The 72,089-nt window shown below is 34.9% G+C and overlaps 1 long non-coding RNA gene across 2 annotated transcripts; it reads left to right on the top strand.

The window, feature by feature from the left end:
- The first annotated feature begins 54,811 nt into the window (after positions 1–54,811).
- LOC111029322 lies at positions 54,812–58,136 on the top strand. 2 transcript variants are annotated; one of them, XR_002604004.1, is made up of 3 exons: positions 54,812–54,983; positions 56,316–56,397; positions 57,802–58,136. It is a non-coding gene; the product is annotated as an uncharacterized LOC111029322 (long non-coding RNA). The 2 variants fall into 2 exon arrangements; XR_002604003.1 differs by having other exon boundaries at positions 54,812–55,121.
- The last annotated feature ends 13,953 nt before the right edge of the window (positions 58,137–72,089 follow it).

Here is a 72,089-nt window from a genome sequence, read left to right as displayed (position 1 = left end):
AATTGATCCGACGACTTTTTAGTAGCGTTATTCTATTGCGACAATTTATACACTATAGCAGCAGTACTCATGTACACGCATATTATTTGTTACACACACGTTTATATTGGTATGCAGGTATACCGGGTACGGCGGCTTGTTCGGCTTGTAGGTTTTTCTACACATTGTTTCAGGCCAAAATGTGCAGTATAATTGAACCTTCGGATACATCCCGTATGATATTATGCTGCACAATCGACGTCGATAATAATATTATCTGTGCAAGTGCGTGTGCGATGTGCATGCAATGTACTAGTATAATATTATGTATATTATAGCGATAATACCTTCATAGGTATCCTTTATGCCTTATCCCCCCACTGCACTGTATAATACAATAAAACATATTATCATAGTTATTGTAAATGCCAAAAACACTGTCATATATTATGGGATAATCACACGTTCACAAGCACAATATTATTCATAATAAATATAACCGATTTCAAATTTCGCATATTCGTGTTTGGTGGGTACCGGATATTGTATTCATATATATATATATATAGATATAATATGCAGATATTTGTATGAAAACAGATTGGAAATAATACCATCATAAATGAAACGGGAATTTAATAGCATTTGTATAATTATTTTGTGAAACATCGAGGAAGGTATTTTTAAATATAATTGCTGCGGCACCACAAAAACTTATAAATGTTGCAGTGTAATTTTCGAACTCTCAATATTTGTACTATTTATAATTTTCTTTAGAAAAACACCGATTGTCTCGTGGGTGATCAATCCGCAGTAATCAATCGTGTGCGTGTGTGTGTTTATTTTTTATCGTACCATATGATTTTCTTTCTAATTTCATCTGCTTTATGTTATCTCTTTTTTTCCACCAAGAAACTTCAGACGGGATTGAAAAAATATATTATTGTTTGATGTTGGCAATCAGTGATTATTGCGATAACTTTATATATAGTTTCCACCGTCAATCGACGTTCTATTGGTTTACGTCGACGACAAATAATTCCATCTACTTTATCGGTTGTGCTTACGATGGTTATGGCAATAATAGAAAACTCTCGACTAGTTTCCGGCGGCGGTCGCCGTTCTCAATTCTGAACTTTATGAACGTTTCAATTATAGCTGGGACCAATTTTCTCAGTGGAATTGCTGATGGCAATTATTGTGACAAAATGCAGGGCAAGAACTTTACGTTATTTATTGTATTAGTGTTATAGTTGATATTATGTGTGGTTGAATGCATCGCTAGTGTATAAAGGTACGATTTAAACTAGTGGTCTCATCGAACTATATATTTTCCATCTCGTATACGACATGTTTTCAATGTAACTAAAATGGTTGAAATTTAGTTATTCGTGGACCTGTAAAAACATTTTATCAACTAATGGTTGAAATAAAGTACTTTAAGCTTCATCGTAAAACCAATGTACATAAATCACTCTAATCAGAATCTAAAACTCACATGGCGAGATCTAAATTAAATATATAAAAGCACACCTATCTATTATCAATATTATAATATATAATAATAAGTAAATGCTAAATATTAAATATATTAATATATAAATTTTATGGTGCAATCAATATATATATACATTTTACTTTATTAGTATTTATAGCTATTGTTTGTTTTTTATAACGTCATATAACGCATGGGTAGTTGCTGCAGAAATCGTTAGTCGTAAATATAGTTTTAATAGTTCGTAACATATATTACAACATGTAAAATGCATTTTAATTGTGAGTAATTGCAGAACCTTAAAATTTAAACTGACCATATAGGCGATTTAAAGTTTCAGTTATGTTGTTTTATAATATTTATATTATGATTGTACAGTAGTAATTTTGGACTTGAGTCATTATTTAATTTGACATAATTAGTATATTTGGTCTTGTGTCGTTAAAATAATAATTTATACATACTTTAAAAAAAACGTAAAAATACCTATCACACCATACCGCCGATACAATTACTTTAGTTTGCATTAGGATTCCAGAACTTGATACATTTTTAATCCAACCTCTTATTATACCATATTTTACGGTATCAAGTATGCATAAAACTAATGAAAAAAAAGAAAACAACTATATTTTACTTGAGCTCATTATATTATAACTTATAAACATTATAATAGTATATTGGAAATTGTAACTAATTGGAGTAAAACTTATGATTGTGTTTTCAAATAATTAGGTACATCTAATACTTTCTAAAAAATAGTTTCAAAAATGTTATTAGTTTTTGAAATGATGAATTTTGTTACTTTAAAAGAATTAAGATATTCATTAGGTATATATTATTATTATTATCATAAACATAAAACTTCACGGATATGACTAGGGGTACTGAAACGATAGAGCGTTTCGAAATATTAATATGTATGTGTTTACATATTTAGTCCTCAAAGAGAAAAAAATGGTATCTTAACCCTTAAGATATTTAAAATCTAAATGTCTTTGTGTCTATGTCTATCACGTGTTTGGATTTAAAATTGTTTGAGATTATAATAAACATTTTAGTAGGCACCCAACTATATACCTAATATGTATCTTCTACTGGGATCTGCAGGGAGGTGAATATACAATATATACACGTTTTGCTATTTCCGACTTCAGAGGAAACGACGTCGTGTGAAATAATGCCGATTATAATATTCGTTATTGTTTGCCGTTTGGACAATTTTTCAGTTTCACAATAACATTTTGAAGACCCCTGATATGGGATATTAAAATCACCGGCGGCGGATTATGAATTATTATTATTTTTTATTCGTTAGTACTTTCTATCGCAATCGTTTTGTTTTATTATTTACGGTGGTTCGTTCACAACACTGTTTCGTAATAATAACAATAATAATGATATAATGCAATATCGAATCATCGAACAATGGATTCCGACGAAATGCCGTCCGGGGAACATCAGCTGAAACTTTGATTTCGCAGAATAGCACATTTTGTTTGTATTTATGTTGAAAACTGTTCTCCAGAGTTAAGCGACTTTTATTTTTAATAAACTTTCGCTTACATTTTAAGTACAGTTCAGGGAAAACACCTGTTGATTTACAGACCACCGAGGCAGTTATTCGGGTCCTTGATGGCGTTTATGGTTCAATAAACTAAATAATGTTTTTCTTTTCGACCGAATCACCTACCGGATTTTCATTATTTTCTCTTACGATATCCAACTTAACGTTGCGGGAAATGAAAAATCCAATGCCCATCCGCAGTAAAAATATAGCAGCACACCATAAAACGGGATATCATTGAGCGAAATATTGGTGGTGTTGAGAGTTTTCTTTTTCCGTCGTTGCACTGGATTTCTGTAAAAGGATTTTATCGCTTTTATTTACTTGCATATTATTATATTTTTATTTTTACTACACTTTTCACACTTTACAGTCGTATATATTTATAATGTAACTCTTATAAAATTGACCTATGCTGTGAGTGATGTAAATTTTTATTTTTGTATTTGACTATATTCGAACAACTCGCGTACAATATTTTAACGATTTCAGTCTTTTTGGGCCATTAAATGTACAGAACCATTCAAATGTTGTGCGTTACAAATCGATTACCGAAGGTATAATAATATAAACTTATTTTCGTATATAATCCCCGCACCGAATTCGTAAAACGTAAACTCTGCATTCTGCACATGTATAATATTATGTGTTTATCATATTATTTAACAATATTATGTAAAAAAAATCAATATCATGGTCGCAGCTTTACTATGAAATCGTTTAACCGTTTATAGTTTTCTGATGTTCTCAGTATTTAAAAGTTAACGTCACTGTTGATAATATTTAAGAATCGCTGCATGCAGAATAATCGAATACCTCAATAACATTGATGGCGATCTGATGGTTTGAACTTGTTTGAATTGAATCATTACACTACATCGCAGCTATTTCAACAAATTGGCACGAACATTTGAATGAAACAAAATATCTAACGCGGAAAAGCTTTTTCATTTTTCTTGTCCTTCATCTCGACTCGTCTACCGAATCGTGATAAGTGATAATATTGTGGGATAATAGAGCTATTTCTCATTACGCAATTTATTATCTCTTTGGGCTGTTCAAAAACGTCACAGAGACGTGTGAATATGATATGATAACGTTGTAGTTTACGACTCAGCTGGACACGTCGAAAAGTGAAACGACTGAGACGTCAATGACGTCGATGACGCGCAGGCGCAGCAATCTTCGTTTCATATCCGCACCGTTACCTATAATTCTATATAAAATGTAGGTGTATAGGTAATTTAAAGCGATTCTCTATATATGTTTATAGACTCGGAACACTGCAGGTGATGTACAAATAATTCTACGGACGAGATCGTATCCGCTTGTCAACCGCAGAGACCAAGCGAGTGCATCGGATACTATATACGTGTAATGTGTGTGGTTAATCGAAACCTTTACCGTGGTCGTCCGTTTTATACCTACCTATATATGCCCGTCGATCGGTCATTGGGGTGTGAACGCGGCTCGCCGAGAAGACTTCCTATACGACAGCGTATAATACCGCGAGCGCATACGCAATGCAGCAGTGTCCATATTACTTATTATACTTGGGCACATACAATATTATAATATTATACAAAGCGTCTCCCGAGACTTGTTTGCGAGGTGCACAAAAGAAATGGCCGTTTTCGAAAATATGGCATTACGCCGCACCGCTCATAATGCATCGATAATGCACATACTATATATACGTAGAGCTGCGCACATCTCACACTGTTGTATCCGTCAGGACTATAATATTATGTATTATTATTATACTTTGTGCATTAGTCTACACTAGAGGGGTGTCTTTAAACCTATAAATAGTATAATTCGCTATTGTACTGTATAATAATCGTGTACAGTGTGCACAGTGACGTGGTCAGGATTTTGTAACAGTGCTAGAGCCGTTGGAACAAAGAAAAAAATTGTATACAACGCATTTATAATTAGATATATATTATTGTTATATTTTAGATTGTTTTCAAGCAGTAGTTCCTTATAATATTATAACTGCAGGATAGTTGCGAGTTGGCGTGCTGCAGGGCGGCCAATGGTGCATCGCTAAGTATACGCAGAGACGTAGCATTATATATAATATGTAACACCGCCTTGGTGGCTAGTCTGACTGACACAAAGTCGTGCGTCGGTGATCGGAATCGTCGAGACGGTCCGACGAAACAATAACACTCCGCCCAACTCTCTGACCCGAGGCAGTGTCCTCTCTCTCTCAGTCTCTCTTAACTCATTATATTTCTTCATCCGTGTACATATATCTGTACACATATATATATATATATTATCTGAATGCATCATGGAAGTATACCTTCCGGCCTCCGGGTAAACGCTATAGGCTCGTCGACCAAGTACTGCTCTGCAGTATCGCGTCAGCGGCTCCTCATCGTCGCGCATTTCTGTGACTCGCGTTTTTGCAGGTTACGACGACGACGACGACGACGACGACGAGGCTGCTCAGATTTTATCGTCCCTATTGTTATTTCCCCGCTCGTCGGGTATAATAGTATAGCGTATAGTTTATAATATATAATATTATATTTGTGAGCGCACAAAAGGACTATCCTCCTATAATTCGTATTGTATTGTATACGTATAATAGCGTGCACGAGGTACGCCGTTGCACGCGACGCCCTACACCTATTATAATAGTAAAAATAGTAACAATACTATCGTCTGTCTGTTTGGCGTAGATCTGCAAACTCTCGAGTTCTCCTCCGCGCCTTCGCTTTTCGAAACTTTATATATGATATAATACAATAATAGTACCTACGTCCTCGTACAGTAAAGCCACTATACAGTAGCGTACTGTGTTACTGCGACAACAATAATAATTAAATTCCGCAACAGTATTTTTATTTGCCGATATTCGTAACATAATATGCGTTGTGTAAATTTAAATCCACATTCAACATTCGCACATAACGTCATTATAATACAACACAATATAATATTATTGTATTATCGTTACGTGTCGAACTGTATACGTTTTTTATTTCGACAAAGGTGGTCCCGCAGAGCGTGCGAAATACGGTTTGCGACGTACATCGCTGTTGGACCGGAGCATGCAGCCGGTTGAAAAGTTAAAAAAAAATTAAAACGAAAAAAGCTCGAAAGACCGACGCCCGCTGCGTCGCAGTGCCCAATGACGACGACGACTTCCGGTCGGGTGCTGTGTGAGGAGGGTGTTTGACGAGGGGCAAAGGAGGGGGAAGGTGTTAGAGTCAGCGGCGAGCGTGCGGGTTTCAGGTGCGGCGATAGGGTCCGCCTGCAGGAAACCGCGGAAGAAGCCAAAACGGCGCCGACCAATATTGATGAAGCCGGGCGCGCGTTGTTGCGTGACACCGGCGGAATCCGATCAATTTTATTGGCCAGCTTTGATTGATGAACGGACTCGTATAAACAGATCTCGAGTTTACCCCCGCCGAATCCTCCGCCACCGCGTGCGTCCCTTCCAAACCCTCCCCTCCGTCCGTCGAAGTTTTACTATCGACCGGTCGAGGGTGTGTTTTTTTTTTTCCTTTTCTGGTTTTTTTCATTTTTATTTTTATTTTTTATCTTTCGTCTGCAACGGGCAATTGATTTATTGTGCGCGATGGACGGTGTTCCTATATATACGCACATATATACATTTATACATATATATATAGAGGTACCTCTATGTTCTGCAGCACACTGCGCTGAGCTCCCGTTTTGTTATATACGCGATGACAAATACATTCGATAAATTACCATTTTCCCCGTTTTATAATCTATACACGTTATATTATTATATACGTTTGCGAATTATGTGTGCCTTTAATCCCTCGCCCGCTGCCAACCCATCTATTATGCCGGTAGCACTTATAGCCGGCTGCCGCCGCCGCCGCCTACCGATATATTATTATTACATTCGAGATGAATTATTTAAAAATAAAATCACATATAACAATACATTATTATTACTATATCATAAGACAAGCGGACGGGATTCGTTTTAACTCGATAAACGCTTATAAATTGAAATTTAGACATGTGCAAATGTGCAATATTATATAATGCTCTCGCTTTTGTAAGAGTTGGTCGTTTGATTAAATATATTTGTCGGATAGAATTTAGTATTATATGTTATTTGTTGCTGCAGCTCCATAATAAATATAGGCACCTATAGGTGCTTTAAAAATATTACAATATTATTATGTAATGAATAATATTGAGCCTAATGTAAGTCTCTACGCTCTCTGATTTGCGTTGGATCGGTGATTACATTATTATGATAACGATATAATAAAGAGTGAAAATTGCTTTTTGCGTTTTGCTCGTCTATGAGTCGTAATAAGCCGCACTGGCATACACAGCAATTACATTTTTTTTCAAATCTCATTCGAGAGTAACGACAGAACTCTCGATTATTTACAGTTTTACACCATCCTTCGACCGTTTTAAGTTTTAGGTACGCATAATTTATTTGTATAATATTATGTATGTAACAATAAGTATTGTATTATAGTAAAAGGCGAAGGTTCGTATATTATTCTAAAACAATTCGGCTTGCCGATGGAAAAATTGGCTTCTTTAATACGGTTGTCTGCACCCTTTATTCGGGAAATAACTAAAATGGCATCCCTTACATAATGCACTGTACACGTTTATGAAATAAAAAATTACCGAGGATATTACCGAAAAACCCCTCGTGTGTTGAAAAGTTCGCTGCTAGCGGAGTTCACGCCGCCGCCAGAAGGACTGCGTGCATCCGCGGGGAGTACTTTGACCGTTATCGTAAATCACGACTTTTTAAAAAAGGCCTAACCCTTATCGTTTTTATGCGTTCGTCCTCCCTCCTCGCATCGGGGCGGAAAAACGTTAAAAAAACATTAGCGTAAATTAATAATAAAAATTCGCGTGCGCGACACGGGTATAATATATAGAACTCTCCCGAGTGGATATTTTCATAAAATATTCACCGTAATTTTTTGTCGAATTAGTTTAATTAATTAGGATATTCTGAACGCTGGGAATTTTAAAAATTAATAAGTTTTTTTTTAATCCTCTTAATGGCCGTAATAAATTGTGCAATTCTTCTTTTGCTTATGAAAAAAAAAACTAATTATATGACGTATTCGACAAACATTTTTACGCCTGGTTGTAGCAAAGGTTGCAAATCGTTTGCAAATTTTGTTGGAAACAATATCGATATATTATTTTAACGAAACATAACGTTAAAATCTATATTACAAGTTCAAATACAATATTACGAATTGTATTACACATATATTACTATAAAACTCACTTTTATTAGACATTTTAAGTATTCCAGTCTAGTTTCTTGATTTGAATATTAACCAACCAACTAACCTAATGTGCTAATCCTACTCCAATAAGCCTAACTAACACAGCATACCACATTTATTAGGAGAAGTATTACAACTGACCTCCAATCAAAATATATCAACATGATTAACCACTTAAAGGAAATTTAATTATATTATAACCTAATATAAGCATAACTTAGCTGTACTACTGTGAACTATATTATGTAAATATAATGTAAACTAATGGTCTAGTAGTCGATGCAATTAAGATCAATATAAATTAACATAACCCTTGAAACTTTTAATAGTATTCTCTATACTACATACTTCTACTACTATGTATTAATAGTTCACAATTGAATTATTTCTAAAATAATTGCATTATTAAGTTTTTTTTGTTCCAACTTTCACTATACTTATATGAACCCAACAACAAAAAACAACTATTAAATTTAATTATTCATTTGAAACTATATTATTACAACAACATATTACGTTGAAAACGTGGAAAAATAAATTATTCGTTTTTAAATTACTATTAGAAGTTATAACTATTAGTGCATTCATGTTTAATGTTTATCATACCTAACACAATTATTTTTTTCGTTTTTAGAATTTTAAACTATATATTTAACATTATTCTGAGAATTTTAAAAGCTGTTTGGTAATTATGTCCAAGAATAATTATCTCTCAGTAGTATAATTTATTCAGTAGGTATTTAAAAATTAAATATCATAACGAGAGAGTTGGATGTTAAAATGGAAAAAAGGTAATTTAATCAGACATTTTGGAGCTCGTTCAAGTAAGAATATTCTTAAAATAAACATTTTAATATTAATAGTTTTATTTTGATGCGTTTATCCACGGTATTGCTGTACAGTGTATTTTTTTTGTTTTACTTTAATAAACGTCTGAACAAAAATATTTACTGGATAATCAGTTTTTTTTAAATATTTTCGAAAACATTTTTGTTCTTTTTTTTATATTTCGTCTACATCACGCGTATGAATAAAATAAAAAAATTCCACACACGTGTGTTGCTCGCACATTTCTCTATCTATCCATCTATCTCCTACGTGTATATTAAATGAAAAAAAAAAATACAAATATATAATATAGGTACGTAGAAAATAACAATATGATTGTTTCTCCTCGTCCATAATATGTATAGAGCTCGTTATCACGTCCAAGAAATTCCGTGTGCCAGCTGTCAGACGTAACTTCTTCAATTATGTCTCTTGTTAGGATATCTTTTTATTCAGTCTTTTTATATTACATTATTGTCCCGCTTGCTGAAATGTACCTACGATGCGCGTTTCCACGTGGACGTAACTATAACTGCTGTCGACTATATGTTCGTCGGCACATAATATTACTATTTATTTATTTCAATGATTTACTTTCACAGAACTTCTCGGAAATCCAACGCTATTGTTTTTGAATTCGCAAAAAATAATAAGGCATAGTAAAGTATTACGTATCTCGATTAAGAAAAATCGTTTTCGAAGTACAATATTTAATATCAAAACTATTAATCAATTACCTCCCATTTTGACCGTATACGCAGCCCGACGTCGTCACGTCGGACACCGCACTATAATTATAAATTATGTACCTACTAATACTATTGTAGAACTAAGCTATTATTTCGAGATGTTGTTAAAATAATATCGTATTGTAATATAATATAATTAATAATAATTATACAACCATTAAAATCAATAACGATGCCTAATCATAATAAAAGTAGAACGAAATCTTATTTTACACTTGGAGGGCCGTCGCAGCAGCTGCGGCAGTGGGCATTATCGTAATAACTAATTGTATTATAGTAGGTACGACATTAAGATGTTATAATGACACACATTAAATTATTATGTTCCGGACTCCGATTAGATTCCCTCTTGCGCGTTAAAATCGAGCAAAATCTGTTTTAAGTTTTGAAATGTCCCTCTACTAATCGGTTGCCCGTTTGGTAGGTACATAGTATATTTACAGTTTTCTATATTTCAAAATGTATACCGCACTCGCAGATTATCGTTCATGCATATAATATTGTTTTCGACCGAGATCATTAACTATCTATAATAGTGTAATAGTAATATATTGTCTATACATTTTTTAAGGAATCAAATGCGTGATTATTAGTCAATTTGTATTGCGGGGGAGACTACGTTTGATCATAGGAACACGCGTATGTGTTTTGCAAGGATTTTTCACTAGTAGCCCGGGTGGTCACCCATCCGGGAACTAATGACACCGCCCGGCGCTGGAACTTAGAACACGTTTTGTGACTGAATCCGAACACTGAGCCCCACCGGGCCATCGTACAATACAACATAACAATACCGACTGAGCTATGCGTATTATAGTAAATTTTAACGTTGAACCTATAATATTGACATTATAAGCCATGGGAATGACAATAATAATTACGCAACACGAAACTCTCGATTACAAATGATATTTTGTAACTCGAACTATATAAAAAAAAAAAGTACACGCCTAGCGTTATTTTGGGCAGCAAAAAAAAAAGTACCGTTCACGAATGATCGATCTGCAGTTCACAAACAAAACGAAAACGAATGCTACGGGCTTGCATAAAATTATACTATTATACTTACACAGCAGAGTAAAAGTTGTACAATACAACGTTTGTGATTCAGCTTTTGACATAATAATTTAGCTGTAACAATATAATAACGGCTTACAACGTCGAGCGTTTATAACATAATATAATGGTCGCTCGTTATATTGCTTGTAGTATTATTAATATTATTTTGTTTGCACATTTCGGACATATTATATGATGTATATAGGTTAGGCTTATAGACAATCGTCATTACTGCACAATAATAATAATAATAATAATAATAATAATAATAATATAATTGCGGACAATCGGGAATGACGAGACGGATTTATCGCGCGCCACGTATATCCTCGACGGCGACGGTCAACAATTATAATATTATTATTATTATTTTTTATTATTTTTTTTTTTTATTATTTTATAGTAATAATATTGTAGTTTACATTGTTACTGTCATTTTAATCACTCTCGAGCGTTAGCGCAAATAAAATATGCAAGTCCAAATAATAAGCGTTTAAGACTGCACGTACAAGCGCGTATATGTATATAGGTACGAAATGTGTCATATTATTATTGTGTCAGCCGGTGGTTTCGAATATATTGTCGGTGTGCCGCGGGTATAGAAGACCAATTTTTTTTTCACGGATCGGGTTGATTTTTCGACTGCTGCGGCGGGTCGTATTATATTGCCCACAAGTCGATATAATATGTATAATGGGAGTTTTTCTACGACGGTCGAGGACGGACATGGGAAATTCGGCTCGCATACTCCAATTATCGGCGTACAATATAACGTAATGTTACGTCGCACGTTGTGTTATGCAGCGCCTATACCTCCATTACCCGTACCCATATTATATTGTACACGGGTTGTGTACTCTGACAAAAAAAAAAAAAAAAATTCAATGAGAATCGAAATTGAAAGAAACCCAAGTACTCGCGGGGCGGCGCGGTTATCGCGTTACACACGTCGTCGTCGTCGTCGTCGTCGTGCTGCCGGTGTGGGTAGGTAGGTATTTATGTGTGATATTATGTGTACGCGGACAATGGGAAAAAATGTCATAGTTATTAAGACCGAGCAAATGGAAAACGGGGAGAGTCGCACCGCGGCGAACGGATGAATGGATCCGGCGTGGGGCCGTCGCGTATATAATACAATAATAATATATAGTCGTGTAAACATGTCACGCACGCGGGATGTGTACCCTACGTATGTGTGTATATATATATATATGCGTCGGCCACTTTGTCATTGTTGTGCCGTATATATACCCAAGTGCGTATATATGTATATATACATGTGGGTATTATTATTATTATTATTATATATTGTTTGGGTATATATCAAAAGGGGGACAGGTTTTTTTTTGGCCGCGTGGCGTTTTCGCGGATCGTGTGCGCGAGCGCCCGGCAAAGGACACGGCCCCCGGGGGCTTATAATATCGTATATATTATGTATCCGTGTGTGTGCGTGTTGTGTATGTGAGTGCGTGTGTGTGTGTGTGCGTGTGAGTGTGGGTATAACCGGAATCCGTTTTTGAATAATAATATTCGATTTCGTCCCGAGGCCGGTGAAATGACGTTTTGGTCGAAATCTGCAGTGTATATACGCGGCGGCAGATGTAGTGCGCCGGTCGTTTATGTATACATGTATATACTGCACCATAATAAGAGATTTTGCAGCGTTATAATATTACGGTGAGCGAGCTCAAGGCTTATATCCGATGTACAATATTTATTATTTACCCTAATGCCCGCGTTTTTGCGTACGACGTGGACCTGCCCAGCTTTACAATATCATATCACGATAATATGTAAATAATTAAAATACATAATACAACAATAATAATATGCATGTAGAGAGTCTCGAGGTTAGGCTTCGAGCCTGGAGCAATTTTTTTTTCTTGGACGAGACCTTTAGAATGCAATTTTTTTAAAACGCGAAGCCCAAAATGTACATTCGAATGCGTGAGGTCCGGGGCAGGGGCGTACATACTACATAATACATAGGAGGAACTGCAGCAGGAGGCCCACGTGGTTTTTTAACCCTCTACATTATGTTTTATACCGACGGACACGGGTCTTAAAAAAGTCTCCCGCGGTTGTGGTGTACACCTCGTGCAGTCGTGTCGTGTGTTGGGCGTGCGGTGTTTTCGACACGAACTCATACGACGGCGATCGCGACTATACACGTACACGTTGAACGTTATGATAAATTGCTATCGAGATCGGCAACATATGTATACGCATATTATATTATTCAATATTGTGTACAATAATATATTATACCTACCTATGTATGTATAACTATATACGATGCGAGGGCGCCGCTGCGTTCAAAAACGATTTCGTCTTGCGAGTCGCGACCCGTGGACTTCATCGTATGTGTCGGCATCGTCTTTTTTCGTCTGTAACCCGATCCGATTGTACACGCATTATATAGGTACATAATATACGAGCTTGTAATTCGTAAGGCAGATACGATGATGATGATGATGATGGCGGCATGAAGGACTTCACGACGAGCTGAATAATTATCAGCATGCGAGCGTATATAATGTAATATCTTACATTCTAAACAGATCGGAGATGGATATTATTATACATACAATCACATCGCATCGAAACGTAAATCATCGTGAATACGAGCCGATTTTAATCGAGTCAGTCGCCAGACACGCCGCTCGTGATATAATATATACCTTTACGGAACAATATTCAACCATATAATATAGCGAACCCGAAAGTTTATGTATACATTCTTTTCTACGCATTCGCGACACAAAAATATTCTGTACCGAACGAAGGAAAAAACAAGTGACAGACGTGTAACTTCCTTCTAGGATCTAGATAATACATGAACATGATGTGGTAGGTTGGTATAAACCGCTCATTCATAAGTCCATCATAATATATATAATCTTATACGATCGATTATTATTATTATAATCGTATATCATATATTACTCCTTCTACTACACAGCCCGGAAACGACCATAGCATTATAATATTATATATTGCGCATATCATAATAATAACATAATGTCATATTGTTTCGGCGCCGCACTGCAAAGTTGTGCCGACGATAATGATTCGATCGCATAACGTTCGATTTTCGATCGTTAAAACCTCAGACTTCGTACACTGTACGGAAACAAGTTCAAAAACACAACCATCGGGTGGGTGACTTGGGTAGATCACAAAATATGTGTATAATAACACGTCGACGCTCGCGAGACCTGCACTGCATTCGGTACACATACACCCCCTCCCCCCGACCCTTCCTAACGGGAATACACCAAGCGTGATCGACGGGGCAATATAACGTTTTGTGTGGCGACCCAAAGAATATAAATATAATATATAGATTTTCGCCATTGTCGCCGCTCCGGTTTTATATTTTATAATACGCATATATGTGTGTACATATATATTATACATCACGGCTGACGACGTCCCGTCGCCCCTCGATCCATTACACAGTACGCGTCTTCTTTTTGGTGTGTCTTCCACGTGCATACACACACCCGACCGGATTTCTAGACGATAAGTGATAACTGCTGCAATGGCTGCTGCGACGATTTGACGAATTCTCATCCGCCCGAACGAATAAATCGTATTATTATTGTCACACAAGCGTTTTCAATATCGCCACGGTAGACGAAAATCTTTTATGCGTGGGCATAATATTATATGTATAATGTATATATAGGGCTGTACATTTGCCTCACACACACGTAGGTACCTATACTTTATTTTACAAATGTCGCTTTCCTCTTTTCGCCGTCACGTCTAAACGACAATCGGAAATCTTTTATTCGTACAATTCGCGTGGGTACAAGATGCGATCGTCACTGCGGCCACCTCCGAAAGACGTCTCGCGGACGCATGCGCGAGAAATAACTTATATGCCACTGCTGCAGCAGGAGCTATAGAGGTTCCATCTAGGACCGTATTGGTGGGCAACGAGGTGGGTTGCAAAAAATTAGTTTCATTGTTTTAAAACAATGATTTTTTTATGTTTTAATCAATTCTAACTGTTATTTTGTTTTGTTTTTTAAATATAATGTTTTAAACGTTGATGTAGTTAATGTTTAAAACCAATTGCATGTGTTAAACACTTGGCAACCCTGGCCACGAGACTGCAGCGGTCAACAATAGATATGATATTCAATGTACGAAAAATTTCGTAGGTCAGCATAACTTTTGTCGACAACATTAGTTCACCTGACACGTCTTTAACGATTTCGAATTTTCGAATATCGATTATCACGAAAAGTGGGTAGCCAGGCCCCACGTGGGCTTAATCCCCCCCCCCCCCGAACTCGTAACGACGCCATTGGAGATCGAAAAAATGAACGTGAATCGCCTCTTTTGCACTAGCCATACATATATACACCCAAGTACCCACGTATAACGATCGTGCTTTTCGAGACTGCGACGACGCCTCACAAGGCCGACAATACATATTATTATTATCATTATCATTATTGTATACCTATACGACACTGCAGCACGATCGGTATTATTATTACGCTTTATATTTATTGAAACACAACAATAACGGCCGTACGTATATTATAACAATGACAATAGTGGAAATAATAATAATTGATAATTCGGCATCGCGAGCTGGTTGTTATATCCGACCGTGTGTGGTGTGTGTGTGTGTGTGTGTGTGGGTCTCATCTCGCACACCGGCCACCGTGTCGAACCTAATGTAAAACCATTACGGCGGGAATGGCATTGAACATCGTCGTCGTCGTCGTCGTCGTCGTCGCAGTCGAAACGCGTTATTATCACGTGTATCGAATTACTTTTTGAAACCCGTACAGATCCCGCGGCCGCCACCAGCCAATTAGGAACGCGATAAATCGAAAGGAAAAAAAAAACGAAATATAAATTGAGCGTCGGAAGAGGACGGGGAGGTTACGAGGGCGGCGGAAACGAGGAGACTGCGGAATGTTACAGGCGCGTCGTGCCCGCTGCGGCGTGTACTCAATAATGTTATGTATTCTGCAGATGTGTATGATGCGTGCCGTAGTGGTCGATTTAAAATCCATCTAGCTGCGGCCGATTGTATATATGCGTATAAGATAGGATGTGCAGTTTGTTGAAACATTTGGCAGATGCCTTTTAGTTTTCGGCCGTCGCAGACGACGACGCTACGTAAATCTTTCGTTGTATGATTCCCACACACACCACCGAGCGATTGTATTTATAATGTACCGATTATAAATCTCGACTTCTATACGGCGGCGCTGGACGAAACATTAACAATTTTTTTTGTCGAAACATTATAACACACTCATATACATCATGCTTTTTAACTATATGATATACTTGCATATACACACACTTACTGCACTCGTTCAATAAGGTCGATCGTATTTATAATTATTTTCAGGATATTGTATTTTAATATCGCCTACAGTCAGCAGTGTTTCAGCCAGATGGGGTTTAGTGTTCAACCCTCTCCCCAATGCCTTTTCCCACTCAATAAATGTTTTATTTATATACGAAAGCTGTAAAAAACTTAGTTTAATTTATACTTAACCCCTCCCCCTCCCGTTCGTAATCCTGGCTACTCTACTGCCTGCAGTGCAACAATACTATACGCATGAATAATATAGGTCGTGTTTTCCACGCATAAATTATAATACTCGTATTATATCAAACGATAGGTAAGTATAATACAGGGACACCTTTGAAATTTTTTTTTTAAAAAAACTTCAATCGTGCGACTGCAGCAGCCGAACATGTGTTATTGAAAAGTAACTCAGTAATGATTATGTATTTTGGTAACGATAGATATAAATCCCCTACACTGTTCTGCGCATCAACCCCTTCTATCGACCACTATGTTTATTGTAGTCGGACCTCCTCTCTCGCCATTCGCGTCGATCCCCTTCGGAGCGAAGGACCTTACAACATCGTAATTATTTATCAATTTATCATCATATCCTGAAGTACGAACGGTGCGGCGGGATAGGTACCTATAATATGACATACAATATATAATATACGACATGTACCTACCAATATCCAATAAACCTATGCTGTACATCGATGTTTCGACGCGAGTCCTCCGCTATATCTCGGCGACTGCACGATTTTTTAAACAGTGATATGTATGTTGGCTGAGCACATATCGCAACTATCGTGCTCAATGCAATCAACATTTTTTATAGTACCTATACATTATAATATATTGGGCTGTTCTTTTTCCGCGTTTAATTGCGTTCAATTATTGATCACGCTCGGCAATGACGCGTATGACTTGCGGAAATACGTCTTATTGTTGAAAAATATTTCACAATAAGTATATATATATTATAATAATATATGGGCACCTACTACAGGTATACCTAACCTAACCCGTAGTATGTGTATACATGTATCATTATCATCGCACCCATATTGCGATGTATAGTAATAATAATATGTTACTGTAATATGTGCATTTCATCGACCGCCTTGACAATTGTAGCAATTATTTGTATTAGTAACCATCATCATCACGTTTATCATTCGATATTATTTTCACGATTGAATATTTGTTTTGTTTTGCCGTCGTTTTGTGCTCGGGGTGTAGTTTTTACTGTACAATATCTTTACAGATCTTTAGTAGCGATCGCTGTTTCTTCTCGACTGCTCGTATAACCGTGTATAGTCACGATATTAATCAGACCATCGTACATAATAATATAAGGTACCACTTGCCTATTAATAATTATACGATAAAATATTATTTAATATACAATATCTTTTGCAAGCACCTATCTACTACTGTAGTACTATATGTGTTTATTACTTCATCGTATACGCATCTATGTTATTCGTTCATTTATTTTGGCACCTTTAGACTATACGAGCCGCTCTTTAATTGCATTTTCCATGAAATGTGTACGTTACACATTCACACGACAATTTTCGTATAATACGTGAATTTCGAAACGACGAAACACGTATAGCTGCGGACTGATGCACCATCACGTGCACCTCTGCAGCAGGAGACGAGAGGACAGTTTTTTGTTCCTTTTTAAAAATAAAAAAAACGTATCGGACTGATGCAATTTCACACGGTCGACAAAAATATACGCTCCACTGCAGTATTGTTATACGACCGTCGGGTTATCGCGTAACACCGATATTAAAACTGTGGCGCTTTTCAGTTTGGTTTATAGCGCAATAAACGCTCGTGTACGTCCAACGACCATCACGCGAAATGAAAACTCGACGTTTTCGGTCGTTTGTTTGTTTGTTTGTATATTATTATTGTTAATATTTTTTACACGCCGCTGCTCGGCGTCGGTATAAAAATAATAACAATAATAATAGTAAAATAAATTGTCATTATTCAGAATAACTATACGCGCCGAGTCGTTAAACGCGAACGGTCAGCGCATTTTTCGTTTCCTTTATGTACACGCGGTCGTCGTCTCCCTCGCTTAACCATATGGTTTGTTTATAGGTATATAAAGGTAAGTATTTTATAGTGTAATCGCGTACACAAATATTGTGTATTGCGCACACGGCATATTAAATGTATATAGGTATATATACGTACAGGTTGGACTCGCCGTATGCAGCATACGGACACAATGGACGAATAATCATCATCATCGTTTCGGGTATTTAAATTTCAAATTTTTTTTTGTTTTCGATTTGGTCATTTCACTACCGCGTGCTGCGGACCGTACATTTACGAGTGTAAGACTGAAAATCTAAAAAAAACATAGGATAACCCTCTCGCCTATCCCAGCCGCCCGCTCGATCGCTAACATTAAAAAAAAACAGTCGGCCGGACGACGAGTGAAGTGCGATCGTTATCGATAGCGTGTACGGAAAATAAAAATATTATTATGATACGAGCTTATCATAATATATAATTATATAAAACTAAAAACAATACCTGTAATATTATAATATATAAATAACATATATAATTATTTATACATATAAAATAATATTAACACAACTTTTGTAGGTACAATGCATGTGCGTGTGCATATACGGTCTATCGACAGTAATAGATATTAAGAAAATAAAAATAACGTAATGTACAATTATTACCTAGTATGTCACATGTATCACTGTCACTAACGTCATAATGTCGTTATTATTTAATTCGGAATTATTGTTACTATTATAGGAGCCGTATCCTATGTCTATCATGTGTTTCTGCTGAATATTAAAAAAGTGATCGAAATAATTGATGACAATAGTCAATATTTTGTTTAATATGCCATGCATAAAAATCGCCTTGTAATATAATTGAAATGTTATGATTTATAATATAAGTACGTACATGCATATGAGCAATGAGGTATGTGATGTTGAAAAAAAGGTTTAATAATATATCCGCCATTGGATGCCAACAATGCATAATTAATATTAAAACATCGTCGTGCAAGTGAATGCTTCGATCATTTTTTTGTCAACAGCAAAAACAACGATGATTGAGACTTCAACAAAGTTTCGAAATCATGGGAAAATCAGTTTTTTAACGTAAAGAAATGTATAATAAATTTACCGATTTGCGTCAGCATAATACAATAATTTATATCTCTTTTACGGTGCCAACTATACGTTTCCGTATTTATATTCGCTCTCTATTTTAACAAGAGCTTCTGCAGAATGTCATTTAAATCTATTAAGATCTGCGAAATCGCAAAAAAATCGCAATTAAAATTTATCGAATGTTGTAAGTAGCTGTGGTACTATAGTACTATAGGATATATCCTATTATAGATATATATGGACAGAAAAAGCTTCAAAAGCAACACAGCCCTTCTATAGTTATTCTACTTATTAATGCATTATTAAAAAATATTGTATACGAGTATAGGTACTTCCCACTTACCTATTATATGTATATAATATCATACTCACAATAGTTTGTATAGTGCCCGACTCGAATTTAGGAATATTATAATATGCTCTCGAGCGTTAGCGAAGTGTGCTGCGCTATGCCTATGCATTATATAATATTTTATTATTTTTCACTGCAGCTAGGATACCAAAATGTTTGATAATATTGTAATGTACAATAATATGGCTTATACTGAGTTGAGTCGAGCAGATTGGAGTGCGTGCACGCGATTGTGCAGAACCCGCTGTATACAATAATAATATCTGGAGAGTGCGTGTTTTCAATTACTCTAATGACGAAAAAAACCGTTGGTCCGTTGTTATAATACAATACAATATTATATATATATTTAATAATAATAATTGTATCGCGAATGATCGGTTTTTTAATCGATGCAGTCGCCGCAGCAGCAGTCGTGTCCGATTGATAAATAGGCAAACATAATAATTATATATATCGCGGCAGCGCGCGGGAGAGGGTTGATTTTGAAAAATGTTTTCGCCGCGTCATTGTGTCTCTCGCGTGTTGTTTGCGATTTTTCAAATTAATGACTTTTTAAGAACGTGTATATATATTGCCGACGCAGCAGCAGCTGTCAGTTTTTTTTTTTATAAGCTAGTGAAATTAATTTCGACGAGAAACGGCAAGAAAACTGTTTGTATATATATATATATATATATATAGGTATTATATATAATTTTGCGCCGGGAATTCGCGCTCGCTCGCCAAACCAAGTCGAATTATTACGACGTGTTTTCGAAAAACGACGGAGGCGGATGATTTATATACGCGCGTTGCGGTAAACTGTGGAGTTGTTCGCATTAAATTGCAAACGAGCGTCCTTTCGGAATTAGTTTCGAAAAATTAAAAAATATATGTTATCAGTTCTCTCCTGCTGCCTGCCGTCTAAAACCGTATAATCGCGCGGAAAACGTTTTCGGGTATTAAATACGTATAGGTATTATTATAATATATTGTGCATATTCTACAACTATAATACAGCAATTGTCAGCAGCCCCCGGTTCTCGAATGGTGCCATAGTTATTATTTTCGTCATTCCTCATGTGTAGTGGGGATGGCCACATTCGGAGTACAAAATAATGAAATAAATGAAACAAAAAGATTAAACTCACAATAGCTGTATATTTGCAAATGCCCAATAATTGACAAAATAATAATAATTGTTAGAAATAGAAATTAATACTATCGTTATCGTCATCGTCGGCACGACGACAGACAACGCAAACAACTTTGGTAATTCCACAAAAACAAAATAAGAACAATAATAAGATAATACAACAGGATAATCGCTACAATAAAATTCAAAGACTTCAAAAGATTAGATATTAAAAATTAGCTATATAGTATAATATACCATTCAAGCAATTATGTTTTCAATAATGTATAGTTTCGGGTGATCATTATATTATTATACACATTTGTACGAATTTCTCCAGACAATAATACAATTAATATATACTCAGAACAATATAACTCTATACATAAGCTATAAGCACATATTATATAAATATTCTAAAATGTTGTGGTCATCTCCGATTGAATCTCAGACATCATATTATTTAAGTATCATGCATGCGCGATGCAGGCAATTATATTGGTCTCTCTCGCGTTCGCCGTTTGAATTGCAGAAAAATATGTCTTATATTTCCGGTCGATTTTACACACAGGATATAGACAGGTCGAAAATCATTAGAAAATATTATTATATGCAAGTAAAAACAATTTTAGATCGCCGTCATGCGCACGACGGCAACACGATGTCGGCGAGCGATTACAGTTTTTTTTCACGTGTTCATAGTATAGGTATCCTACTCGTAGTATGTTATACGCATTTTCACGGGACTCGCTCAATTTTCCAGGTGGTTTTTCGAAAGTTTTCGTCTCGATTCGCGTTCGTTCGTATGCGTATTCGTACGATTTATACGATTTATACTATGCAATGATAGGTGAGTAGTGAGTACGTTTCTCTATTGTTATACAAATCACTGCAACCGAGAGGCGGGTACATATTATTATATATTATTATACATTGTACGACCCGAGCTCTCTTTTCGACGACGATAACTGACGGAACCACCGAACGTGTGATACCGTGTGGCGTGTATAATAATATAATATCACGTATCAGCCGGCGAGCGGCACCCTAAGATTATTTTCGGGTTCGGAAAACAAAAGGAATCGTGACGGACGCGAGTCCCCCCTCACCCCTCCCCCTTCACTGACGACGCGCGGAAAATACGCGAAGAATCCCGTTTGAAACGTTGCCGGCACGGGGCCAAGAGCCATAATATAATATAGTGCCGGTTTGGAGGTGCTCAGGTGGAGACAACGGAGTGAGGGGGGGGGGGGATTCGTAAAAGATGAATTTACGAATAAAGAAACGAAATGACCGACTGCGCATACTACATACCCTAAAACCGGAATATATATATAAAAACACTCGGGTCCTCCGCTATATAGCTTCGCGCGTAGTTGTTATACTTTCGTCATTAAACGGCGACGGCAACGACAATGACGGCGAGAGCACCGTTTTTTTTCCCCCGTTTTTTATTGTTATTTTATTAAACCTCTCTCCGAAGCACTGCGCGTGTACACCATATTATAAAAATTCGCCTTGACTGCGACGACGACGACGACGACGGGTCGCTAACGACGCGACCGACAATTTCACACGGCTCTATATATACCTATCTCCGTCATCACACGCCCTCTCTCCATCGTCTAACCATCCTGCAGGCCCCAGAGTACCTATATATAACACTCGGGAGCGTAAACAATAATAATGGTATGATGTTTTTTTTCGGCGGCCTTGTCGTTTGCTCGATATTCCGCCCCGAAACGCGCTTTTTTTCCTTGGTTTTTTTTTCTTTTTATGGATCACAAAGTCCGAGAGCGTCGCCCGTTGGGATTATATCGTATATACATGTATATAAGGACATTTGCATTATGTTCCGCTGCCCTAGCTGCTCGGTTGGCACTTCAATTAGAAATGGTAATGCGTTTGTTATGCAAATGCAAAAGGTGGTTATTATTATTGTTATTTTATTTATATATACTTATATACACTGCAGGTACACCATCTATACATGCCACAATATATATATTCGCGCGTACATAGTATTACGTTTTTACGTGACCTCCGCGCTTGTTCTTCTTCTTCCTCTGCGGAAGGGCACTCACACACACACACACACACACACACACACACACACACACACACACACACACACACACACACTCACCGCTGCAACGGTCCCCTTTGGTAACCCGACGAAAAAATGCCACCGATTGTTGTTGTTGCCATTATGATAATATTAAAAAATACATATTATATCGTCGTATACAAAAACGCGTTGCCGCGCTTAATTATGTCGCCGACTCGGCTCCACATTATAATAATTTATATTAATTTATAATTTATATCGGACCCTCAAAACCATATTATAATAATATATATATCGTAATAGTACCTAAATATATATATATATGCGTTTGCAGACGCCGCAGTCCAACAGGACGTATACAGGAAATGTGATGTATAGCTGTGCCCGAACGATGCGCACAATAATATTCGTCTATAGAACGCGTCTGAACTTCGTATAATAATACAATTATTCAACGTAATATATTATTATTGTTATTATTATTGTACGCGTTTGTGTAACGACGACGATAACGGTGATACCTCGCAGTGTACGAAATATACGGACGCGATAGGAATAATAATTATTACTTTGACCATTGTGGTCGGCGTATACAATACAATCTAATATTGTAATATATTTTACAACAATATATAAGAAAACGTGTTTTGTCTTTTATTTTCTCCCCCATCGGCGACCGGGGTTTTCGGAGCTCGGGAGGATACGAAGACGACCCAGCGCCGCCATTTCTGTGCAATATAAAGCTGCACCGGCAGGCCTTGCAGTTGTTATGTTATTATAATATTATATTGTTTTGTAATATTATACTCATCTGTCGCGAATCCCACACATCACGCTGCGATGAGGGTCGGTTTTCAAAACGTTTTCGAGATGGCCGAGGTTTTTCTTTCTCTCGGCTGTTTTTAAAAAAAAACGTGACGAGCGCGTTGGTACTGGTATAGATGAAAGTGTATTGTATGAATTATGTTAATAATAATAATTTTACTTCTCAAATGCCGATGTGCAGCTGAGACGGTCTGTTGCAGTATTTCCGTTGTTTCCGTTGTTCACCGGCTATAGGTAGGTCATAGTGAAGTATAAGAAATATTATATTACACCTTTTCTTGGAGTTCATAAACCAGCTACATCGTCTTCACTTGTGCAATCGCAGACGTATAAAAATAATAGTAATTGTTATTAATTATCATCGCGCTCATTGTTAGTCTCGCGCCGACTTGAGATTGTTATTGATTTTTACGACAGCCGACGATCGTAGGGCCCGCGATATTCGAACGATAGACCGGTGGGGGTGGGGGAGGGGGGGGGGAGGAGGAGAAACCGTCCGAAGTAATTTCCGGAGATTTATATTACGCGTAAAATTCGAATAAATGTGTGACCAGCTGTGGATATTTATGCAATATTAAAATAACGAATACGAATACGATGCGCAACGACAGCGGGAGAGAAAGATACTTAAAAAAAATATATATTCTATTTTATCAAATATTCGAACGCCGTGAATAGTGTGATGGCCCATCACTGATGGGTATACTCATAAAATGTGCAACTATATATATATATATTTTTTACATCACGGTATATATAATATGGAATGCAATAATTATTTTTAAATGTTTGGGATAGTATGGCCGCTTGTTTTTAATTATCCATTTCGCCCTGTGTCGTGTGCATGAGAGTGTATTCGATTATATATATTATATTATGTATAATCAGCGGCAGCGACGACGTCTGCGATTCCGATCGATGCCTGTCTGCGACGGATTATCATTAATTAAAAACTAAAATCCAGTTTGCCACAGTCGAGCCATCTGCTCGTTTTATAATTTATAATGTACCGGACGGCCGTATAAATTATAATATTGTATGCGATTTAAAAAAACAATTCACGAGGATACTCCTACAGTTAGGTCAGTGGTCGGGGGAAAGAGGTATTTCGATGTTTTTTGGACATATTTTTTAAACTCTCTGCCGTATAATATTTGCGTGTACTCGCACCGAGTATGTCATCACAGTCGGAAGGTGATTTTTTTACCGGAGCCGCTCGAGGATGATATCACAATACATTATGATATTATATTGCACAATATACATTATAGGGTACGATTGGTATTCAAGTTTCGGAGAATTTTGCAGTATTATTATTATTGTTGAGTATTTGAGTCGTATTTCACCCAAGGTGCTATTTGTGAATCACAGCGATCGTGTTTTTCGAACTCTTAATTTCCTGTTGGATATCCTCGTCGTATAATATTATATACACCTCCCTGCAGCAGCTCTCACTATATCGGGTTACGTTTTTCGCGTGGACAAACTGCAGTATACACCACGGTGTCGTGATATTTATGTACCTTTTAAAATATAATATTATTGTTGTGTGGGTACGTACATTGTTGTAAAGTTTGTCGAAACCAATAAAGATTCATAATATAATACTTATACATATATATAATAATATTACGTACGGTCATTTTGAACGTAACTGATATTTAGCCGTCGTGTGCCCTTTACAACAGAGGGTTATAACATTCTACTAAGGGTCATGTTTGTTCATGTGAAACACATAAAGTCGCGGCCGACATATGGTGCGCCCGGCCGTCGAAGCCCCTGAGTATACAATTCGTTAAGCTTTGAGCCGGTTGGCTGATTAAGGATGGTTAAAAAGAGATTTTTTTTTTTTGTTGTTGCTGCTGTCGTTTAAATTTATTTTCATTAATTGTAACGACCTTACATGTTATGACGTGTGCTTGTGTGTGTGTGAGCGCGAGCGCTTATAGGATGTAGTCGGATTAAATAATGCTCGTAGGTACCATTATTATATATTTGTTTTTTTTTCTACAAGAAACGCTGGAAATCCCGCCAACACACGCCCGTCAAACGCTCCGAAATTTTAAAGAAAAAAAAACAGTATTTAAAAAAAAAACAATGTAAGTAGATAAGTAGGCACTTACTTCTTTACTTTTGCGGTTGATTTATCGATATTTTTTTTGTTCTTCCGCCCTCGAGTAGTTATCATCATCATTGCAACGTGCAACGAATACAACAAAAATATTTTACAATAATACCAATAATGAGTTTTATACCTATATATAATATTAGTATCGATTGCCCGGGGCGGCCGTATACGAAGTTGATAATAACATTGTATAGGTCTCTATGTATAAGGCATAAATTATTTTACTTTACAACATTGTTCTTGTTTTCGTGTCGTCCGTTTATACGGAATAAATATAATAATATATACGACGGACCCGCGGCGGCGGAGCGTGTGATGCGTGTATTTGCAGTATTCACAGAGTGATTCGCAAAGCATGCTCACCTCCTTTTTTTCATCGAAAAATAAACAGTTATTCAAAATCTGATTTTTTGAACTTTTAAATATACTTAATAACCATATTTTCAAATTCTTGAGATTTGTTGTACTACTCTGCAAGGAGTGTCCTGTGGAGATACAAACTTTTTGAGTTATTTAACTTTGTATTCTAAGAATCAAAGGTTCATATTATAGTAATGCGCTTATAAGATATGGGGGACATGGTGATTTGAAAATTGTAGTCATCAATATTTATCTATCGCGATATTAATAATTTGTGAAAATGGCCCAAATATATAATAGATCTGATGGATACTAGATAAAATTTTATACTTATGTGAAACCAGTTTTAAGGACAATTATCTCTGATGCAAATATTTTAATAACTAAGAAATTACTCATTCGAATTTTGAATGTGGTACATCAACATTTTCAAAAAAATTATCCACTAATTAATTTACAGTAAAAGAGGGAGGGGGGTTCTCATTTGAAAATCATAAGTTTTTATCACCACAGGAAACTCCTTAAGTAGTACAAAAAAATTCAAAAATTTGAAAATATGGCAATGGGTATATTTAGAAATTCCAAAAATCAGAATTTGAACGAATTCATTATATATTTTAAGGAAAAAATAGGGTTGAACATGCTTGGTAAATCACTCTGTACATATAAATAGTTTCGACTGTTGTGCGGCTTGTATATATACCGTAGTCGTCCGAAATTCATTAGTGCGCTCGGAAAGTTTCAAGTTTGGCGACTCGATCACGCGCGCGCGGCACGCCACTCCGGTTGATTAGTAATTTAAACATTACAGTCGCGTCGCCGGTTTCGAAATGTTAAGAATTTCCCGCCGAGGGAATATGTAGGTGTGTGTGTGTGTGCTGTGGGTACCTATGTATATAGGTATAACAGATGAGTATGCGATGGTCGGTATATCCAATGTAATAGTCGCACGATTTACGGCAAGTTTAACGACGTTTTCGATTAATCTCGTTCGGTCGTCGAGTGTATAATAATAATATTATATAGAGAACAGAGCACACACACACACACACACACACACACACACACACACACACACACACACACACACACACACATACACACACACAAAAGGCGAACCGGGCGCGATATTGCAGCCGAATCTCGCTTGGGAATAGTTTCGAAGAGGAGCACAGAGTACGTGTACTGCAATATAATATATATATATAGGTACGCTCGCACGGAGCGGAGAAAAAAATCGCTCGGTCAAGAAGAAACGCCGCTACTCCACGCCGTTTTCGGGATGTGTATACGACGATATAATAGTACAATATATTTCCTATACGACTGAGCACGAGATCGATAAGTTTTCATTATTTCGGCCTTGCCGAGCAGCGTTACCCATATTATACATAACACACACACACAAACACACATATATATTATAGGTATACGAGCAGAGTTTGATTGTGCGCCGCTCGGCAAAGACACGCACTGCACAAAGTTCGAACAACTTTTAGGACACGATTTTGTCGCAAAGAGAGCGTGAAAATAATGTTATACCGAACACATATATAACGTATACCACTGTGTACCGCGAGTGTCCACCGCCTTGTCTTCAGACCACGATATGCCCGACCATCCATTCAGGCGTAATGTATATCAGGGTCTATATGTCCACCGAAACTTTAACACTTATCCATCATTATGGTGTTTGGACTGCTGCAGATGAAATAATATCGAAGACGTCTGAAGTATTATATAGTAATTATAATATATGCATTCAATTAATATGCACTCGTATTATATTCGTACATAAGTGAGTTCAACGTAAATATTGCAATGTTTACTTAGGAAAATGGTAGTCTGCACGCGGCTACGTATCTTGTGCGGATGTGTTTAATATACGTTTTACTTTGAATTTATAAGTGGTACTAAATCCAAAGCATACATATATACACTACGCACGACATGAATTATACAATTAATCAAACAGTTATTGTGCGACTGTAATATAGTACCTATATATATTATTGTGCACCGCGTTCAATATGGTATCCCCGAATCGTACTCAAAAATAATAATTCAAAAAAACTCATCGGCGGACGAGCGCCGTGAGACTGTACGCCGCAGTATCATAATAATATGTACTCTAACAATATAGTGAAATTATACATTGTATATTATCCGTATTATATACGGACTCGAAAACCGGAGGCGGCCGACGAATGTTGCGCTGCATAATACGTCGTATTATAATGCATATTATATACTGTATAGCTGTATGGCTATATAATATTATAAATAATATGATACAATACGAACAAAACGTGCGTGCGGTGTTTAAAAGTCTATTGTAATTCGTACACGAGAACCCATATATATATTTTATAGGAACACTGCAGGGTCAGGACGCCATCGTGAGTGTAGTTTAAGGTGTTACCGAGTATTGCCCGCGGCGCTCCCGTTCGGAGGGGGTGGTAAGGGGTTATACCCCTTCCCATTGTCCGATAAATCCCGTTATTATTCGTGTCTTTGGTATCACCACTACGATTAATTATTAGCTATAACAACCCCCTCCCCACAAATTGAAAATTCCTGGGCACGCTACTATGAGTATTGCATATACATAATAGTGAATTGTGTCCGGCACGTCATTTTAGTGCATCCGATTAATAATTGTTATTCAATTATTGTTATAGTAAATGTAATTATAGTTAATAATATATTATGTGTTTATGTGTTTATATTTTGAACGTACCAGATAAAGACAATTTTCAAAATATAACAAAAGGTGAATTTGTTATAAATTATAGTATTCTATTTTTTTTTATTTATGAAAAATAAGCCTCAGCAACGATGACCATTAAACATTCCTAATATTTTATTATTCAACATAACGCATTATGTACTAAAAGTATTTTATGCCATCCATTTTTGATTTACCCTATAACGATATGGGTAAGGCTAGTACGTATTATTTTTCCGTTTAAATTCTATTGTTTTAAAAATTATTATGCCCGAGTGGTAAATTTTCAAACGAAAAACGATCTGCATCGACTTCGCTTATTCGCTTTAAATATAGTTTGAATAATTCAAATCCCAATGAGACTAAAATATTCTGCAGCAATATTTTTGTTTTAAAAAGCCTAGTGTGACTTTCCTAGTTTGATGGTCTGCCGTGTATACAATCAACTCGTGTATACATAATTATATAATTTAACATGGTAAAAACTTTTAGTAAAAACTAAAAAGTATGAATTAGGGTTACATTTTTTTTGTGTTATATGGTTTAAAATGATCGACTTTTGACGTTTTCAATGCACTATTCGAGCTGTGTCCGATATAATATTTATACTTTATTTTTCTATAGGGTGTTTCATAAAGAACACAGTTTTTAATTGTTCTCTTTAATTTCGCAGTTGATTCTGTCCCTTCAAATTGGCTGCAGACCAGCCTCGTTATTGTTGTTGCAGTCGGTGCTTCACGGTGTCCGAGGATCGTACTAAGTTTCCTAACAGTTACCGCCACACACTCGTCGGTATTCTTAATGTGTTTTAATGGACAAAACACGTTGTTCGATTGCATACCACTCCATAACGATAAATAAACAAAATACACAATATTGATTAATCACTAACAACGCCTCAACATCCATATTTATCAGAAGTTATAAAAACAATTCCATCTCAACCTACAACAGAAAATTACAAAGCACTTCTTACAACTGCGTTCCACATGAAACGACCTGTACATATTATAAGCAACTATAGTATTATGAAATCACACAATTAATTATAATAAAACGAACGCTATAAACTTTCGTTCGGACTGCAAATACGAATCACGTGACGAGACTTGACGACGCGACAAGTTTTGTTTTTCTGTTGATTAATATTAATGTGAAATATTAGTTATCACTGCTATAGGCACTATAGTCTCGATGAATATAATAGTCTCGACAAGTTTCCATGTTTAAAAATAATATTAATATAATATGTATAAAAAAAATTTTATATTGTGCCCATAGCACAACGGTAGATTTTTTTTGTGCTGTAGAAATAGATAAGCTCATACAACTATGCACGCTAAACCGCTTGTTCTGAAATAATACAACACACAATACAATATTGTATTGAACTGTATACACTATACATAATACACATTATCGGTCGTCTGGCCGTGTGTATTATATGTTATCGGCTACAATACAATAATATTAAAATTTATAATCTGGTTCCTTTAGGGCCTTGGGCCTCGTACTATGAAAATGATCGACAGCGCATGCATATTATACAGAAGCAGTAAATAAACACGATGAACGTACGTACCTATATGTGTGAAGGGAAAACATGGTATATTATACCTTATTACTTTGTTCAGCTATACATTTTTACAATATTAATAAACTACATAAATATCACTACTCAAATAATATGGTACATTATATTATATATCACGCATATGTCATGCATGATTTTATTTATGTGTGTATGCACATATATATATATATGTATATATCTAAAGAGTAAAGTTTTTAGTCTAGAGTACTTATACATTTTAAACCGTTATTAAAATATTCAACTTTCAAAATTTTGTTAAAAAAAAAAAAAAACATAAATGTCAACGTTGTCCGTACAATCGTTATTTGCATATTCATATATTTATGTTTTTTACCTGCTGAAAAAATGTATTAGCATACGATACAACGGTATGGTTTATGTATTATTATAATAATATTGTGTTTATAATAAAACGTCATTAGAATATATATCTACAATAAAATATTATTTCAGCGGGGTGACTCAATAATATTAAATTATTTCCTACGTAATTTATTTACTGTACTTAGCAACGTTTAACTGTTTGGCATTTAATATTTTTATAATCTTGTAGGTATATAATATGTTAGCAACGGCGTATTTAGGCCGGGTCTCCAGGAAAGTCCAAGTTCGGTAGTACATTGCTTTTATCGTGACATGAGAACAAAAAAAACCGAGAACTATTTGTTTATATAATCAAACGGAAACTCAAAAAGTCAATTTTTTGGTATAAGATGCGTCATTGTTTAAAATGAATATTTGAAAACAAATGTTATTTTTATTATATGTCCTTTTTTTTATTAGCTTCTACCATCACTATTTGATAATTTAATTTCCGAGTTTAAGCGTGCTTCCGCCTCCCTTAGGACTCACTGCCCTGTTGTAGGTCACCAGGTTTCACGCTATGCCACTGATTGTATACATATATATATATATATAAATGTATATTATATCCACTCAAATAATAATATACACATATAGACATCTCGCAGATTAAACGTACGTAGGTATAATACAATATATTAATACATACTGCATACACATGCGTGTTTTACATAAAACGCCTTGCTTCCACGCGCGAGCTTAAATATTAAAATAACTAAGAGCTTTTGACTCCTTATCCCGGCGAGTTTGAACCGAACTAACCGAGTAATCTTTTGTAAGACGATTACACGGCGGTGTGCATGAATAATGTAATTACAGGATATAAAACGAGTAATTCATAGGATGCGGTTCAAACCAACTCCACCTCGTGCAATATCATATATGTATATAATGTACCTGTATATGTGTTGTGTATTGTGTAATATATGCGCGTACGATTAACACGATTCGTATACATGTAGTGTTTTAGACTTAAATCGTGAATTCTTCCAATACATAGAACATATACTATGTGTGCCTATATATATATATTATATATAATATGAGCGAACGATGATATCGCAGAATAGTCGCCGAAGGTGCGTTATAGTGGTGTTCGGAGGGGGTGTAGAGAGGGCGCAGTTGCAATCGCAGTAAACGATATGGGTATCTAATAAAAAAAAAACAATTGCAATCGTCGGGAAGAGTGAAAAACTCTTATTCGAACAAAATCTGTACAAGAGAGTTGTGTATGCACAATATAATATAATATTATATTATACAAATTATAATATGTATATTGTATATAGTGTATGATTATATGGTATATAAGTTGTAATGCGGAAAACTTGATATTTTTCTTTTGCTGCACGAGTTCCGTTTTGTTTGCATACCCACATATAAATATTAAATACTGCAGGTAATATTGTTATTTGTATAAACTATTAAGTATATAACCAGGTTTCGTTAATCCGGAAATATTATAGACGTTCATCCAGAACGCTACAACATCGCGGCAGCGACGTGTCCGCTTGTGCAACCGGCAAATATTCTACACATAAGAGGATTAAAGGAAACGGTACGGATACAGACGAGGTTGGAGGAAATAAGGAAATTAATCTCACTGTGCGTGTATGTATAAAAATCTTGTTACATATATATTATATACTGTATACCTTTGGAGGATGAGAGCGGTTTCGATCGGTATGATTATTTGATTATTTAACTTGAAAAAAATAAACGTAAGTATAGATGCCTGCTACAAGTTCTTTCGTCGTTGTAGTATTTTTAGTATTTTATGAGAGACTTTATGTCGAACCGCTAGAGTCTGTATTCACTTCGGATCGGCCCTGTAAGAAAATGCACCGTATACGAAACGAATGAAGTCTGCGACAATTTTTCAATTATTAGCATCGGAGCCCCTCTGCGATTAAACGTACACGATTCACTTTCCCCGACGAGCGATTAAATAAAATATTAAATTATTGTCGCGTCGGTTAATAATAATATTGTAATGCTACTGAAGTGCGCTCGTCCGACGAAAAAAATCACTTCCATGATATTATCATGTCTCGCGTGAATCGTGTAATCTCATTTTAATTTTTTTAATTTGAGCGTCCTTCAGAGGCGATAGGTAGGTCTGTATAAATACACACGGCCCGAAGGCCTTATTCATGATGATATTAATGTAGAAAACAATATAATATACCTACTTACCTGGAAAAAAAAAGTGTTGAAAAACAGTAATTGCGGTAATATCGAGAGTCGCTATTAGTCACGCGACAGATCGTTGCAGCTGCCGAGCAAAAAGGATGCAGCAGCCCTATATACATACATAACTTATAGTCGCGCCTTCCACAATAATAATAATAATAATAATAACAATAATAATATTCCGTCGGCTCGGCGCATTGTTCGTTCGCCTAGACGGCGTTTATATTGTGTGAATATTATTATTATTATTACGTTCTCGGCCTCGACGTGCCGCCGGAACAATGATGGTTATATAATAATGAAATAATGGGTGTACACAATAATAATAATATATAGTCTAGTGCACGGAGACGCGAGTCTCTGGAATAGAATCATAATACGAATAATAATAATAATAATAATAATAATAAATGTCCGACCCTGCAGCAACGGCGATTCAAAAGAGTCGTGAAAATCGCGAATGTCCCGCGAGCACACCTTTGGTTCGAACCGGGCTTTTCTTTTGTCTCGCCCTGCACAATATTATAATACGTGCACCGAATACCGCCGAGGACTTGAGATTAAAAGCGAGTAGGTTTTATTTTCTTAAACTGTGTGGTTTCACCATTTTCGAGTCTCGACTCTTGTCCACATGATATGCTTTCATTACAAATGAGTTTATATCAACCCAAAGCAACAGTACATTCAATTGATGTAACAAAAAATACGATAACGTCAATGTTTTGATTGTATAAATGTTTTTGATTGGATATTGATCGGAAATATGTTATTTCAACGTTAATAATAATATTATTATTATATTATTTGGCCGCATATTTCTCGTTGTAATAACATTGCGAATACAATTCTGATAAAATATTTTTGTTAAATGTTAATACAATTATATTTACTGAAAATATTTTAATTCTTGATTGGTAATACTTTTTTTTTTTAAATTATTTTATTGATGTTTTATCAGAATATATCAAATAACCACTGCAATCATAATATTTATAAGACGTTCTCTCGAGTTACCGGTCGGCATCTACCAATACCTATATTTTTTTTCAGGAGGTAAGTAAGTTGCTCGCCGTTTCCATTTAAACCTGTAAATACATTTTGGTATATGTATAGGTATATTATATTCTTTAAACATACCTACAAGTATACAATAATATTATGGTCTTAGGTATTATATTTTGAGTCCGAGAATAAAACGACTTTAAATTATTTATAAACCAAATAATAGCTTGTATTATGCGCAGAAACGTCTAATATTAATATATTTTATGTGTACTGTCGTCTGTCGTATAGTTAACCTACGTCGCGTTATACCTACCATTTTTTATGTGTCAAATGTCAAGTTTATCGAAAACGAGATTGTTTTACCGGTCTCCCGCGGGTTTCGAATTGTTTTTGATAGTTGCTGGGTTCGTGAGCGGTGCTCGAGGGGTGTGGACATGTATTATACATTTTATTATTGCTTTTACAAGTACCATATACCTATACATATATAGTTCAACAACATACGCACGTACATAATGTAATTCCTGAAATATTTTTACCATCGAAAATATTTAATATTATATTGTTTTAATTAATAATAATAACGACCGTCTGTATAAGCAAGCGGCTAAGCGTGTATAACAGTATTGTTATGATTGCTGATGGCCTTGTATAATCGAAATAGAAAGCATATTCACGAATTAACGTTCATTGTGTGTGTTTTTTTTTTTTTTTGTTATTTTTATTCGCGAGTCGTTCAAGTGCTCAATATTTTTTTAACGAGTGTGTTTACACTAGACTGCACCAGTGTGACGATTAAAAAAAAAAATTATAACTACGTGCATTTTTAAACAAATGTACACACACTTAAGAGACGGCGTGTATACGTTTTATTTTTTTAATGAATAGACGCGGGTACGCAAGAATGCTTTATTAAAGTGACCGCATCGTGTGTCCCAGTGGGAAAACGTCGTTTTTATTTATTTAGACGACTAAAAACAGGAATCATTTTTAACTTTTTAAGGCTTCGAATTGGTATGCGTTATTACGCGTATATCTCTATGTACAGCTGATAGTTGGTCGCTTTTGTGCAATACGCGACGTCGCAATTATAGTTTTAAACAATAAAGACTATCTAAACATATTTTAGTTTTATATTTTTCTCTCCGCCTGTCTGCAGATACTTCATACATTGAAATGCGATCCCGGCCGTGTCGCGTCATTAACTGCTACAACACGATTTTTTGGCTTTTTATACCTGCATAAAACACAACGATTGCACACGAAAAAATATATTATGTGTGAACAATGATTGTTATTTTTTATCTACTATAATTACAACACAAGTGGGCACCAAAATAATTGTAGGTACCTAGTTAAAAAAATAAAAATGTTATTTGTTTTTTTTTTGTTTTAGTATGAGTACCTACATATTTTAGATATCGATTTTCACAATAGTACATTAATTCACACAAAACACCTTGGGATGCGTCATAATATTATGATTATCTTGTGTATAATCAAAAAAATCTAAGTCATCGAAAGAAGTATTTTAAATTAAACAAGCTATCGCCGACTGAGTTTTCGTGTAAGAAGCCAATAACATTTTAACCGAATATCAGATATTTCCGATTTCGAATTGTTATCTTTCAATAAGGCATTATTGCTTTGAATTTATCTAAACCATTAAACTGACTTTCCGTAAATAAACTGTTTTTAGTGCGCAATCGTATAGTATTTGCGGTAGTTATATAGGTAGGCAAGAAACGAAAACACTATATTTTTCCTGCACATAATCGTGTTGCGTTTTTTTTTTTCAGTCAAAAAGGTAAAAAGTGATCAATTGTGCTGCGTCAGCCATTAACATAATAATAATAAAATTATAGTAGGTTATGTAGCTTGTTTACGCAAACGTATTATTTGTTTTATCAGTGTGGTATTATATGTTCGTTATGGTATCGTTCTGAGTAATATATCAAACAAATTATTTACTTTGTCCGTATACGAAAACTATACGTATGCGAATTAAATGGTTTATTTTAGACGCCTTGGGGCGTGTGTAGATAAAAAAATTGCGATATCCTCCCCCAGAGGTTAATAGCGCGGTGAAAAAAAAGCAATATATATAATACTAAATACATGATACAACATTTAACCAACAGCGAACGTGTCATGGCCAATTATTTTTTTTGTCACAGTTAAAAAAATATTCGACACGTTTTCGGATCAAAAGTAAGTTAATAAAAATAGTGTACCGTATTTTTGTAGTGCTTTATGAGCATACACTTGGTAGTATAAATCTATAGGTCGAAATATTCGGTTGCCTCAACACCGGCACGTTTTATAGCTGCTACTAATTATTATTATATATTATTATATTATAATAATAATGTTTTCTGTTTATAAAATACACATGTCTTCAGTATAGTGTATTTTTAATAGATCAAAAATGAATTTTTAAATATTAGTCACCATGGTTGTCTGTCAATTATTGTGGGTTTTTTTGAAATTTATTTTTAGAAACGATAATAATGCATTTTTTTAGTTAGTATATTTTATTATCATCGTGCATTGTTTTTTACTTAGCAATCAAATTGATAAACAAGTATACGTATCAGTGAAATAACCAATTTGTATCACATACGAGTATACCATGCTTTTGTAACAGAACAATACAAATAAATGTTCTATACGATGTGGCGCAGGGTTTGGCCGCAGTCATTAACGTATTCACAGGGCAAGCATCAGCCGGTGTTACTAGTTTCCGGATGGGTGACCACTCGGATTTTAGTGATTAATCCTCGCCCCCATATACAGCACGTGTTCCAAATGACCGTAATCCTACCCACAGCCGAAAACCTACTATATAATCTTCGGGCTAAAGAGGTATAGATGTATAAGGTTAAAAAAATTAAAAAACCGTACGATAAAGATTTATGGATCTATGTACAACTTTTCTATAAATTGTTTCGCACGTTTTGCAGGATTATCATTTGTCACCTACTCACCCAAAACTGTGTTTAAAATTACAAGATTGTTTAAAATGTTCATTTCGTAAACATGATTAGGTACAATTACTTCTGATTTTTTATTCTACTTTTCAAAGCGCAACCTTTATCCATTTTGGTTTCATAATATTGTATGTACGTTGCGCAGCAGAATATTTTTGTAATTGAACATATAATATGTATATATGTTTTTATCAATAGTACCTAATCGTCGGACTATGTGGATTGTGCAGGGAATCCGACAAATTTTTCGCTTCACTAAATCGGTTTGTTTACCGCAGCTCGCTCGTACAGATGAGCGCAAACACATATTATTCTCGTTATCGCGTTTGTCATGTTCCACAATATATTGCAATATCCGATATGGGTTTTATTTTTTTTCCGAGTAAAATGTTATTTGACCCTGTTTATAGATTATAATATTGTATATCCGACAGCTGCAGCGAACGGGGTTTCTATATAATATTCGTCTCCGTCCGTCGCAGCAGCGGTAGTATAGTCATAGGACAACATATAAATACATATATCTCCGCCTGTGTGCCCGGCACGAGATATGTCCACGATAGACGTTAATAATACGATGTTATATACGTGGACATCGAAGGTTTTCATATATATATATATATATATATATAGATTATAGACCAAAATACTACAATACATATTACATTAAATATTATATTAAAGTTATTCGCGAAATTGCGCGTCTGTGCTGTAGTCGGACGAAACCGGACGAAACCCGGGCGTGCATAACAAACGGAGGGTGGTAAAGATTTTTTATTGTCATAGAACAAGTATTGCGCTGCGGCTCACTTGCAGCAGCGACGACGACCAATAATCGCGACGGGGGCGGTCGGTCGGCCGGGGGATGGCGACGGACAGAGACCAATAAACCAGGTAAGCTATACAATATTATTATTATTATATTATGTATAGGATGCGATGGTATCGGATTACGATCGTGAAATAAATTCGGACGACCGTGCTGCACCATTGTGGAGGTACCTACCACGTATATATAATCGCGCGTAAGGCGGATCAAAGGTGCTTGATATAATACCTATATAGTGTCCATGTGTACGACAGTGTATATTATTACGTAGTGGCTCGGAATTTACACTGTTGTGGGTGGGTTATTGTTGTTGTGTGTGTGTGTAGGGGGGAGGGGGGGGGTAATATTCGCTCGATCGTTATTGTCACGGTACACGCATATTATATAGGTAATATCAGCGTTTTACCTATAGAGTTTAGGTGAATCTCTTACATTATAAAACGCTTAATAGTTGAGGTTTTATCCGCTCTGTCGTTTTCGGAGTACGTCCGATCGAAAAATTAGATTTTCCCATATTATGTATATGTAGAATAGGAAAGATCCAATCGGATCGCCGGCCCGGTCGTCACCGCCGCTGTTATCACGTTTCTGTTATCACGGCTGCGGTTTTCTATCAACCTACTATTTTTTCAAAATTATTACCAGGTTTCTTCCGATTCTGACCCTTTTTGGGTTAGTCCGTGAGTGTTCGGGTTTCGTTAGTTTTAAGTCCGCTGTGGTCGCAATTTCGATCGAAAACGGTGACGCCCGCCCTCCCGCCATACGCGTCACACGTATTTCTTTTTTCGTTTTTTCTCTATCGGTTTCGTCTCTTAACCTACACCGTTGTGCCCGAATCGTGTAGCAAACTTTTTCTAAGACGTACGTTTGCGGTTTTCACTCGAAATCGCTTCTTACGCTTCAAAAAATGACGCGGACGACCGGACCTTCTATACACGTATATGTATATGTCGAATATGATTTTTGTGAATAACTCAACGTATCCCATTCAAATTTACTGAAACATGAGAGCTAGACTGACCTGAGAGCCGAACTGGACATTAGAGCTGAACTGAAACACGAGAGTCTAGCTGACCTGAAAGCGACACTGAAACATGAGAACTGGCTGTCCTGAAAGCCGGACTGGACATGAGAGCTTTACTGACCTAAGATCCGGACTGAAACATGAAAGCTGGACTGACCTAAGAGCGGGACTGATCCAAACACCTTTATAATTAGCACAATCAGTGTACAACAATCATATTATTATTATACAAATTCGATTATTTTCTTCTGAGTTACCATACATTCCGTTAATTATTTTCCGTGGTGATAAATAAGGACTTGTCTGGTTGTCGAAGCAAGCCCTTTCAATCATACATACAGAATCATGCTATTATATAGGTAAGCGTTACTTTATTATATAACTGTAACCGCAAAATCAACGGTTTTGCGATCGATGGATACATTTCGTTTTGTCCTGCACATCGTCTTATAATAATAGCTACATATTTACATATTAATTAATTATTAGGACTTAACAGATGACAATTTTAATATTGAACACGTGTTGTATTCTTATATAATCTACCTAAGATGTACCTAAATAATAATATATTAAGACAATATAAAATATTATTGCGGCGAAACCTCTAAATATCGGACACTCTCGATCGTTGTAATTTTGTCAGTTATTCAGAGGTGTCCGTTAGGGGAGGTTTCACTGTATATATTATATAAGCTCGCGACTCGAGGGACTGCAGCGCTGTTCCCCGCTCTACCCCTCTTATATATTACACACACCACTGCAGAAGTGGCACACACACACATATTTGTACATTATATATATATATACTCTAGCCTAATATATATTATTATATAATCCGATATCGGAACTTCAGCAGCGACTGCGACGGTGGCATGCGTGCTGCAGCGGGGTGCAGGTGACCGCCCCTAAACAGCATATATGTACACAGATAATATAAATGTATGTAATTATTATAAAAGAGTAGGTGTACACCTACCATTTTAATAGCCCCGTAGTATATTGTGTACACGAGCATAATGTATTATTACATATTATATTCTCAACCCTTTCCGTTGATAAGCCCCGTTAGCCCGAACAGCATGTGACCGGGTCCTCGTCGACGGGTGGGTTGTATGGGTATACGTGATATATTATAATATAACGCTCGTGAAGTCGTGTATAATGTGCACATGATGATAATATATACACATATTCCTACGAAACGTTCATTAGCCAAGCTCGCTCGTAGACGCGACGACACTGTATAGCTGCTGCCACAGCGTCGGGAAAATCGCTTGTAAAGTATGTAGACATCCTATTATGTTATGTACATAATATAATATATATATATATATATATACCACATATGTATCGCTGAGTGTGCTCTTTGATACTATATACACCTGTTTTTTTTTTGCGAGTGTATGCGTGCAAAAATATTAAACCCCTTAAAAACGTAATATATTTTTTTTCACGTTTTTACATCGTACATCATAATAATATGTACATACGATATATATATGAGTTGTACTCGAGCGCCTAGCTGCACTATAGTAATATATTGTACAAGTGTGGTGTATTTTATTGACAAGGTCTGAAGCTTGACAAGGCGACGAGGAAATAAAAAATTAAAACTAATTATTATTTTACTAAAAGTGAGTTTTTTTTTCGTTGCGAAGAGCTTAAATGCACCGCAGCTGCTACTCCGTACTGTTATCTCTATTATTATCGTACTTTTTATATAGTTCATGACTACCGTTTTTATGATGGATGTGCTTAATGCTCATACATTTTATATATACACGATACGCGTCACATGATAATATGGTTGCGTTAAATTGGCTTTCGTGCTTTCGTCTGCGGCTCGAAACCGTGTTTAAATTGGCCGTACGATTTTTGTTACAAATCAAACGGTTTACGAATTATTGTCGGTGTTATGCGCAATACCTAACACCCATATTTTTTTTTTGAAATTAATTTTGTAGTGTACGAAATTATATTATTAAAATAATAATAATGAACGGATTGACGATAATTCATAATCTATTATTATTATTGTTATAATTCTATTATAGGTACTGTTCGTCTTAAGGTTTATTTGTTTTCTTTCTTCTCTTTTTTTGCCACGACTTTCGCTGTGGCGGCACCGCCTCGCCGTCGTCCGAATTACCCCCCCGCGGCGGCCGCCTTCATTTTTCACGACGGGTCCGCTACGTTATCTCTCCGCCGCCATTATTATAAAAGTTTTATTATTATTTTAAGCGCGGGCATTTTATTATTACTATTTGATATTAATGATATTATATGTGTATAACACGGCTAGGCGCCGGTCGCATTCAAATAATGAATGGCGCTTGTATGTAGAATATATATAGATACGTAAACACTGCACAGTGGGTACACGCCCGCCGCGAGTGTCATTTCCAAATGGCGAATGTACGTTAAAGTATGTATATATACACTCATGGTCATGGTAAAAAAAATGTAATAACCGTTGTCAAAATATATCGGACCGTTCGCCGCCTCGCCCAATATGAGTGATTAAATGATTCGCATCAATAGATATATAAGTAGATTCGAAAATTCGATTGACGTGTGTGTAAAATATAATGTGCACTTAACCTGTATGCAGTGTGCTCAAAATATTGATTAGGAATATTCGTACAACAAAACATTAATATTATATCGTCTTGCTCGTCGACAGTTGTTGTAAGACTGCTGCATGTTAGGTGACTTGCTATCAAGTTCAGTCTAGTTTCTAGAACTCGTATCCCGGGGAATAAAAACAAATTCGACTTATGTATTTTTCGAATTTACATTTTTTTTATAGTTATTAATTATACCTAATTATTTTAGTAGATTAGTTAATTCAGTAATTGGTACCTATAATAGTCAGTAACTCCCAGTTCTGCCTATTGTTGATTTTCAAAATTATAGGACGCATAAAATAATTTAAAATAAATATATAATGTACACAATACCGTGGGTTACTTCATCGGTGAATGCGTCCATTGCATTTACCTAAACAATAGTAGATATTAATGTGTTCATTTAATTAAATCCAATTTATAGGTAATATTAATTTATAAGACATTTACATTAGTATTGTTCATTATAATTCGTTTAAAATGCTTATTAAAATGTCACACTTTGTACTATTATACAAGTGTATACGTAGTACCTAAGCGTGATTAATTTTCGTCGATTCCTAATCGTAATAGTACGGACAAACGAAAAACTCTATGACCGTAACGTCCTAAATATTCACAGGGTGTGTATAGACATTTTTCGACGTGTCTCAACGTACTCACCGATATAAATAAATTATTTAAAACATTTATTTAGATTACTTCAAGCACGCTATAATTTGTCTGCATACAAATAATGTGTTTAGTTACATAATATACTCGGGTATATGTATATTATGTATAATAGCCATAACCCAGATTTGGCGACAAACAACGCTCAGTCGTTATATGTCCGAACCACGAAGGGAATCAAATCGAATTATATATACGAATATACGATTAATGGTTTAATGTCGGTTGACAAAAAAGAAAAACGTATAGCCGGTATACGATAATTCTCTGAAACTACTCACGCGAGAACCGCGTGCAGTATATAATATAGACAAAGTGGCTATAAAAAAATTATAAAACGGTACAGGGTGAGACTGTAAGTACATCATAAAAAACATGAATATGCAAATGGTGATTGCACAAACAGTGTTGACATATTTATTGTTTTTGACAGATTTTTGAAAGCTGAATATTTTAATAACGGTTTAATATGTAAGGTAGGTACTCTAGTATAAAGTTTTTAGCTGTACACCTATATGTACTATGATGTATGCATGTGATATATATTATAAAATATAATACACATTATACATACCATGACATATACGTTCTACGTACACCATTATTAATACCGAAATTTATAAAGAGTTTTTGAATTATAAAAATGTACAGTTGAATAAAGTAATAAGGTTTATTATGTTTATTCACTTTACATATAGGTACCTGCGTGTAAAATAAGCACTATTTACTTCTTTTTTATAATACTATGCAAGCGGTCGATCATTTCAAAGTTCAAAAGGACCAACGGAACAGATTATAAATTATTTTAATTTAATATTATTGTATCGTTGTTTATAATAATATAGAATGTACGACTCGTTCAGATGTCATATTATCTATTATGTATACAATTTAATACAATATTGTATTAAATTATGTAAAAAACAAGTGGTTTTTGTATACTATAATATTATCATCTATGCCCTATGGTTATGTTATGCATGAGTATAATATTATATTTTAAACATGGAACCTTGTCGAGACGACTATGTTCCCGTCACCAGTAATATTTTACATTGATATTGATCAACAGAAAAACAAAACTTGTCGCGGACACTCCTCGTCACACCATTCGCATTTGCAGTCTGCGCGAAAGCTTACGACGTTCGTTTTTTCTATGATTACTTATTTGATACTATTATGGGCGCCACAACAAAATATATATATGTATAAAAAACAATACGGTGTATGAATCTCATCGTATCGTTTATTATGTTATTGTACAGAACGGTCAATCTAATCTGCAGATGGATTAAAACAATCTTCACGCAATTAAAACAACCCCAGCCGTCGTGCGATGACATACGGTCCGCAAGTGAGAGGCGAGAGCGATATTCAAATGTCGTGGAGGAACAATGTTTTATTATAATACTGTTGATATATTATACCTACCCTATACTGTTAAAATATTTTATTGATTACGGTCAGTATTGTACAGGCACGGTTGTCCAATTTTCATCAATAAATATACATATATCCTCGCCGGTGCGTGCGTGTGAGTTTTTTAACTTTTCATTATTTTATCACACATTCAAACTATACAGGCTTTTATTACTAGGGGCACACCCCATCCGCGACCACTCCCGCGTTACATTACTCGGATTTCGGATGGCCAATTAGTGGTCTTATTGTTGTATAATAGTGCTGCGGCACTTGTAGTACTATACTGCTGCTCCTGCTGCTCGCATACGGTGACGTCGGTGGCGGGTTATGGGGGACAGGTTATTATCTGTACAGAATCGTTAACAGGGGGATGGTTTTGGGGGGTTCTACCCCTTCCAGTTTCAGTTGTCCCATTTTTTTTTTTTTTTAATATTATTATTGTAAAACGAATCAGGATAGAAACCCTATACCTATAATCTGTATAATAAAATATACTGCATATTACGCATATACCAGACATACAATCCTGTGTACAGTAATGGTTATAAATGTATAATTTATGGTGCGCACATATTTATTAGCCACGAGGTCTATGTATATACCTACAATTACGATGGCATTATTATTATTATTATTATTATTATTATTATGCGTTATCATGCCGATTTAACATCTATAAATATAAATTATATTATATCACGAACGCCAACCGCCGAATAATAGTATTAGTCTGCGTCATCGTGGTGGCCGCGTGGTTATCTTCTACAGTCGAAAACCCGACCGAAATCGGTTAAAGGCGTATTGTACCTGTGTAATTACATTGTACATTATGCGTTGAGCTGATATATATATATATAGCTATAACACAATATAGTGATCCACAACGAATCGCACTCGTACATAATAATATAATATTATTATATTATTCGCCTGCGATTTATATGCGAACCGACTAATTACTAATTGAACGCATAAAGGATTGATTGCTTTCGAACAAAAAAAAATGTTTTATTTATTTTTTTTTTTTACGCTTCGTCCCCGAACGACGCGACCGCGTCGGAATACGATATTAGCTGGTTTTTAATCAAATATATTAATGCTCGACGTTTTGGATTTTATGAGAGTTTCGTGTATTTTCATCCCGAACTCGCGGAGAGAAATATATTGCTCGAAATGTGACAGGTAAAAAATAAATGAAAAACAACACCGCACGAAACGTGGTTTTTCGGTCGCACGCGCGCTATTTAAATGTGGGCACCTATACATGCAACAATAATGCCCTTTTGTTCGTTTATCGAAATAAATTACTCGGATCACAATTTATAAAATAGAATATTTTATAGGTATGGTTGGTATATATATTATATTGTAATACACGAGATCCGACCGCGATTAAAAATCTCCGTTCAACAAACGAGCATGTATATATACACCACTGTTCCCGCAGCGTATACCATATAATATACATATAAATATATATATATTCATTATTATTATTGTTATTGTTGTTATTATTATTATAATTATGTATAATTATGTATAACTATTACCTATATTATACGTGGACATGGGGCGCGCCGTTCCCGACAAGACGATAATAATAATATACGATTTTACGTACATATTATATTACATATATAGGTGGGTACCTATATACCTACACTATACCTACCCATTTGAATAAAATATTTTAGTATAGTGCGTAAATCCACGACGAATAGGTCATGATATAATGCATAGATTATTATTAGGAGCAGTAGTTTAAAAGAGGGGTTTAAACTTTAAAATGTATGTAAACGGACTCCTTCTAAATATTATTTATGGCGGATTCTATGCAAAATAATAATGTAACAATACGAGGATAATTATTGTAACACCAACACTCATAATACCTAGGTATATAATAACATTATAATAATACGGTGCACCGTGGTTTTTCGATACGTTGTGGCTATTATGTTTTGGCGCTTATATACGATACGATTTTGGCGTTTTTGTAAAATACGATTTTTTTTCTCATCTCATTTTGGCGCTTATGTACGATACGATTTTGGCGCTTTTGTAAGGTACGATTTTTTTTTTCTTATCACATTTTGGCGCTTATGTCTTTCACCGTACGTATATTATGTGCACTCAATAATGTAAGCAAAAAACGCGATTTTATGGCTGAGTATATAGAGCCAGTGTTCGAAACGATCACTAAAAAATTGAATATACTTAAAAAAGGGACGTTCGTGTTTATGTGTTTTTTAAATGAACGCGTTCACGTTTTTGAACAAATGTTTGCGTTCATTTCGTCGTTCATTAAATGTTTTTATTTAATTTTTATTAATCGTTTAAATACTAATACAAAGCGCTAGAAATCATAACATTATCGTTGTTTTTTGTCAAGCCGAGCCTACTGACATTACGAGTATTTTATTTTTCTAATAGTACATTCTTCATCAAATAAATATCACAGGGACATAAGAATATATAATATATAATATTATAATGATATTATTAATCAATATTTACACAATATAAATATTATAAATTTTATTAATTGGTAAATAAATTTGAACGTCTTAATAATTTTTCAAATTCAATAAAAATTATAAATGTCGTACACGTTCTATTTGAAAAAAAATAGTGGCTTTATTGTGTATAGTTCACTAAATATGACGTTCTCTTCAAACATTGTAAACACTAAACACGGCTTGTTACAATTTTTGTAAATGAGAATACGAATTTAAAAGATCCCTGAAAAATATTCCGAGCTAATACAAACTTATTGTTTTATGTGACAATATTCCAAAACGGCTATACCAGTCGGCTTCAACTTATTATTATGATAGTTTAATATATTTATTATGAGTGTCTTTGACTTACCTACACAGTACACACGACTCAATTCTAATTCAATTATATAGATAATGATTATATCTTTGAACTTGGATGATGATTAATTTAATCATTTTACCCTTTGGTCTAAACATTATATTAACATCAACTTTAATGTTATATTTGCCAATTATTATTCATTATCAAATTATTACTATCTCATGTACTCTTAACGGAAAATTTGGAAGTGCCAACTTTGTAATTGTAAGTGTCAAGCACTACCAAGCCTCCAAAGTTGAAAAAAACATCATAATCACAAACATATTAAAAATAATTATTTGCAAGAGGATTAAAATTAAACATCAAAGAGAAAACAACCAAATAAAATAAAGGCATTCCTTTCACAACCGTGGATAATTATTAATTATTATTATTTATTTATACCGTACCTATATAGAATAAAATAAAATAAATTATATTATATACATACTTTAACCTGGTTATCATTTATTATTGCAGAATACTGGACCACATACCTCCCAATCAGCTCCTATATACAAAATGTATATCATAATAGTTTATGCATGTAGTGGCTTTCAGAAAATATAGGTTTACAATTTAACCTAATTATTTGCACGATCCTTTAATGGAATAAAATATATTATAATATTGGTCAACGAGCAAAAGAAGAAATTAAAAAAAAAATTCATTTTTATAATAACAATATAATATGGCCGAAGGTATAGGCAGATATTAAAATATTCTATTGTCTATTCCTATTCTATACTCGTTTACTCTAAAGTGAGTATATATGTTATATGTATATATATTATATACCGTGAAAGACGCTAGTTGGTTGTATCGTTTTTACGTGAATCTAATTTAAACTACATCAGATATTATGAAAATATGATTAATGAATTCAAGTGAGTTATGGTTTTGTGGAACGTTTTAAAGTAATGAAATTAAAATTTCTGCGCAACAATAATATATTTTGAATATAGGTGCACGGAAGACAAACGTAATGTGTATATATGCAAGTATTTATATTGGTCCTGTATAATACACAATAATATATATTATAATATAAAGTAATCGTTTTTCAACGTCGGACGCGTATTAATGATGCATATCGATGGTATCTCTTCTTAATTTATTTATAAATCGTCTCTGCGCGTTTGTGTTCATCGTTTATCGTATATACTTACCTTCTGTACCTATGTATAGTATTATGTTGTGTAATAAATAATAATGTTTATATTAGGTATACGAATATTTGCGTCATGCACAAACGCGATATTATAATGAATCGAAAATATATATTCGTTTTTGTCTACCTACCTACAAATCCGAACATTTGATTTACGCCGTGGCGGGCCATGAAAAAAAATTGCAAAATTATCGCGGGGTCCATTCGATGATCATAAATTTGTAGGTGCGGGTTGTGGGTATATGCGGGTGATTATCCTCGATGACGCACATCAGCTACGAAGCGATAACAATAATTTAACATAATTTATTGCATTATAATATTATTTATATTATATTGTATTGTTGTACACATGCGACCTGCTGGGAGCACACTACCACTATGCGTACCTAGTACCTACCATGATATAGGCAAATACACACGAGGCCGATAAGGATAGCTGATATACCGTCACACGTGTACATAATTATATGTCTTAAAGTACGGACGTTTGAGTAAATAAAAACTGCACCTCGAGCAAAACATCATCAAACAATAATAATAATAAGTAAACAGATTCATTTACCTATACGTAATTACAGTCGCTTTTTTTAATTACATTTTTATTCTCATTATGTCATTGTTGCATGCCCTGAACATTTCGCTGTATACTTACCAGCACCTATAGTTTGCCGAATGCCGAGCTTAACTTCAGAAGTCGTACCCGCGGAGGCAGTCATTGAATATGGACCTCGAGAAAAGCTAGAATATTATAATATTATATTATACAGTATCATATTATCGAGTAGATATAATAATATTTTGCACTTAAACTGCTCGTCATTAAACAAAGTGTTTCGCCGTGTTTGCAGTTCGCTTCGACCATGCCATATTGATGTTATTGACATTATATTATGTTGGTATAATTTAAATTCGTCCTCTATAACCCGCAGCGTCATGACTATAATATAGACTTTTAACTTACCAAACCAGAATAGTGAATGAAAATAATAATTACCTAGGTACCTAATTCGATGCACATTATAATAAATATCTGCTACGCATTAATTAGCTCTGCAAATATGGCGTGGTATTATCTCAATGACTGCAGAGTTCTAAGAAACATATTATGTTGGCGTGAAAACCAGCTGCATCATACTAACTGTATATTGTTATGATATTATCTCGACTCTCTAAATATAATATTATATTATAAACTGTATCTCAGTAATATTTTGTGGAAAATCATTTGCCAAAATCATACTGCCAGCACGACAATATTATTATTATATGCCGATCCTATACATAGCGTGCGGAGATACTACTGATGAGGAAATCGTAATCACATGCGACACGTGTGGGTACGGTAAAATAATATTATGCATATGCGTCGATATGTGTGTGAAAATTAAAAATTAAACCGTTCTCCGGCCAGGTGCAGCGTGTCCGTCCGTCCGTAAAGGTGCACGCGTAATCCTCCAGGACCGGGATACCTATACGTATGTCGTATATTACTTAGGTTTGGATATCGCGCATGTGCACATAACTACCTGAGTGAAACTCGAGAGGCACATGCAATAATAGAATACACATACTTGGGTACCTCTTATAATGCGTATCTCGCTCGTATCGTGCGTGCATGAGAAATGCGCCCACACACGGCCACACACATATTATATTATTTCACGTGCAACGGTATACGGCACCCTCTGGCCTTTGCAGTAATATAATATGACGTAGTACAGGGCCGCAGGGGTCACCGAATGGCGGTCCTGCGGACAAGGAGAAAAAAATAAGAACCGTGGATAATAATATATATTATAGGTGTACGTTTTATCGTTTTTACGGACTTCGGCAATTTTTATGGCCCGCTAAATAATTTCCAGATTCCTAATTGATGTAATTTGTTATTTAACAATTTATTAATTTGTGCCTTTGTTGGGTGTGTAAACAATGACCAATATTAATAAAACTAATCAAACTCGGATGATCATTGATCACATTTTATTCAAATTTGTTTGTATACCAATATTATGAGCAAATACGACGTCCTCGAGGGAGATGGTAGTAGACTCACACATTACAATTGCCATTTTCGACAAAATATAGATTAAAAAACGAAAAAAAACTGGAAGGCCAAGTTTTTCCTCTCCTATGGCGCTTTACATAATATATATTATACTAATTAATAATTATATCCATACTGAGTATATATTGTACAGAGTCCGGCGGGAATGTCGTCCGTTTTCATTAGTTTTCGTAACATATTTGTTTTGGTAAACGACGTAATTATTATAGATACTATAGCTGCTGTGTGGTCGGCCGTCGCAATGAACCGCGATTATGCTAATAACAGCTGATTATATGTTGAGATAATTCGACGTCGTATATACTTTTTTCATTATCATTGTACTCCTTAGCATAACATTGCTGTAATGATATGGTCACAAATGTCTGTATAGGTATACTGATAAGACTATTATAATATACCTAAGCAATATAATTGGTATACCAGACCTTCATTTTACACTCGCTCGGTAATGTCAGCTGTGGAATGTCCAGTGCGCACGCCATTATGTTTTTAAATCGAAAACGCCATCACAATAATACATATTATATAAGTTACTGCCCAGTTGGCTTGTAGATAAATGTTGAGAATTATCTTCTTTCCGTAATATAACATGCAAGTAGTGCGGTGCAGCCAAATATTATAAAATTTCGGGCGGACGTGATGAGAAAAAAATTATTGGTTATAATCGAAAACACATATACTCACCGGTTTGTCAATATTGCTCCTTTTCTGTATTATATACGGTCCAAAAACACATCAATAAATATATTTTTCAAATCGCGAATAAAACCATACATACATATAAATTGGCGTGCATAACGGTGGTTTGTTGACAATTATTAAAATGCCGTACCAAGTAATCCCTACTGCATGTTATATAATATCATATTACTATTATTATAAAGTGTGTTTATGACTATATTTTTCAGATTTCAACCAGGAATTGTCTAAATAATAAAAAAACAACTATCGTCTCCACAGGGCCCGCTCACTGGGTCGTTGTCGTCGTCGTCGTTATTATATATCATGCTATTATCTGATATTATATACGGATGTAAAAACGTCATGACCATCCTTCCGGTGAGTTATTATATACATATATATATATATATATATATATATATATTATATATATATATTTGTGGGTGCGCGCGGGTGGGTCTCGTCAATAACGTTTTGCAGCACGCGCACATATAATATTATTCAGCTGGGGTGGACGTGCCACGCTGGGGGTGCGACGTGCGTAGGGTATTGAGGGGTGGTCGAGAGACGACAAAGACGATCACGGATGAGGCGATTAGTCGTATATCTCACACCACGTCATATATACCTACTCACATCTCCTCGAGAAGGATTATAATTTACACCTCACATATTATTATATAGTCTTTGATATTTATATTATTCTACAAACGAAACGTGCACATAATATTAAAATATATACCTACACACAGGTGTTATTATATAATATTAGGATGTATAAGATGTGCGTGTGTATAATTTATACGAGAAAAATACCCTACGTCTCGTTATTTCACCTCTTCGGAGTTTATATATTTATTGCAACGCGTGATGGTATGTGCGCTAAGCGACGTTAAAACATGTTTCAATTTTAGCACTAATATATTCATACATATTTTTTCAAACAATTTTTCGTATATTTACGATCTGTCTTTACATGTTATACAAATAAGCAAATTTCATGAGATTTGATTGGCGGGAAAGCGAAGTCGCCCAATGGTAGTACCCCATGAAAACCGTTTTTATAGGTGCCTAATGGCGTTGTCCTGCGGAAGAGAGTAGGTATAGGGAGGTACCTTTTAAGGCGCTCGGGTGGGTTACCTGGAGTTTGTTTGGTTGTAATATGGGTGCATTCTATTTGCGTCACGAAGATATCTACGAAAAAAGGTCTAATACGAATCGCGGCCCGAGTTTATTTTGGGTACGGACTAGTTGCGGCCCGGGGTTTTTTAATTCTAGATAATTTAATCTTAACTGATAAAATATAAACATAGTATAATGTAGACAAAAATAAGTACACCTTAGTCGTCGCTTTACTACCGCGTAGAACGTATCGTCGTTTTTCTGTGTATTTTAATTTATTTATAATGTCGAATAAAATTTTGAGTGAAAAAAATTGCAGTTTATTTATAATCGATGGATATAAATTTCGTTTCCTTAAAAATGTATAAAATAATGTTGATTGATATTGCTGTACTTAAAAGACTTGTATTACAGCATAATATTCATTTAAATAATAACGCATAATATTCAGATAAAAACTGGGACCGCAATTCGGAAGAAATTTTTACGGCGGGACGCAACTAGTAGCCACCTTGTAAGATGAGTGATAATAGTATTTGAGTGAGTACTGAAAGTTTTTAATGTTTTTTTATAGGAGCAGAGGGTAGCAATTTTGTATAAACCTATTACCTACGCACATTATGTGTGGGTTAATACTAACTGTATTATATGGTATATAGATGAGGATCGTATCAAACGGGTTTGTTCGACTATAGATGTAGGTACGACGGTTTGAATCTTTTTTTTTCAATATATTGATATTCGATACTCTCCAGAGTGGGTGAATTATATTTACATTATTTTGTATATGTATTATATGCGTATTATAAGTTGACGTGTGCTCTTTGTACCCCTTTTATTTCCTAAATGTTTAAAATAATAAAATTGAATACTTTTTTTGGGACACGTTTGAGTGCACTATACATATAGGAACACTTCAATATTATAACCTGACGAGTCCCAAATATTATGCACAAAGTTCTAGAATATTTAATAAGTCGCAATTATTATATTCAATATATGCACGTAAGTCCATGGGCAGGGATTTTTTATTTATTTTTTAATATTTAGTTCGTCCTTTGCGTCATTAGAAGAAACATTATATTAATAAGAGTTTAGAGACATCGTTTGGCATTGGGCTTAAATTGTTTCAGCTAGGTAGTTGGAGATATCGAATTTTATCCTCACCTTGCCATTTATTCTGCATTCCGTGCAGATGTGTTTGACTGCTTGAGAAAGACACCGCGTGGTATAAGCAAATAGGAGCTGAGTTTTAAGTCTTTGTAGGTGAGTGTATGGGAGCGTAAATGTGATATTCTGCAGGGTCAGTTGATGGAGGTCTCTTAACTTTCTTGGGGTAATATTGGTAATTTTTTTCAGGCACGGCTTTGTATAGTTCCGAATGTGATGTGTGTATGTCCGGTAGGGTTTTCTTGAAACATTAGAACGGATATTGCCATTTAACTGCATATACTAAAATATATTACAATATAAGCAATCATATCACCGTAATAAATATTTTGGAATTGCGAAACTGTACAACACCGAGCATAGTTATTTTTAAATTTTAAATGCTACGTACCAAAAAATTGTATAAATATATAGATAGGTATGCAATAACAAAAATTTAAATTTGAATAAATAATTTTGTAATTTGTCAAAATAAAAAACTGTCGAAATAATTCGTCTGCAATTTCACTGTTTCCGCGATTACGTTGCGCGTTTTGTTTTATTTTTAGCTGACAAATGCATTTTTAATGGTGTTTTCCTGGTTTTTTTTTTTTAGGACATCGACTTGCAGACTATAATCATTATACATTATTATAAAGAGACCGCTTATTACTGCTATGGCGTTCGAGTCGAAAATTCTATTCCGACTGAATAAAAATGAATTATTCGTCATTACAATATACGAATTTCTCATTGCAGGTAAACGAAATAATATATCATACGCATTTTAATATGCTTATTGTGCTATGTAATAACTGCGTATTATATGATACACATAAATAGCTATACTGTAGTAATAGTATAACATCATGAATCATGATTTTTTTACAAAATCCGATTCGCGGCCATCGTCTTATGGGGTTGGGGGGGGGGGTGTATATAATATTATAAATTATTGCCAAATGAAGTCGAAGGCTTTGTGACGAATCAATCCACTTATAAACGTACCGATTTCACCAGTATACTTGCCTATACCTATAATATACTTTTTAGATTTCGCGTCATCGTAATAACAGTAACATTATATTATATTATTATAATATTGCCTGTTTCCGCGTCAAATGATACCTACTTATATAACTTAACCTAACCCACAATAATTGTATTGTGGTATATTTTCGTAAACGTTCAAAACAATCGTACTGGTTAATCTGAAAAATTATATATTATTGTCAGCCGATGATAGCCAAAATCGTCCTAATTTTCTCTATCCTCATATTGTTTTCGTTCGTTTTACTTTTTTAGCTCGAAACGTGCACAATTTGTCATTCCGTCAGCGGCACAACCGCATAAACCGTAGTCCGTAGTTCTCCGCGCTCGCATAATTATATAAATAATATAATAGGTACCTAGGTATATACCTATATGTATATATACTCGTCAGCAACAACAATAATGATAATAATAGGTAGTCGACGCGGTCCTCGAGTACCTACGCCCGCGGCAAATTAGTACCACCGCGTATTGCGACCGTACACAACATAATACTATTATACATAGGTACCGAGGAGCAGCTGCTGCACAAACGTACGATAGTAATATTTTGTTTAGCCGACTGTGTATAGTATTCCTTATTCTAGATTCAAAGATAAATTTACATAGGTACGGCGGCGGCGGCGGCGGCGGCGGTTTTTTTTCTCCCGAACACAGATGAGAGAACGAGCCCGCGTATTATAATATACCTGTATATATTGTTATTATTATTATTATTATTATTATTATTATTATTATATCGTTGCAGAGTGCAATGGGGAGCTATATCGTTGTTTACACTTTACACACACACACACACACACACACACAGATATAAAGTATTTTTTTATAAAACACATTTACATAAAATGGATACAGACGAAGATAATACGCCAGCGCAGTCGTAATTGTGCAAAAATATTATAATACATAATATTACATGTGATCAGACAATGCTACTATACCTACTACGGTTTTTCGAGTGTGACAAGTTCATTGAAAGCGCTGCTGCGATTCACATTGTAATATTATTATATTTTATCGTATGTCATATGACGTATAATCCACGCATAGTCGTCACTCGGCGTGTATGTAATAATGATGTACACAACAGTGAGCAGACACACTACAACGGTACCCAGCTAAGTATGTAACAACGGCATGTAATTAAATATTTTATTATTACTATAATAATACCTACTCCGAATCGGTTGCGGGCGGGTACGCGTTTTTAGTGTCGTTATTTTGTGATAATTGCTCTCGGGTATGTGTATTATTATACAAGTAAGTACTTATTTTACACAAAAACGCTATTATTTCCTAGCGTATCTATCGCACACGCTAGATATCCGCCATTCGTTTGTACGATAATAATAACAATAATAATATGATACAATATAATATGACATACTAAAGTTGTAGAACTTTGATAGTCCTGACAGTCCTGCAAACGAATTCTTGATTATTGTCGGGTTGTTATTTCAAGGATGTATAATATACTCGGTGTTGCCAAGACATTTTGTTCTGATAACGGATTAAAAAAATAAAAACAAATAAAATAAGAATTATAGGATGTAACATCACAAGACGTGTTCAATAAGGGTGGTAATAAAATATTTAAGCTAATTAAACGTATTTATTACAGTAGAAAAATTCAAAAATCAGTGCTATTTCTTTTAGTAATGTTCTCATCTAGCTATTTAAAAAAAACGAAAAACATTTGTGCAATGCAACACTCCTCGAGGGGCGCCGAGCATTCCCGAGTACCAATAACGAAATTGTTGAAAATAAACTCGTTTCGTAGGTTAATAATTATTATGTTGTGTTCCGGAAATGTGGGCTTTCGTCATTATAATGTGTGGTCCGGACATCGCGTTCACCGGACCATCGGGGATCCGGACTAGCGAGGTTCTGCAAACTGCAACAACTGTATAATGTATACAATATAATACATGTTATGTTTTCCGCTTGGTTTAAATATAATATATAAATTATTACATGTGTAGGCTCGGATTGTTATCATCAGATACGAAATGGCTGCTCTTAACGGGATATCACATATAACAATTTTGCATATACCAATACTATGATAATATTATAAATGCTCGATTATTAAATTGGTTCCTTTTGGCCTTTATATGCTGACATTTTTGTTTTTATCTTCAACTACTTGACGGGTGAAGGGGTGGTACATCGTATATTGTACATGCATGTTTTATTTTTTATACGGAATAAAATAGGATGAAAATATATGCTATAACTTTAACTATTTCAACCTCACGGTTTTCTCGTGTACGGGATAGCTAAAAAATCGGTCAAACTCAAACCATTTAAATCCTCGTCATTATTGAATAATATTATTCGCGTACCTACCCACTTATTAAAAATCGTGTGTTCGTCGTAAAAACAATACTCATAGCATAATCTTTCCTGAAACATAATTATTATTATGATATTTATCGTATTATTATTATATAGGTATTGAGTCATTAAAAAGCAAGCCGTCTAGAAATATGATTGCCAGACTCGGAGGAATCAATTAAATTCGTGATGTTTGAAAGTAGGTAATTATTATTATTACACGTAATATAATATTCGATAGCGTTGTTTGTAATATATTATATACCATCAGGCTTATATATTATGATATCATAACGGGTAACTAAATTCACGATTTCCGTTTCGATTGAATCGAAAACATAATTAAAATATATTTTCTCACCGAGTGTTTAATAATTAGTTAATGGAAATGTTATTATTTTGTCGAACGTAAAAACAGAAATAATCACGTGCAGCAATCAAATATATTATAATACCTACCTCGTCAATTTTATGTAAATATTAGTTTAAATATCACTTGCTTTTAGCGGACGGAAGAGAAATATGATATTTCGTTAAGAATTCCAGACGGTTACAACTTCTGCTGCAGGTCCTTGTCTGTAGGGCACTGAAGCTACGGCGGCAGTGGTTCGGTGTAATATTATTATTATTATTATTATTTAGTTAGGACACAAGACGGATGGTTTGAAACGATGGCTGTGTCATGCAGCGCGGCGTCCGTATTAAAACGTAAATATTTGACGATAAAAATTAATATCGTAGAAAATTAATCAAATCGCGTACCTATCTTAAAAAAAAAAAAAAATAATAAAAAAAAGTGTAGATATATATATAGAAAATATTGTATATATATACAAATACTTACGCGTATTTGTTGACTAAGTAATACATTTAATATATTATAATAGCACTCTTTCGGCCGGTTGGACGGATACCAAGACTCGAGTAAAATAAAACCGTGATTCGAGTGGTTTTGTCGTACGTATACTTTATCGTGTAATAAATTAAAGCGTCGCTCATCGCGGTGGTGTGAGTGTGTGACTAGACGCCTAGGAATGCCAAAACTATTTTCAAAAGCCAAACATATATCGTTTTAATTTCCAAAACCAGCTTTGACCTATAATATGTATATTATAATACACACCTAAGTAGAACCACAGTGTATCATGTTAAGTTGCATAATATTATCAATTAGTATGCGTACCTATCGCCAAAAAAATAAGAGTCACATCAAATTTCCATAATCATTTGTATCAGAGTTTTTTTTTATAATGTGGCCAATGGACATTGCAGAGTAAATCTGCAGGATGAATCAAAAATGTATCCATTTAGAGAAAAATTCATATTTTTAACGCTCTGTGGGTGACCATATTTTTATTCAAATTAAACAGCAACGTTATTTTTTTTTATCACTTATTTAGTTAGATTTACTAAAACTACAAGTCCTTAAATATTAGTCATTTTTCATTATATATCGTCTATTAATAATTAAAAATATAATATTTGAATCAATAATTGCAGTCTATATTAAATACGTGGGTCAAAAGTAAGTCATAAACTTTAAGCATATTATTGATATTATTATTATTATTTTAAAGTTTTATACTACTTCTGGTCGATACAGGGATTATTTTACTCTCAGAGTGAAAATCGGAAACCACGGGAAATCGTGACGATAGGCAGACAGCGCGTAAGATGCGCAAAATTCTTATAAGGACAGAATGCCAATGTCCACGGAGGAGTGCGTAAACAAAAGAAGAAGAAAAACGCTTTGAAATGTAGGTCATAACCGCCAAACAAAAAAAAAATCGGTTTAAGTCGCGAAGTCATATCATATAAATTGTATATGATAGGAAAATCGTTCGTCGGATCATGCGATTTAATAATATTACTGTTGTCAGTATATTTTTCTGCGGTTTTGTATGTTATGGACAACAATTCGATCCGATAAAAATGACCTCCACCGTTGTTTTTCATTCTTATTGGGTAACAATATTATTATATTAAAAATAGTAAATACCAAGTGTTTCATTTAACTATTTTTTCCATCACTACCATTAAGCAATTTAATATCCGCATTGATTTTTCTCAGTCAATTGTTATGTTTTTGGTAAGAACAGTTTTTTATTCATAATTTATGAATTATGCGAGCTTAGCCATGTCCAGAGTTACCACTGCATACTGTATCACTAAATTCGTCTCGATTTAAAATAATATGTTTATAAATACAAATTAAAAAATATTTTTTTTTTACCAAAAACACAAAATTGTTAGCAGAAAATTTGTTCAGCCCTTCTAATGAATCAACATGTTGAATTTATTATTTGTGTAAAATTATTAACTACACATTTAAATTTAAACCATCGTCATAATTTTTTTTTGTTTTGTTTGATTATTATTAGGTTGTCGGTTGGTAAAGAAAAGAAGATTGCGAACATTAAAAAAAAAACTTACTATAGTAGGCAAAGCGGTCGAAATTTAATATTAAAAAGTAGGTATCCCATTTGTTGTTTTGGTCGATTCATTTATGCCGTGTCCGCCTCGGTATTTTTTTCCTCGTTTCTACAATATAAGAACTAACGTATTAATTTAGTACTATAATATTATAGTTATCGCTTTCGAATTGTTATAATATAATGCACAGATCGAGATGGTTTGATGGTTTATACGACGGAGCTGGCGATCTCTCTCGCCACTCAAAAATAATACAAGACGTATTCTCCTAAATCAGTAATCTCACACACATACGCAGTTTCCCTCTGAGTTTTTAATAAAATCTGTTGTACCAGTTACACGACCCTCGGAGTTAATATTTTTGAAACTGTTTTACAAAACACGTGTGTGCTGTGTGCACGTGAAATTCAGCCACGTGACCAACTCACGCACGTCACGTGACTGCCGCAGCGTTTTTTTTTTTATTAAAATATCTATCTCACAATACCACATAATATTTTATTTCAGGGTATCATTTGTACAAGTATAAAATGCAGTATTTGTACATGTTTTACTTGCCTAAATATTACAAGGTATAATATTGTTAAATTACATTATACATAGTATCCGCGATATCGTCGAAACACAACAATATAATAGTATACAGTATACATAGGTACGTATATGGTAGTAGGACTCTAAGTTGTATACCATTATCATTATTATTATTATTAATATATAGCTGTAGGATAGAGGGTTAGATTTTATTTTCTCGTTGATTAATAGAACCGAAAGAAACGGCGGCGGCGGCGGCGGTTCTATTCCTTTCATTCGATTTTTATCCTCTTGATGTATATATATATGATTTACGATACGCATCATACGTATAGGTACTGCGGCTAGTAGGTGTACCTACATATATAATAAATATACACAATGCCCGTACATTATATATTATGGTGTATAATATATATATTATGTATAGGCATGATGTGCGTGCAGTGTGCATGCCATAATATATACGATATATATAGAATCGAATAATCGTATTTTCGATGCCTGATGTATATGACATGTGGCATTCCCCCCGATGCACGCTATGTATCGACAAAGGGACGTTGGATAATAATAGTGATAATAGTGGAAAAAAAAATGACTGCAGCAATCGGTCTAGGGGTCGCGAGTATATGGGCACTGCAGAGGTCATCGGGACATAATATATTATTAGGTATTGTACGCATAATACCTATTCAATATTATTACCATATTATTACAGTAGGTTTATGCGTATACTTGTATAATGTTCTAATGTACAGAAAAGAGAACCACTGGAACGACGATTTCGAAACGTCGTGAAGAAGGGTTGAAAAGGGTGCGAGCCTGTGATTTTATGATATTTTTTTCTGTTGGCGTCAGGGTTGGTATAAAGAAAATCGAAGTTTCCGTTTATTCACAATATAATGATCTATTGGGCGGCGTGTGTGTAACAGAGGTTAGCCGCGTTTCAGAGCTTAGGTTTATTCTATTTCCATATAATATGTTTATATACGACGCGTGTACGGAATCGTACTCACCTATACAATATAATATACGTAATATATTATAGATGTATACGTCCACGCCGAAGGGTATTATTATTATTATTACGGCTTTTAACCGTAATTTCGTATTCACTGCGGGGCGTCGGTGAAAAAGTATTTTTTTTTATCATAATAAATGCATATATGTGTCGCGGCAGGGCCTATTATAATAATATATACTACGCGAGCCCGTGCTCGTGTAGAGCGGAAAACGAGTGGGTGTGGAGACAATGTTATATTATTATAATATGCCGTCTGCAGCAGGAGTGCATTATGGCTGGTATAGGTGTACTTGTATAATATAATATATATTTCGAGCGGGCGGCGTATCGCAGCGAACTACACCGCTCGTCGTTCACACGCGATACCCGCTGCACACACACACACACACACACACACACACTAACACACTTACAATGTTTTGACCGGCACGTCGTGTACGTCACGTATTATAATATACATTCGACCCTTAGGAAAAAAAAAACTGAAAAGAACGTCGTCGTCGTCGTCGTCCTGTATGTTACGTTCGGGGGAGTGCGACAAAACCGCTTCTGACCTACATAATAATATTTATGCATAGATATATACCTATACGCGTGTATATACCGCGAGTAATGGGATAGTAAAGTGGCTATAGGAAATGAAAAAGGGACGTCCCCTCGTCGACGGGTTCGTGTTATATATATATATATTATATCATACGAGCGTACACGACACATTCGCAGCGAGAGAGGGAGAGAAGGAGAGCGAGAGAGTAAGGGAGAGAGAGAGAGAGAGAGAGAGAGAGAGAGAGAGAAGTGATTTCGTTTACACATATACGAGTCTGCTCGAGTGTGACGCTGGGCCGCGTGTGAGTGAGTGCTCACGGATTACATATTATATTGTATAGCCAGGCATAGACGCGCATATGCGACTCGAATTTACGACTTTTAAAATGTACGTATCGGATATTGGCCATTACATACGCCGCAGACGAACGTCCGTGCCAAGTCGCATCCTTTTGAAAACTTTTTTTTCGTTTTCTCCGCTCCGATCGACCCACCTACCCTGCACCACCCGCACCAATCCATTACCCTTCCGACCAGATCGCGCGCACTGCACCCACTCCGTGAACAGTAGTCTCGTATAATGCAATACAGGCTCTATTATACATGTGTCGTATGGTATATATATAGTATGAGCGCAGTTAATCACTCGCACACACATGTATATAATATAATACATTAAATTATTGTTATTATTATTATTATTATTATCATCATCGTCGTCATTTTCGGCACCAAGTTTCGGACAAGATGTGCAGACACGCCGTATCGATTGCTGCGCATTGCCAATAATATCAACAACGACGATGATATTGTTTCTATAGCACGCCTCGAAATGCATGTACATATTATAATATGTATATGTGTATAATAGTATTACATAAAAATTTAAAGGCACGATAAATGTGGGCGGTGTGCGACGGTGTATATAGCGTATATGACTGCAGTACGCACACACACAGTGCAAAATTATTTACAACACCCGTTTGTGCCAAAATAATTCTGAAAGTCGTACTTAGAAAATACATTAAACATCGCATATATCCATACGCATAATATATACGTACGTACATTACATACATTGTATATCATGTATACTCGACAACGAAATCGTGACCGATTGTCCCGTCCGACCGACCACCGCCATTGTTGTAACTCGTATTATGTACCAAGTAATAAGTATATACAATAATATATGTGCCGTATATATTATATTAAAATTATATTATTCTCGGTGAGAACTGTGCGCGAGGCGAGCGTGTGCGTAATGGCCAATGGGGCATATTATATTATTATTCTGTAAAGTGTAAAGGCGTTTCGTTTCGAGATAATTGTGAAAAAGAGTATAATATTATAATTAATCGGAGAGAAAAGATTTTCGCGCGCCAAACCTGTACGTATAGGTGGGTGTATACGTCATGTAGAAGTCGTTTCGCAATCTCAAAAACCAGTGATATATATGTAGAGCAGCGGCCTTGCTATTAATTCTACTTCCGTTCATATTACACGAGCACGGCAATAATAATAATAATAATAATTAAAAGTCGTGTGTTACGATCTATAGCCATTATGATATAATGTCGTTACAGGGGTTTTCTCCCTTTTCGCGTTTTCCGATAACCTCACCGCGCCGCCACCAAATCGCATATAATATTACCCTCATTATTCGTTCGTCTATACTCAGGTCTGTAAGCAGTAGATGATAATCGGTATAATATTATTAGGCACACTGATTTTTTTTTGTTCAGCTCACGTACCTACTTACCTGCTTATGTAGCATAATATATAATGTCGAGTACTCATCGCTAGTCGCTAGACGGCGAACAATATAAATGACGACGAAACTGGTTTGCTTATGTTTTTTTAAAAATATTATTATTGTCATCGGCGTCCCGACGGGCAGACGGCATGCCTACACAGAATAATAATACCCACCCGGTGCTCTAGTGCGGAACAGACATCAAAGGGCCCGCGAACTTCGGGTACTCAAAAACGCAATGCTGTGATGTGTGTGTTCAATTTTGACTTATATTTTGTGTACACGTGGACGCATGAACGTCGAATGATTTTCCTCCCCGGAAAACGTGTTTTTTACCGCCGTTTCGGGTGCCCTTTTCCAGGGGGGAGGCATGATCCCCCAAACCGCGAATCGAGTGTCGAGTATGATTCATGGTGTGTGAACGTGAACGCACTGTTTGGAATCGCAAAGTATTCACGTTAATTCACGACATTATATTCGTGTTATTATTGTTAGATCTCGGAGCTTATCAGCGTTTTTTGTCGTATTCGTATGAGGCACACAACTAGCACCGGAGCCGATACGTACAGATAACATTGTTTAACAAATTCTTTATACATAATATTATACGGTGGTACATGTATAAATTGCACGTATGACGTGAAAATACAATTCGAAAGAATCAATTATACCGGTGGGTACCTATTTTACCATTTTTACAAACGAGTATATTGAGGCTATTAAAATATTATTGTTATTATCTGGACTCTGAAAAGAATTTCCACCTATTTGAAGTTTTCTCTTTTTGTTCGATGTCGCCAGTCTCGAGTCTTGACGACTCGTACTCTATTATATATAATATAATAATATTATCCCGAATAATCGGCTGGCACACAAAACACATCCGTCTCAAACTATATTGTAATGCGCACATATATTATAGGTAGGTACAAATCCACTCTGTAAACACAATGCGGTTACGAATTTTATTTTGGATGATAATATTTTGAAGTAGGTGTAGTCCCTGCCTATAACTATTATGATATAAAAAGTTCTGCGTATCATATTAAATATTATATCCGCTATCGTGTAGGATTCGGCGGGCAAACATAAACCTACGTCTTAATGCAGACACTAAATGTATGAATCGATCGATCGACCCAATTGTTGTCCTCAGCTTTGGACAACAACCCCACACACAGATGCTATTGTATGGCTCTAAATTGTTAGGGTTGGACGGGGTATATGTCTACAACGATACCATCATTGTACGCCAAAATGAATTTCTCACACGTAGCGCCGCCGCCTCCTTGCAGTTCCCTGAACTTAGCATCGGCACATTAAATTTGACAGACCATTTTAATCGCGCCCGGAAGTGATCGTTTTTGTTGTTCTGCAAATTTTGAAACCAATGAAGACCTGCCATTATTGTTGGGTGGAAAATACGCTGAACAGTATTATAATATTATAATAGATATGTATTCCTAGAACGCTAATGGGCTCCTCGATCCCTGCAGGTACACTGCCACACACGTGTAGACAATATAATATATTATTATTATTATTATATATTTATTATAACGGCATCACAGCGCGGCGCACCTATTTTGTGGAACACAACAAAATACATTATGTACGACACAACTCACAAGTCGGCCCGACCTTTACCAAACAATTCCGTCAAATTAGGACTTCAATCCCTCGTCATGCAGCACTGCTGGGCGTCTTCCTTAATGTCGACCAGCTGTCACTTTTTCACCCGTTTTCACGTTCGTATACATACATACTTTTATTGTACGTTGTTCCATGTATCTACAATATATTATACAGATTGTAAGTACGATGTTTAGAATACGAGGACGAGAAAAAAATAGGTCTATATAGATATAATATTTATGGCACACATTATTATTATTATACTTCACTGACAACCTTAATAGGTCCAAGTTTATCGTCCTTAGCTATCTCGGTGTACAATATAAATGAGATACTAAATTCCCGGTTAGTGGGTATACGTGCATTCATCAGTTTACAACAATAAACATAGCAATATGCATTGCTGTTCTCGTCGAAGACAACTGCTTACCACCACTCCTTTGATCAATATTAAAATATATAGTAATATTATATATTCAACATTGTCCGTATCTTTTCATTCGTACAATAACAAGCACACAGAGTGCTCAATCGTTTTTTGATTTTTTTTCATCCGACCCTGACGCATCGCAGTATCTTTTTATAACAACACAAACTTAGAAGATAATAATATCATATTCTATGTGATAGTATACTTATGGATCTATATATTATATTATGTTTAGCGTAGGTATATTATAATAATATGATCGTAACATAATCTGTTTCCATTTATTCATAATAAACGTATTATATTGCCACAGGATATTCCAAAACCTCGACAAGCCGAACTTGGAACGAATAACGAAAAAAATCGATATTTCTCATGAATTTTCTCAATCGACCTGATTTGTGTAACCAATTATTAAACAAAATTCTTCTAATGCATAATTGTTGTAATCCAATTGTTCGCATAATCAATATCAATCGTAATGTACAAAGTATACTGTATAATGATCCTCATTATTTAGTGTATAAGATGATACATTTAGTAATTCACATATATGTAATCACTGACATCGTCGAATTTGAGTAAAAAAACCATAATATAGGAAAGCGTGAGCGTAGATCAAAGGTGAAGTCTAGGATTAGAATACATCTCTGATTATACCGACGTTATCATAACAAGGTGACTCCGGTTAGCTGAAATAGGAAAGACTTGAACATATTCGGGGAGTCTGAGACTGGAGACGACGAGAGTATGTACTTGTAGTTTATAGAAGAAGATGTTTGTTATTACTTATTATTAATTATTATATTTCCATGTAACATAAATTCAATCTCCAGTCCAAAGGCTAACACGTTGCAACAATTCCTAAAATATGTAACAAAGGCCTGCGAGTTGCCAGCTATTATACAAAAAAATATTAGTTAACTGCGATTGTCGAGTGATTTGCGCGTCGATGTTAATTAATCTAAAACACTTAATGTTATAATAATTGTAATATAAAAGCGAAAATTAATAATTTCATTTCCGCGCGTCTGGACAACAATAAATTGAACGGTCAATCGAATTCGATTGTGCAGCGGAGACGAGAAATTGAATCGACTGATTGTATAAGTGGATTTTACGAGCAATTGAAAATATGTTTGCAGCACACATACGCGTAAATTAAACACACGTGCGCTTCGAGTCGTTTGATTTCAATAATAAAATAATTATAAGCTCTTTTTACACAGAGGTTATTGTGTCGTAATAATAATAATCATATAATAATGTGCCCGTGGTGCACACTGCACGTAACGACGTTAAATTGTATGGGTTTTGTACCAAAGAATAATTTGAGGGTATTAAAAATACGCCTACCCCCACCAGTTTAAACTTAAATACCGTATTTTAAAAGCAATTTTTTACTCGTGACATGCGTGAAATAATCAAACAAATAATTAAATTTTATCAATGTAATTTTGATGTTGAATGGCCTAATGCAATTTTACAACTTACTTTTTTCAAACATTCCCATTCAACTAAACTGAATACCAAGCAATTTCCTAAACTTGTGTCTTATTTTTTATTGGCAAGCATTTTTATTTTCATACGATATTCTGTAATAGTCATAATATCATCGATTTTCAGCGGAAAGCTCTGCATAAGTTTTACAATAAGACACTCGGTTTGAGAAAAATACAATTATAACTATAATATTAAATTAAATAGTATCTATATCCTTGAATAAGAATGCTTACGATATAATCAGTTGAATGATTTGAGGCTGAACGTTACCTATATGGAGAACGATTTTTAATTGACGACCTATTGTTAATTAAAAACAAAACAAAAACGATTGTCATTAAAGTATTTGAACACTAGTCGTTTGAATAATAAAATTAACAATTTAATATTCGATTTTACCTTTTGTACAATAAGTGCTAATGTTTTAATAATTATTTAAATTATTTAGACATTAGCTTGGAAAATAAAATTGCTTTATTGAAGCTCCTAAACTAGTAAATACCTGACCAAACGTAGATTTCTTGTTTTTTAAAAATATATTCTTTTACAAACATAGAAGGGCAAGGCTTAATAGAGAATAACCATTTACATATCGTGTGTAACATCCACAAGTAAGACCTTTTTGACGGCCCACCTTGAAATGTTTACCAAGTGGTGACTATATATATGTTCGCACCATGAGAATCGTCAAATTAATATCTATAATACTGGTTAGTAAAATATTATATTATATTGTCAACGTTGAAAGTGTTGTGATTAGCATGCGACGTGTACGCTTAGAATGTTAAGGTTTATCATACCTTCATATTATATATTTATATAGATAAGTAAGTACACTCATTTTATAATAATACAAACATATAACTCAGAGCCTGCAGAGAGAGAGAGAGAGAGAGAGAGACGGACGGGCAAAGGTCCCACATTATACTCGCATTCAATAATGAGTTTTTTCAAGGAGTAACGACGATAACATTATATACATTTACCTATAAATGTATGTTTTGAATTTACATAGAAATTTGTTCGAAAATAATTCATTGTAATTATATGTAAATGTTATACGCGTAGTTCTTTATGTCTACACGCAGCGTAGTAGGTATATACCTAAGGGCCGCGACCGGTGATAAATAATCGACCGTTCGTATTATGTTAGATAAAAATCGCGAAATGAATAAAATATTTTTCCGCAAAATTACAATCATATAATTATTTAATTGGTGTTGTGTTCCTGCGGCAGGGCGCGCGTCCGTCCCAGGGGCTAACCCGTGGTTCAAGTCTACGACGATATTATCATTTCATGAGCACATGAAACAATATTATTATTTATTATATTATATACGGCGCGAGTAAGCGAGTTCAACAATAAAAAACTGTGCACCATAATATTATACTGCACCTCGTAGTTCAGTAATTAGCAGTAATATAGTAAAACAATTTAATTATATACAATTAAGAAAAATATTTTGACGACAGAACAATGTTTAACTCGTGGGCCATAAATGGGTGTATATTATAACGGTACGCACACATTAATTATATTAAACGCTCCACTTAATGCAATAACAATAATACTTTCAACCTTAACTCAGCTCCTGAAGTATATTATCACTTATCAGACAATAATAAATTATTATCGTCGTGAAAATATTAACCTAACTTTTGCAGATTTTTAAACGGCAACTCATGTTCCATAATGCCTTAAACACTTATATTAAATTTATCTGGGTGGATATTTACTTAAAAGTTATGTTTTAGTGTCGCTCGCCTTTTTCAAAACCATATAAGTACCCACTTGTTAGTATATTTTATTGTTTAAATATTTTGTATGTGATTGCACGGCGTCAGTAGATAGATATGAAAAAAATAATAATTGTAATAATGATTATATTATTTTGTTATGAATATTATGATCTTCAATAAATTACAAGACCACGTACACATAGTAAGTACGTAGTGATAATCGTCTGACAAATCATATTTCATAAATATTAATTACAGAAAAAAACGTTTTCATCGGGGACAGACAATCACGGCGAGACACTGTCCGTCTTACCTGCAGTTACCACATTATAATATAATATAATAAATTAATAGTATACATTATTATTATTTTTATGAGAGTACACCGATAACATATTATTTGAAAAGTTTCTCCGCGGCGTATCGTAATTTATCGCATTTTATCCGCTTATCTCGAGGTCCTTATATTATAAACGTACGAAATAATTTTTAAAATGTCGAAATCGAACCCGGTTTACCGACTCGGATTATTATGTATCGTACGTTATACACAACATATAATACGCATATGTATATAGGATTGGGTTGGCTTAATGCTTTCGACAAGCTACTCGAAGTTTTTTTTTTAAATTTTACTTATTTTTCATCATTATAACATTATCGAAATTCAAAACTGCCAATATATCATGCTGCACGGTGTTGTGGGGACTTTCTTTTCCATAGTATAATTATACGCATTATGAATATTATGCATGATTGCTGGTACCTATATCAAACCGGCAGCGGTAATATTTACGTCCGCTGAAATTTGGCCATATATTATTAAATACAATATGTAATATACGCGCATCATAACTCGACGTTTAATAATAAAATTATGGTTGGTACACTATGCCATTATTTTTGAGAAAACGCATAATACAATATTTAAATAACGCCTATAAAATTAGTATGCGGTGTTGCATCACGACTCGCGGACAGTATTTGTACGTATAATGTATATTATTGTGCCGTGAAAAATTGATATTTTCGAAATAGACGTTTGGAGCAGCACGCTCCCTACCGTCGACGGAGCCAAAAACCGAACGATAAACAGCTGACTTTTTCACACACATATAATTAATAACTAAATAAAATAGAGTAACGATCGTAATATAATATAATAAATAAACGTTATGATAATTTGATAATAATATCATTTAGCTTGTAAATAAATGATGCCTGCAAATAAATCAGAGACGTATCTAGGTATTATTGCAGGAGTTCGTTGATTTCCACTCGATTTTCCAGACTCGTATATAATAACTCGCTGTTGTTTTCTCAGGAAATATTATTTCGTTGATCTCTGGACAGTATTATTGTACAACTACATCATATAATAATATACATCGGATATATCGGAGACGATCAGAATAAAGGCCGCCTGTTCCATTTCCCACACGCTATCCGCGGGCTCTCTCTCGGGCGGAATCTCCGGGCCGTCGTGTTTACTCGGCAAGAATATATTACGATACATATATATGCACGAGACAAACTACTTGGACTTGGTGTGGTGGGGTGATGGCCGCGGCGAGGGTTGTCGGCGACGGGAACGACTCTGCTTCAAAGAACTGTTCGATTTCCCCGACAAACGCGTATAGATGTCAATATAGAGTGGCGAGATAGAGGGGTGTGATAGAGGGGAGGGGACATAATATAATCCCGACGAGATCGATTTATGTGTTTAAGTATGATATTGGTTCTGTTATTCCGCGGCCGAGGACTGTCGTTTTACTGACTCAATGCCTAATATATGAATAGTTATACCATGTATATGTCCAATAATCCAGTCACTATAGAGTCTATATATAAGTAGATTAGTACACTATTCGACGTACATACAGGGTGAAATCGTATTTTCTTCAGACGAATAATCTTTAAAAAACCATATTTTTGGGAAAATTTATGATTAGCAGCATGTGAGATTTAAAATGTACCTACCTATACAATATATCATGCAGTCGTGTAAAAAAGTTCGAGTGTACAAACGGTAACAAGAAAAATAGTGATTTCAAATTTCAAATTTTCAAAAATGACTAAATTAGTGGGTTCATGAACACAGAGGCCATTATAAAGAACCAATCTGTATAATATATATTATGGCGTTACACGTAAATCGCTTTTTTTCCTATCCGAAATATAAAACAAAAAACATTTCTCAACGGGCTTTTCGACCGCTGCCAGAAGATATATATATATTTATTTATACGTCGAACGGACGGAAAAAATATATTAATAATCGAAGGCAATGTCGATTTAATTGACTGCGCGTTCGTGAAAAGTCGACAGGCGCCGTTCATAAATTATTTTTTTCCGCAGTATACACATAATATACTTATACGAGACAATTCTCTCAACTGTAAACACTCATTATTTTGAAAAGTATTAACTTTTATTGACGTTTACTTTTGGGAAGATTTAACAGCTTTCAAACATTTTATACATTGTACTCATATTTTTCACTATCAAGTAAAACTCTACGCAATACCGGCTTTAAGAATTTAAATAAAAACCAGCCATACGTTTATAATTTCTTAATGCTAACCGGAAAATCGTTTAAAATTTTTTTTTGTATAATATTCAGAAATACCAATCACTAATAATAGTTAAAAAAAAAAAATTATTATTGTTAATCGTTTCAAATGAAAATACAGTAGAACTTCGATTAACCGTCACTGTCGGGACCGGGGCTATGCCGGTTAATCGAATAGACGGTTAACAGAAATTTTGCAAAAAAAAACGTGTGCATACATATATGTACACACATTTATTATATTTTTTACGTGTGTGTACTTTAAAAAAAAAATTACTTACATATAACATATAAATTAATTATTATAACACATATAAATTATAAACATACATACCACACATATTTTAAAAAAAAATCTGTAATTTTAGTTTGGTTTTTTGATTCTCTAGCTTTTTTAGCAGCAATATTACGTATTTGACGTAGAAGTAAGACTTGCGTAGCATTTGACAATCGTCTAATCGCCTAATTATTTATTTTTTTGGGCGATGACCGATGACGGATAACAGAGAGTGACGGTTAATCGAGTGGCGGTTAATCGAAGTTCTACTGTACTAGGATAGTGCCCCGCTGCAGTGAATTTTGCTGTCATTATTTCTCTGACCAAAACTTTAACGATTATTCGTTTAGTATATTATACCTCATCGATTTATACGTCATCGGTTTTCCGCTTCAGATTATAAAGTTAAAAATATTGGATGTCAGTTGAAAATCAAAAGTCGACAATGGAGTCACTGACGCTTCAACATAAAAGGGCGAAACATCTAAGGGAAATATAAAGTTATAGAATCGCTGAATCGCATGACGTATCTCGTACGTTTTCTAAAATTAAAATCTCCAAAACAGTTTATTCTTTACCAATAATTGCCCATCCCCCCCTCCCGAAATTAAATCCTTTATACGTCGCTGCCCAATAGGTGTTCTATTTACGCAGTATACGCTGTATCATCATGTCGGTCACTGTATCTTTTGAAAAACTCGATTTCGTGAGAGGCACGTGCTTTACAATGAATAGGTATATAAATATACATATATAGGTCTGCACATCATAGGCAGGGAGAAATTTATTGAACTTCGCAATGGGCTCCGCCAACGGTTCCGAACGATTTATTATTTCGCCGAAAACTGTACGGCACGCAGTTAGAAAAACGTATTATATATACGTACTTGCGAGTAAAACCGTTTTTATAATATATGGTATTACTCAATATTATATTTTTATCGCAGAGCAGACGTGTATTTGATATAATAACATTATAATACCTACCTACCGTATGTGTATTGTATTTGCGAGTGAAAAAAACTCAAAGCCATTATGAGCTTTTATAATATTATAATAAACCGTGCTGCAGATATGTGCGTTTTTTTTTTGTATTTAATTCGACCGTGTTATTATTGTACTAGTATGGTATTCCGTTGAACCATAAATATATAAGTACCTACGCTCTCGCGAGGAGGAAAACATTTTATTATCATTTTTCGCAAACCGCCGGAGGAAATTTCCCGGCGTTCCGCTCCGAACTGCCGCCGCGTTTATTGTATTAACTGCGCTTGTCCTAACTTTCCACGTTGTGCACGGACGTTTTTTTAGTCAAATTTATGGTCCACGCGCGACTTAAGAAAACACATATATCGTGCTGGCGATATATATATATTCTCTTCGGTCCATAAATCTTTCCCAGTGTGCACACATTCGGCGTGTGCGTTTGGATATTGTA

The sequence above is a fragment of the Myzus persicae genome, unplaced genomic scaffold (assembly GCF_001856785.1).
Source record: "Myzus persicae strain clone G006 unplaced genomic scaffold, MPER_G0061.0, whole genome shotgun sequence".
NCBI classification, from domain to species: domain Eukaryota; kingdom Metazoa; phylum Arthropoda; class Insecta; order Hemiptera; family Aphididae; genus Myzus; species Myzus persicae.
This window is presented reverse-complemented; position numbering and strand designations above follow the sequence as displayed.